Genomic DNA, 72,089 nt, shown 5'->3' with positions numbered 1-72,089 from the left:
AAGGGGGGGGGCGCCAACCCAGACAGGAAGATCACATCAGTGACTCAACCCACTCAAGTGACGCACCCCTCCTAGGGACGGCATGAAAGAGCACCAGTAAGCAGTGACTCAGCCCCTGTAATAGGGTTAGAGGCAGAGAATCCCAGTGGAAAGATGGGAACCGGCCAGGCAGAGACAGCAAGGCGGTTCGTTGCTCCAGAGCCTTTCCGTTCACCTTCACACTCCTGGGCCAGACTACACTCAATCATATGACCCACTGAAGACATGAGTCTTCAGTAAAGACTTAAAGGTTGAGACTGAGTTTGCAACTCTCACATGGGTATGCAGACCATTCCCTAAAATTGGAGCTCTATAGGAGAAAGCCCTGCCTCCAGCTGTTTGCTTAGAAATTCTAGGGACAATTAGGCGGCCTGTGTCTTGTGACCGTAGCGTACGTGTCGGTATGTATGGCAGGACCAAATCAGAGAGATAGTTTGCAGCAAGCCCATGTAATGCTTTGTAGGTTAGCAGTAAAACCTTGAAATCAGCCCTTGCCTTGACAGGAAGCCACTGTAGGGAGGCTAGCACTGGAGTAAAATTATCAATTTTTTTGGTTCTAGTCAGGATTCTAGCAGCCGTATTTAGCACTAACTGGGGTTTTTTAGTGCTTTATCCGGGTAGCCGGAAAGTAGAGCATTGCAGTAGTCTAACCTAGAAGTAACAAAAGCATGGATACATTTTTATGCATCATTTTTGGACAGAAAGTTTCTGATTTTTGCAAAGTTATGTAGATCGAAAAAAGCTGTCCTTGAAACAGTCTTGATATGTTCGTCAAAAGAGAGATCAGGGTCCAGAGTAATGACGAGGTCCTTCACAGTTTTATTTGAGACAACTGTACAACCCTTAAGATTAATTGTCAGATTCAACAGAAGATCTCTTTGTTTCTTGGGACCTAGAACAAGCATCTCTGTGTTCTCCGAGTTTAAAAGTAGAAAGTTTGCAGCCATCCACTTCCTTATGTCTGAAACGCAGGCTTCTAGCGAGGGCAATTTTGTGGCTTCACCATGTTTCATTGAAATGTACAGCTGTGTGTCAACCGCATAGCAGTGAAAGTTAACATTAAGTTTTTGAATGACATCCTCAAGAGGTAAAATATGAAGTGAAAACAATAGAGGTCCTAAAACGGAACCTTGAGGAACACCGAAATTTACAGTTGATTTGTCAGAGGACAAACCATTCACAGAGACAAACTGATATCTTTCTGACAGATATGATCTAAACCAGGCCAGAACTTGTCTGTGGAGAACAATTTGGGTTTCCAATCTCCAAAAGAATGTGGTGATCAATAGTATCAAAAGCAGCACTAAGGTCTAGGAGCACGAGGACAGATGCAGAGCCTTGGTCTGATGCCATTAGAAGGTCATTTACCACCTTCACAAGTGCAGTATCAGTGCTATGATGGGGTCTGAAACCAGACTGAAGCATTTTGTATACATTGTTTGTCTTCAGGAAGTCAGTGGTTTGCTGCGTAACAGCCTTTTCTAAACTTTTTGAGAGGAATGGAAGATTTGATATAGGCAGATAGTTTTTTATATTTTCTGGGTCAAGGTTTGGCTTTTTCAAGAGGTTTTATTACTGACACTTTTAGTGAGTTTGGTACACATCCGGTGGATAGAGAGCTGTTTATTATGTTTAACATAGGAGGGCCAAGCACAGGAAGCAGCTCTTTCAGTAGTTTAGTTGGAATAGGGTACAGTATGCAGCTTGAAGGTTTAGAAGCCATGATTATTTTCATCATTGTGTCAAGAGATATCGTACTAAAACACTTGAGCGTCTCTCTTGATCCTAGGTCCTGGCAGAGTTGTGCAGACTCAGGACAACTGAGCTTTGAAGGAATACGCAGATTTAAAGAGGAGTCCGTAATTTGCTTTCAAATAATCATGATCTTTTCCTCAAAGAAGTTCATGAATTTATTACTGCTGAAGAGAAAGCCATCCTCTCTTGGGGAATGGTGCTTTTTAGTTAGCTTAGCGACAGTATCAAAAAGAAAATTCGGATTATTCTTATTTTCCTCAATTAAGTTGGAAAAATAGGATGATCGAGCAGCAGTGAGGGCTCTTCGATACTGCACGGTACTGTCTTTCCAAGCTTGTCGGAAGACTTCCAGTTTGGTGTGGCGCCATTTCCGTTCCAATTTTCTGGCAGCTTGCTTCAGAGCTTGGGTATTTTCTGTATACCAGGGAGCTAGTTTCTTATGAGAAATATTTTTAGTTTTTAGGGGTGCAACTGCATCTAGGGTATTGCGCAAGGTTAAATTGAGTTCCTCAATTAGGTGGTTAACTGAGTTTTGTACTCTGACATCCTTGGGTAGGTGGGGGGAGTCTGGAAGAGCATCAAGGAATCTTTGTGTTGTCTGTGATTTTATAGCACAACTTTTGATGCTCCTTGGTTGGGGTCTGAGCAGATTATTTGTTGCAATTGCAAACGTAATAAAATGGTGGTCCGATAGACCAGGATTATGAGGAAAAACATTAAGATCCACAACATTTATTCCACGGGACAAAACTAGGTCCAGAGTATGACTGTGACAGTGGGTAGGTCCATAGACATGTTGGACAAAACCCACTGAGTCGATGATGGCTCAGAAAGCCTTTTGGAGTGGGTCTGTGGACTTTTCCATGTGAATATTAAAGTCACCAAAAATTAGAATATTATCTGCCATGACTACAAGGTCCGATAGGAATTCAGGGGACTCTATGAGGAACGCTGTATATGGGCCAGGAGGCCTGTAAACAGTAGCTATAAAACGTGATTGAGTAGGCTGCATAGATTTCATGACTAGAAGCTCAAACGATGAAAACGCAGTCATTTGTTTTTTTTGAAAATTGAAATGTGCTATCGTAAATGTTAGCAACACCTCCGCCTTTGTGGGATGCACGGGGGATATGGTCACTAGTGTAGCCAGGAGGTGAGGCCTCATTTAACACAGTAAATTCATCAGGCTTAAGCCATGTTTCAGTCTGGCCAATCACATCAAGATTATGATCAGTGATTAGTTAATTGACTATAACTGCCTTGGAAGTGAGGGATCTAACATTAAGTAGCCCTATTTTGAGATGTGAGGTATCACAATCTCTTTCAATAATGACAGGAATCGAGGAGGTCTTTATTCCAGTGAGATTGCGAAGGCGAACACCGCCATGTTTAGTTTTGCCCAATCTAGATCGAGGCACAGACACGGTCTCAATGGTGATAGCTGAGCTGAATACACTGACTGTGCTAGTGGCAGACTCCACTATGCTGGCAGGGTGGCTAACAGCCTGCTGCCTGGCCTGCACCCTATCTCATTGTGGAGCTAGGGGAGTTAGAGCCCTGTCTATGTTCGTAGATAAGATGAGAGCACCCTTCCAGCTAGGATGGAGTCCATCACTCCTCAGCAGGCCAGGCTTGGTCCTGTATGTGGGTGAGTCCCAGAAAGAGGGCCAATTATCTACAAATTCTATCTTTTGGGAGGGGCAGAAAACAGTTTTGTTGTCTCTGGAAAGTTGGGGGCAGACCACACCTTGTTGTCTCTGGGCGGCTGGGTGCAGACCACACCTTGTTGTCTCTGGGCGGCTGGGGGCAGACCACACCTTGTTGTCTCTGGGTGGCTGGGGGCAGACCACACCTTGATCTCTCTGGACAGCTGGGGGCAGACCACACCTTGTTGTCTCTGGGTGGCTGGGGGCAGACCACACCTTGTTGTCTCTGGGTGGCTGGGGGCAGACCACACCTTGTTGTCTCTGGGTGGCTGGGGGCAGACCACACCTTGTTGTCTGGATAGTTGGGGGCAGACCACACCTTGTTGTCTGGACAGTTGGGGGCAGACCACACCTTGTTGTCTCTGGACAGTTGGGGGCAGACCACACCTTGTTGTCTGGACAGTTGGGGGCAGACCACACCTTGTTGTCTCTGGACAGTTGGGGGCAGACCACACCTTGTTGTCTCTGGGCGGCTGGGGGCAGACCACACCTTGTTGTCTCCAGGACAGTTGGGGGCAGACCACACCTTGTTGTCTCTGGGCAGCTGGGGGCAGACCACACCTTGTTGTCTCTGGACAGCTGGGGGCAGACCACACCTTGTTGTCTCTAGACAGCTGGGGGCAGACCACACCTTGTTGTCTGGACAGCTGGGAGCAGACCTTACCTTGTTGTCTCTAGACAGCTGGGGGCAGACCACACCTTGTTGTCTGGACAGCTGGGAGCAGACCTTACCTTGTTGTCTCTGGACAGCTGGGGGCAGACCACACCTTGTTGTATCTGGACAGCTGGGGGCAGACCACACCTTGTTGTCTCTGGACAGCTGGGGGCAGACCACACCTTGTTGTCTCTGGACAGCTGGGGGCAGACCACACCTTGTTGTATCTGGACAGCTGGGAGCAGACCTTACCTTGTTGTCTCTGGACAGCTGGGGGCAGACCACACCTTGTTGTCTCTGGACAGCTGGGGGCAGACCACACCTTGTTGTATCTGGACAGTTGGGAGCAGACCTTACCTTGTTGTCTCTGGACAGCTGGGGGCAGACCACACCTTGTTTTCTCTGGACAGCTGGGGGCAGACCACACCTTGTTGTCTCTGGACAGTTGGGGGCAGACCACACCTTGTTGTCTCTGGACAGCTGGGGGCAGACCACACCTTGTTGTCTCCAGGACAGTTGGGAGCAGACCACACCTTGTTGTCTCCAGGACAGTTGGGGGCAGACCACACCTTGTTGTCTCTGGGCGGCTGGGGGCAGACCACACCTTGTTGTCTCTGGGCGGCTGGGGGCAGACCACACCTTGTTGTCTCTGGGGGCTGGGGGCAGACCACACCTTGTTGTCTCTGGACAGTTGGGGGCAGACCACACCTTGTTGTCTCTGGGCAGCTGGGGGCAGACCACACCTTGTTGTCTCTGGGCGGCTGGGGGCAGACCACACCTTGTTGTCTCTGGACAGTTGGGGGCAGACCACACCTTGTTGTCTCTGGGTGGCTGGGGGCAGACCACACCTTGTTGTCTCTGGACAGTTGGGGGCAGACCACACCTTGTTGTCTCTGGACAGCTGGGGGCAGACCACACCTTGTTGTCTGGACAGCTGGGAGCAGACCTTACCTTGTTGTCTCTAGACAGCTGGGGGCAGACCACACCTTGTTGTCTGGACAGCTGGGGGCAGACCACACCTTGTTGTATCTGGACAGTGGCTGGGGGCACACCTTGTTGTATCTGGACAGCTGGGGGCAGACCACACCTTGTTGTCTGGACAGTTGGGGGCAGACCACACCTTGTTGTCTCCAGGACAGTTGGGAGCAGACCACACCTTGTTGTCTCCTGGCGGCTGGGGGCAGACCACACCTTGTTGTCTCTGGGGGACTGGGGGCAGACCACACCTTGTTGTCTCCTGGCGGCTGGGGGCAGACAACACCTTGTTGTCTCCTGGCGGCTGGGGGCAGACCACACCTTGTTGTCTCTGGGGGGCTGGGGGCAGACCACACCTTGTTGTCTCTGGGGGACTGGGGGCAGACCACACCTTGTTGTCTCCTGGCGGCTGGGGGCAGACCACACCTTGTTGTCTCTGGGGGTTGGGGGCAGACCACACCTTGTTGTCTCTGGGGGACTGGGGGCAGACCACACCTTGTTGTCTCTGGGGGGCTGGGGGCAGACCACACCTTGTTGTCTCTGGGCGGCTGTCCATACCAACCCAGTTAGTCACCAGACTGACTTTATGACCAAAAATGATCCTATTTATTTTAATTTGACACTAGAATGAATGTTTGACTCACATCAATGTCACTTAGGGCTTTAATACCAGAGACATTGTTTCTAAAGGGCAGATGACCTTTAATTATGTGGAAAAAGGGTCAGTGTGTTGGACATGTCTGAAGTGTAATTTTTCAGAAGGACATCTGGAGCCCAAAGCACGCTGGCTTATCAGCAACATTCCACAGAGCGTGTGTGTGTGTGTGTGTGCGTGTGTGTGTGTGTGTGCGCGTGTGCGTGTGTGCGTGTGCGCGTGTGTGTGCGTGTGTGCGTGTGTGCGCGTGTGCGTGCGTGCGTGTGTGTGTGTGTGTTATCTTGGCTGCTCTTTCATTTCTTTGAGAATTTCCTCTCTCCTCTTTTCTGGATGCAGAATGAGAGAAGGAGAGAGAGAAACACACACACACACAGTCACACACTTTTTCCTCCCACACCCACACACTTTTCCCTCATATCACTTTTGGGAATGAGCAGTTTCCATAGAAGTGGGTTTCTAATTTTCTCCATACCCTATGGACCACAAACAGTCTTCCTGGGAACTTTGTGAAACATTACCATTCGACCTCACTGTTGTTTCTGAAGAACTTTGTGGACCATGTAGTTAACGGTCGACCCAGGAACATGTACTGTCCCATTCACACTATATTTGCTTTCTTAGTCAACCTTGTGTTCTGTTTCTTTGTGTTCTGGAACGTAGTCCTGTCTGTCATATTTGTAATTGATTTCACCTATGTTAGTTACTCACCTGGTCTCATCAGCTCCTTATTTAGTTCAGTTCATTCTGTTTATGCCTTTTTGAGGTGTTTGTTTTGACTCTACTAAGCCTTTTTCGAGCTCGTTTGTAAGAACCAGTTATAGCCGTCAGTCCTAGTTTTTATTCACCTGCCTGTTTGTCTACCTGTGTATGACCATTGCCTGCCTGTGACCACGACTCCTGCCTTCTGCCAAGGTGAAATAAACACAAGCTGAGCTCTGCACACCATTCTTCTCCCTGAGTATTCACTACAACACTGAGGACGCCAGGCCCATCGTGACCCAGGTTTTCCTACAGTGACGAGCTCTTTCATTAGCAGCGTGCATAGCAACAGAATGTGTGCATAGCAGTAACAAAATGTTTGTGTAATGAAACTCTACATTTACATTATAATAATTTAACAGACGACTGACAGCGAGTGGAATTAATGTTGAGTAGGAAAGAACAGCTACTTCCCTACAACTCAGCTACAAACAAGATGTCTGCTGTGTTATAGAGTGACTCGATGCCTACAGGCTGTTAGCCTGTCTGACTGCTGGGAATGTTCACCCTGTCGAAGAGGGGATGGGAATGGAGAGATACTTCTGGTGTGTGTGTGTGTGTGTGTGTGTGTGTGTGTGTGTGTGTGTGTGTGTGTGTGTGTGTGTGTGTGTGTGTGACAGTGGGTAACGACTCCCAGATGCTCCATCAGAGTACATCTGGAGAGAGAGAAGAGGGGGAAGGGTTGAGAGAGAAAGAGAGAGAGTGGGGGGGATGAGAGAGAGAATGAGAACGAAGAGGGAGAGAGGTGGATGAGAGAGAAGAGGGGGAGAGATAGAGAGAGAGTGGGGGGAATGAGAGAGAGAGAATGAGAGAGAAGAGGGGGAGAGATAGAGAAAGAAAGAAAGAAAGAGAGAGCGCTGGCAGAATCCAGCAGGGTAACAACTCTCAGCTGCCTTGTCAGAATACAGAATACATCTGGAGAAAGACAGAGAGAGGGAGAGAGACAGAGAGAGACAGAGGGAGAGAGAGAGACACAGAGGAGAGAGAGACAGAGAGGGAGAGAGAGGAGGGAGGGAGAGCGAGACAGAGAGAGAGAGAGAGATAGAGTTTGTTGTGCTCATTGCGCTACGAGGTGTACTTTATCATAATCAACGGATATCAAAACAGTCAGTCAAATTGACGTTCAATAATGTGACAAGTAATTCCCACCATGAATAAGGTCATGTACACCATTCTTAATGGCAGAGGCTAATGCAGCTTCATGTACTGCATACAGCTCTACCACTAGTTACTTCCTGGTTACTGCTCTACCACTAGTTACTTCCTGGTTACAGCTCTACCACTAGTTACTTCCTGGTTACAGCTCTACCACTAGTTACATCCTGGTTACAGCTCTACCACTAGTTACTTCCTGGTTACAGCTCTACCACTAGTTACGAGTGGAAGCTCAACCACCAGCAACTACTAGAGGAATCAGCACTGTGTTCAACAATGACTGGTATCAGCTCAACCACAGCAACTACTAGAGGAATCAGCACTGTGTTCAACAATGACTGGTATCAGCTCAACCACCAGAAACTACTAGAGGAATCAGCACTGTGTTCAACAATGACAATGACCCACCCACTCTCCCCCTCACCTCCTCCCTCCCCCCTCCCTCCCTCCCTCCCCTCCCCCTCCCTCCCTCCCTCCCTCCCCCCCCCTCCCCTCCCCTCCCTCCCTCCCTCCCTCCCCTCCCTCCACTCCCCCTCCCTCCCTCCCCCTCCCCTCCCCCCCTCCCCCTCCCTCCCTCCCTCCCCCCCTCCCCTCCCTCCCTCCCCCCCCCTCCCCCTCCCCCTCCCTCCCTCCCTCCCTCCCCCCCCTCCCCTCCCCTCCCCCCTCCCCTCCCTCCCTCCCTCCCCCTCCCTCCCTCCCTCCCCCCTCCCCCTCCCCTCCCTCCCCTCCCTCCCCTCCCCCTCCCCCCTCCCCTCCCTCCCCTCCCCCCCCTCCCTCCCTCCCTCCCTCCCCTCCCTCCCCCCTCCCTCCCTCCCCCCTCCCCTCCCTCCCTCCACTCCCCTCCCCCTCCCTCCACTCCCTCCCTCCCTCCCTCCCTCCCTCCCTCCCCTCCCCTCCCCTCCCCCCCCTCCCCCCTCCCTCCCCCCTCCCTCCTCCCTCCCCCTCCCTCCCTCCCTCCCCTCCCACCCTCCCACCGGAGTACAGTAAAGTTTCTGTTCTGCAGTTTATTTACAGACTGATGCAGTGGAACAGTCAGATCATCACAACTCTCTCTCTCTGTGTGTGTGTGTGTGTGTGTGTGTGTGTGTGTGTGTGTGTGTGTGTGTGTGTGTGTGTGTGTGTGTGTGTGTGTGTGTGTGTGTGTGTGTGTGTGTGTGTGTGTGTGTGTGTGTGTGTGTGTGTGTGTGTATCTTGGCTGCTCCTTCATTTCTTTGAGAATTTCCTCTCTCCTCTTTTCTGGATGCAGAATGAGAGAAGGAGAGAGAGAAACACACAGTCACACACTTTTTCTCCCACACACTCTTTCCTAATATCACTTTTGGGAAAGAGCAATTTCCATAGAAGTGGGTTTCTAATTTTCCCCATACCCTATGGACCACAAACAGTCTTCAACTTTGTGAATCATTACCATTCGACCTCACTGTTGTTTCTGAAGAACTTTGTGGACCATGTAGTTAACGGTCGCCCCAGGAACATGTACTGTCCCATTCACACTGACGAGGCCAGGCCCATCGTGACCCAGATTTTCCTACAGCATGCCAATGAAAGGAGGAGGTGAGGGGGGGGACAACTGATGAGTGTGAAGTAACACAAGCGTAGACCAAAATGGACCTTTCTCCACAGAAACAACCCAGGACTTTTATCCAGGGATAGAAATAACAGAATGCACCACAGCGCGGGGTAACAATTAAACCAAACCAAAACCTAACTCCTCTTTAAGCCTTTCTACACAGGTTTCTGGTTCCTCTCTGCTACCGGACAGCCAAGCTGTTTACTGCCGTATCCAAACCAAGGAAAACAGAAATTCAACTGGCTGTCCTTACTTGGGTCTATGGCAAAGTAATGTCCAGTAGGTTCTTGTCCAGTTGGGTTCAATATCCCTCTCAGTGTTGGAGGGCCCTGCATGTCAGCTCTTGCTGCTCAAAGACCAACAAAAACAGATCTGGCCAAAGCCAGGTTAAAAACAGATCTGGCCAAAGCCAGGTTAAAAACAGATCTGGCCAAAGCCAGGTTAAAGACAGATCTGGCCAAAGCCAGGTTAAAAACAGAACTGGCCAAAGCCAGGTTAAAAACAGAACTGGCCAAAGCCAGGTTAAAAACAGATCTGGCCAAAGCCAGGTTAAAGACAGATCTGGCCAAAGCCAGGTTAAAAACAGAACTGGCCAAAGCCAGGTTAAAAACAGAACTGGCCAAAGCCAGGTTAAAAACAGAACTGGCCAAAGCCAGGTTAAAAACAGAACTGGCCAAAGCCAGGTTAAAAACAGAACTGGCCAAAGCCAGGTTAAAAACAGAACTGGCCAGAACTGGCCAAAGCCAGGTTGAAAACAGAACTGGCCAAAGCCAGGTTAAAAACAGAACTGGCCAAAGCCAGGATAAAAACAGAACTGGCCGCTCTCACCCCTGTGTCGGAGGCATCAGTTTGGACCACCATCTCTCTCCCAAAGTCTGGCATCACCAAGACCGGTCTGGAGCACAGGGCCTCCTTCAGCCTCCTTCAGCTTCTGGAAGACTTCTTCTGCTTTGTCAGTCCCGTTGGACGGGCTCTTTTTGGTCTGTGAGAGGACAAGTTACAGGTACAGAGTTAGGAATTAACCTACGGTAATAGCTGGTTAGCCAGTCAAATGTTTTTTACTTGAGACTTGGTTTGGGTGGGTGGCCATTGTCGACTGGCTTAAACTTTCTTCTCTTGCAGTTTGACGTTGACCCTCCCAAGGTAAAGCCCAGGTACTCTGCGTCCTCAAGTCCCAGTCTGCATCTTTTTGCATTGGCAGTTAGACCTGCTTTGCGAAAAGCCTCCAAGACAGCGTTTAGCTGCTTCAGGTGAGATTCCCAGTTAGGGCTGTACACAATCACGTTATCCAAATATGCTGCCAAGTACTCACTGTGGGGTCTCATTACTCACTGTGGGGTCTCAGGGCCCTGTCCATCAGCCTCTGAAAAATACTCACTGGCGGAGCTCCATGCTGCCGAAGGGTAGAACGTGTAATGGTACAGCCTTGTAGGCGTGGCAAAGGCCGTCTTCTCTTCGCATCTGGAGCCAGGGGAACCTCCCAGTACCCCTTAGTAAGATCCAGGGTGCTGATATACCGGGCGTTGCACAGGCGGTCAATCGGCTCATCTACACGGTGCATAGGATCACATTTCGATATCTCATTTAGTTTTCCGAAGTCATTGCAAAACCTTACTGACCCGTCCGACTTCGGAACAAAGACGATTAGGCTGCACCATTCACTCTGGGACAGACGATTGGCTTCACCATTCACTCTTGGACAGACGATTGGTTGCACCATTCACTCTGGGACAGACGATTGGCTGCACCATTCACTCTGGGACAGACGATTGGCTGCACCATTCACTCTGGGACAGACGATTGGCTGCACCATTCACTCTGGGACAGACGATTGGCTGCACCATTCACTCTGGGACAGACGATTGGCTGCACCATTCACTCTTGGACAGACGATTGGCTGCACCATTCACTCTTGGACAGACGATTGGCTGCACCATTCACTCTGGGACAGACGATTGGCTGCACCATTCACTCTGGGACAGACGATTGGCTGCACCATTCACTCTGGGACAGACGATTGGCTGCACCATTCACTCTGGGAGGGGAGAGAAAACGTCAGTGCTCTGGTTCACTAGTTGTCCCATCTCTTCCTGCTGTAGTTTTGTATGCAGGGTGCTAACGGAAACCTCTTCTCAAGCTGCTTCTGTGAGGACAGGAGACACAGCAACACCAAGCAACGCCTCTCGGGCTTGCCGCTTTTTGAAATAGCTAATGTGATGTATTTGCACCGGCTTCCGGCGCCCTGGCTGCCGAACTTTGTAGTTCACTGGACTCACCTTCTCCTGGATCTTGTATGGTCTCTTCCAGGTGGCCAGAAACATATTCTCTGTTATGGGCACAAGTACCAGAACTCTCTCCACATTCTGGAATTCTCTGGGTTGAGCTACCCGATTGTAGACCCTCCTCTGCGCTTCTTGGGCTTGGGCCATTTGCTCTCTTTACACGACATTTGCATCCGATCATCCATTTCAGCCACATGGTCGATGAAACTGGGCTTGGCTTAGTCTCCCAGCTATCCTTTGCAATCCCCAGGAAGCCCCGGAGTTGTCGTCCATATAGGAGCTCGAACGGGAAGCATCCAGTGGACCCTGGACCACCTCCCTTATGAAAATGGACCAGCAAATGGACCTTCAAATTAAATCAAATTTATTTATAAAGCCCTTCTTACATCAACTGATATATCAAAGTGCTGTACAGAAAACCCAGCCTAAAACCCCAAACAGCAAGCAATGCAGATGTAGAAGCTCCTTCCATCCTGGTCTACTACCTTACAGTTTTATTAAATCTTTCAACGAGCCACTCTGTAAGGGTGGTACACAGATGTGCGGATTTGTTTTACCTTCAGGAGCTTGCAAGTCCTGCATGATCCGAGACATGAAGGGGGTCCCCGGGTCGGTGAGGATCTCCTCGACTATTCCCACTGGGCTGAAGAACATCACCAGCTCCTTGGCAATACTTTTCGACGTCATAGTTCTTAGGGGAATGGGGCCGCTGGGTAGAGGGTAGTCTAAAATCACCAGGAAATATTGGTGCCCTTTGACCTTTACCAGGGGACCCACCAGTTCTGGTAAAGGGTATGTGGTAGGGGGTAAGAGGTTAGGGTTAGGGGGTAAGAGGTAAGGGTTAGGGGGTAAGAGGTAAGGGTTAGGGGAAAGGGGTAAGATCTAAGGGTTAGGGGGTAAGAGGTAAGGGTTAGGGGATAAGAGGTAAGGGTTAGGGGTAAGAGGTAAGGGTTAGGGGTAAGAGGTAAGGGTTAGGGGTAAGAGGTAAGGGTTAGGGGTTTAAAGAGGTAAGGGTTAAAAGGGGTAAGAGGTAAGGGTTAAGGGGAAGAGGTAAGGGTTAAGGGGAAAGGGGTAAGAGGTAAGGGTTAGGGGGTAAGAGGTAAGGGTTAGGGGGAGGTAAGGGTTAGGGGAAAGGGGTAAGGGTTAGGGGGTAAGAGGTAAGGGTTAGGGGGAAAGGGGCAAGGGTTAGGGGGTAAGAGGTAAGGGTTAGGGGGTAAGAGGTAAGGGTTAGGGGGAAAGGGGTAAGGGTTAGGGGGTAAGAGGTAAGGGTTAGGGGGAAAGGGGTAAGGGTTAGGGGGAAAGGGGTAAGGGGTAAGGGTTAGGGGTTAAGGGGTAAGAGGTAAGGGTTAGGGGATAAGAGGTAAGGGTTAGGGGGTAAGAGGTAAGGGTTAGGGGTAAGAGGTAAGGGGGGGGAAAGGGGTAAGTGTTAGGGGGTAAGAGGTAAGGGTTAGGGGGAAGGGGTAAGGGTTAGGGGGTAAGAGGTAAGGGTTAGGGGGTAAGAGGTAAGGGTTAGGGGGTAAGAGGTAAGGGTTAGGGGGAAAGGGGTAGGGTTAGGGGTAAGGGGTAAGGGTTAGGGGGAAGGGGTAAGGGTTAGGGGTAAGAGGTAAGGGTTAAGGTAAGAGGTAAGGGTTAGGGGGTAAGAGGTAAGGGTTAGGGGGTAAGAGTTAGGGGGAAAGGGGTAAGGGTTAGGGGGAAAGGGGTAAGTGTTAGGGGTAAGGGTTAGGGGTAAGGGGTTAGGGGGAAGAGGTAAGGGTTAGGGGTAAGGGTTAGGGGTAAGAGGTAAGGGTTAGGGGGTGAGGGTTAGGGGGAAAGGGTTAGGGGTTAGGGGGAAAGGGTTAGGGGGAACGGGGTAAGGGTTAGGGGGTAAGAGGTAAGGGTTAGGGGGAAAGAGGTAAGGGTTAGGGGGTAAGGGTTAGGGGTTAGGGGTAAGAGGTTAGGGGGTTAGGGTTAAAGGGTAAGGGTTAGGGGGAAAGAGGTAAGGGTTAGGGGTAAGAGGTAAGGGTTAGGGGGAAGGGGTAAGGGTTAGGGGGTAAGGGTTAGGGGGAAGAGGTAAGGGTTAGGGGGAAAGGGGTAAGGGTTAGGGGGAAAGAGGTAAGGGTTAGGGGGTAAGGGTTAGGGGTAATGGGGTAAGGGTTAGGGGTAAGGGTTAGGGGGTAAGAGGTACGGGTTAGGGGGAAAGGGGTAAGGGTTAGGGGGAAAGAGGTAAGGGTTAGGGGGTAAGAGGTAAGGGTTAGGGGGAAAGGGTTCATTTTGGATTTAGAGAGAGAGGAGGGTCATTCTTTCTTCATGAGTCACATTGAAACAGATGAGAGCAAAGCCCCCCACACACACACACACACTTTTTTTGGGTCTGTTCTCTTTTTAAGGAAAAATGCACCCCTCGCCAGAAACATCTGGCGTGTGTGTGCATGTATGTGTATGTGTGTGTGTGTGTGTGTGTGTGTGTGTGTGTGTGTGTGTGTGTGTGTGTGTGTGTGTGTGTGTGTGTGTGTGTGTGTGTGTGTGTGTGTGTGTGTGTGTGTGTGTGTGTGTAAGGCATGTTGACAGCAATTGATTAAACAGACCCTCCACAGGTACCTGACCACATACCTCTGCACCACATATAATCACACACATAAACACACACATACTTACATACACACACTCCACACACACCTCAGCACCACATATAAACACACATCACACACACAGGTCATTACAGTGTTGTTTAGTGTGTGTGTGTGTTCTATAGAGCTCTAAAATGTGCGTAGTTTAATCCCAGTCCATTTCCCTGTGAATCCGTCCATGTGTGTTCTATTACCAACCAGATGACATCAAACAAGACCTAAAAGCACTGATGCCACCGCCCCCCGCCCACCCTGGCCTGTCTGGGTCTGTGTCCTCAGTGTCTGGGTCTGGGTCTGGGTCTGTGTCTGGGTCTGGGTCTGGGTCTGTGTCTGGGTCTGTGTCAGTGTCTGGGTCTGTGTCTGGGTCTGGGTCTGTGTCTGTGTCTGGGTCTGTGTCTGTGTCTGGGTCTGTGTCTGGGTCTGGGTCTGGGTCTGTGTCTGTGTCTGGGTCTGTGTCTGTGTCTGGGTCTGGGTCTGGGTCAGTGTCTGGGTCTGGGTCTGTGTCTGGGTCTGGGTCTGTGTCTGTGTCTGGGTCTGGGTCTGTGTCTGTGTCTGTGTCTGGGTCTGTGTCTGGGTCTGTGTCTGGGTCAGTGTCTGGGTCTGGGTCAGTGTCTGGGTCTGTGTCTGGGTCTGTGTCTGTCTGTGTCTGGGTCAGTGGGTCTGGGTCTGGGTCTGGGTCTGTCAGTGTCAGTGTGTGTCTGGGTCTGTGTCTGTGTCTGGGTCTGGGTCTGGTGTCTGGGTCTGTGTCTGGGTCTGGGTCAGTGTCTGGTCTGTGTCTGGGTCTGGGTCTGGGTCTGTGGGTCTGTGTCTGGGTCTGGGTCTGTGTCTGGGTGTGTCTGGGTCTGTGTCTGTGTCAGTGTCTGGGTCTGGGTCTGTGTCTGGGTCTGTGTCTGTGTCTGTCTGGGTCTGTGTCTGGGTCTGGGTCTGTGTCTGGGTCTGTGTCTGGGTCTGTGTCTGTGTCTGTGTCTGTGTCTGGGTCTGGGTCTGTGTCTGGGTCTGGGTCTGTGTCTGTGTCTGTCTGGTCTGTGTCTGGGTCTGGGTCTGTGTCTGGGTCTGGGTCAGTGTCTGGGTCTGGGTCTGGGTCTGTGTCTGGGTCTGGGTGTCTGTGTCTGGGTCTGTGTCTGTGTCTGTGTCTGGGTCTGTGTCTGGGTCTGGGTCTGGGTCTGTGTCAGTGTCTGGGTCTGTCTGGGTCTGTCTGTGTCTGGGTCTGTGTCTGTGTCAGGGTCTGGGTCTGTGTCTGGGTCTGGGTCTGGGTCTGTGTCTGGGTCTGTGTCTGTGGGGTCTGTGTCTGGGTCTGTGTCTGTGTCTGGGTCTGTGTCTGTGTCTGGTCTGTGTCTGTGTCTGGGTCTGGGTCTGGGTCAGTGTCTGGGTCTGTGTCTGTGTCTGGGTCTGTGTGTGTCTGTGTCTGTGTCTGGGTCTGTGTCTGGGTCTGGGTCTGTGTCTGGGTCTGGGTCAGTGTCTGGGTCTGTGTCTGGGTCTGTGTCTGTGTCTGTGTCTGGGTCTGTGTCTGTGTCTGGGTCTGGGTCTGTGTCTGGGTCTGTGTCTGTGGCTGTGTCTGTGGCTGTGCCTGTGTCTGTGTCTGGGTCTGTGTCTGTGTCTGTGTCTGTGGCTGTGCCTGTGTCTGAGCTAAGCCCACTTCCCAGGCATCGCTATAAGCACTCATATGGTCAATTCAGATCCTGCTGAACTCTCTCTTAAGCCCTGCTGCTAGGCGCAATCTAAACGAGTCATATCACTGAATGCTGAAAGGATATTAACAGGCGTACTGGCACGCGCCAACACAAGTGCACGCTCACACGCATATGCACGCAAACACACGAGCGCACACACAATGTTCAGACACACACACACACACACACACACACACACACACACCTGTGGACCCAGGGCGCCTCCTCGTGGATGCATACAGGAGAACAGAAGGAGGGATCAAAACAGCTCGAGCTCACCGAGAGAAACGGGAGAGCGAGCCTTCTCTTCTCCTTTGGGACGCCCGAACCTCGCGCACATCCAGAACGTTATTTTATTCCTCTCCTTTTCCTCCTGTCTTTCTCCCCACGAGATGAGAGACTGATTCGGCGAGGGTTCCACGCGCTGTTACGAAGAAGTTTTGGGTGAGTTTAGAGTTTAACTGCATATCTTTGTCGTTAGTTCGCCCATCTATATCTCTCTCTCTCTAACTGCTGCTATCTCTGCGGTTAGTTCGTCCATCTATATCTCTATCTCTCTAACTGCTGCTATCTCCGGCGGTTAGTTCGCCCGTCTGCCTATCTCTCAATTCAATTCAAGGGGCTTTATTGGCATGTGAAACATGTGTTAACATTGCCAAAGCAAGTGAGGTAGATATTATACAAAAGTGAAATAAACAATAAAACAAATAACCGAGAGAGAGAGATTGTTTATCTTTAATGTCCGACTCAAATATGCATTAGGGTCTATCACATTTTAAAGCCTTGTAAATGTGTGTGTGAAGTATTTGAATATATGCACGCGCATTGTCTCCACTCCAGTCAATTAGCAAAAACTATTTTTGGCCACCGCTAATATTTCGGTTTTAGACAGAGTTGCGAAAATCAACTTTAGTTCAAATGGACCGTGTTCTGTACTGACTGGGTGCGTTCCTGTTCAGATGGACGGTGTTCTGTACTGACTGGGTGCGTTCCTGTTCAGTTCCTGTTCAGATGGACGGTGTTCTGTACTGACTGGGTGCGTTCCAGATGGACCTACTGCATACGTTCAGTTAATAAATCCCATTAGTGCTTTATCGTGTTGATATGGTGGTTCCTCGGACAAACATATTGGAAAGATATGATTTTCTGCTCAGATAATGTTTGTATAATTCTGGAACACACCCAGTGCAGAACATGTCTCCCTGTTCCTCCCCGTTAAACGTTACCGGATCTTACCGTTAGAGGAGGCCAGACCGGAGACAGAACAGATCAGTTTGATTTCTATAGACGGGACCGTTGTTTTCACTGTAAATTGCTGGCTTCCCAACTAGGCATAGGCCTATGCACTTGTGATTTGAAACAATCCACAGCTATTAAAAAAATAGAAACAAATAAGCGAATGATCCTCTGTGGCTAAGTCAAGCTCTCTGGTGAAGTATTTTATTCAGACAGGAGTAATTATATAATTTTGGCAAAACATTAATTTACTTTAGGGGAAGCCAGCATCCGAACAGTGCATTGTGCACTCGCCAACTTTCATTTCCAATTGGCAAGTGGCTGAAACCAGAGATCTGTATATGATGAGGAGATGCTCATGTCTCCGCCCTAAAAAATGTGAGTCCTTGTCCCAAGTGCAGGAATGCTGGCAATAAGCTTAGGACTGCATGTTATGCCCATTGAAACGCATTGGGTTTAGTCAGGACAGATGTTGGCGAGAGTGAGCTCTCTCGCTTCGCCTCTTCCTCTCTGCTGAAACTAACGAGCAAAACAGTGTCCCCCTCTCTTACTATATGTAGCCCATGTATCTGATGCTGTCTGTCCAGAAATAGTATGACATGCCATATTCTGGTCTTGACAGCATCAGATACAGTGGGGCAAAAAAGTATTTAGTCAGCCACCAATTGTGCAAGTTCTCCCACTTAAAAATATGAGAGAGGCCAGTAATTTTCATCATAGGTATCTATACCTATGATGAAAATTACAGGCCTCTCTCATCTTTTTAAGTGGGAGAACTTGCACATTTGGTGGCTGACTAAATACTTTTTTGCCCCACTGTAACTCTATAACTGTCAATCTACACAATGGTCCATCTGTATAACTGTCCAACTGTATAACTGTCCAGGCATCTGTATAAATGTCCATCTGCATAAATCTCCATTTGTATAGCTGTCCATCTATATAACTGTCCAGGACTCAGTATAACTGTCCATCTCTATAAATGTACATCCCTTTAACTGTCCACACATCTGTATAACTGTCCACACATCTGTATAACTGTCCACACATCTGTATAACTGTCCATCTGCATAACTGTCCATCTGTATAATTGTCCAGGAATCTGTATAATTGTCCAGGAATCTGTATAACTGTCCATCTGTATAACTGTCCATCTGTATAACTATATAACTCAACATCTGTATAACTGTCCATCTGTATAACTGTCCATCTGCATAACTGTCCATCTGTATAATTGGCTAGGAATCTGTATAACTATCCAGTAATCTGTATAACTGTCCAGAAATCTGTATAACTGTCCATCCGTATAACTATATAACTACCCATCCGTATAACTGTCCAGACATCTGTATAACTGTCCATCTGTATACCTGTCATCTGTATAACTATCCATCTGTAGAACTATCCATCTGTAGAACTGTTCAGGAATCTGTACGAACCCAGGTGAGATACAGTCATTCTATGCAAATGTGATGTCATTTGTGGATTTAAGGTTTTAAAGTGTGTGTGTGTGTGTTTGTCATGTCAGGTAGGAAGAGAGGATGATGATGATGAGGTCAGAGTTCATCGTGCTGTGTTTACTGTTTGGAGCAGCAGCACACGTCCAGGCCTTCCCAGAATGCAACAGTGAGTTCCCTTCCTACCATGCACAGCTCTAGTTCTGACATCATATTGACGTCATACTCCAGTCGGTTTGCATCCCAAATGGCACCCAATTCCCAACAAGGTGCCATATTATTGACCAGAGCCCTTTTTGACCAGAGCCCTTTTTGACCAGAGCCCTTTTTGACCAGAGCTCTATTTGACCAGAGCTCTATTTTGACCAGAGCCCTTTTTGACCAGAGCTCTATTTGACCAGAGCCCTTTTTGACCAGAGCTCTATTTGACCAGAGCTCTATTTTGACCAGAGCCCTTTTTGACCAGAGCTCTATTTGACCAGAGCCATTTTGACCAGAGCCCTTTTTGACCAGAGTTCTATTTGACCAGAGCTCTATTTTGACCAGAGCTCTATTTGACTATTTGACAGAGTTCTATTTGACCAGAGCTCTACCAGAGCCCTTTTTGAGAGCTTCTATTTTGACCAGAGCTCTATTTGACCAGAGCTCTATTTGACCAGAGCTCTTTTTCTATTTTGACAGAGCCCTTTTGACCAGAGCCCTTTTGACCAGAGCTCTTTTGACCAGAGCTCTATTTGACCAGAGCCCTTTTGACCAGAGCCCTTTTGACCAGAGCTCCTTTTTGACCAGAGCTCTTTTGATTTGACCAGAGCTCTTTTTGACCAGAGCTCTATTTGGCCAGAGCCCTTTTTGACCAGAGCCCTTTTTGACCAGAGCTCTTTTGACCAGAGCTCTATTTGACCAGAGCTCTATTTGGCCAGAGCTCTATTTGATCAATCTTTTTGACTAGAGCTTTTTCTCTTTGTAAAATGTTTTTTCATTTCTCAGACTTTGATGTTCTGTCGTTTGGATGTCCAATAGGGCGTAGTGCTCTGTTTACACTTGACAAGAAGTAATACTTTGACTTGGGCTATTTTGAGATTTCATTGGATATTTGTTTGTGTTTACATGTACATGCGTGTGTGTGTTATCATATGTCCTAACGTGTGTGTGTGTTATCATGTGCCCTAACGTGTGTGTGTGTGTTATCATGTGCCCTAACGTGTGTGTGTGTGTGTTATCATGTGCCCTAACGTGTGTGTGTGTATCATGTGCCCTAATGTGTGTGTGTCATCATGTGCCCTAACGTGTGTGTGTTATCATATGTCCTAACGTGTGTGTGTTATCATGTGCCCTAACGTGTGTGTGTTATCATGTGCCCTAACGTGTGTGTGTTATCATGTGCCCTAACGTGTGTGTGTTATCATGTGCCCTAACGTGTGTGTGTTACCATGTGCCCTAACGTGTGTGTGTGTTATCATATGTCCTAACGTGTGTGTGTTACCATGTGCCCTAACGTGTGTGTGTGTGTGTGTTATCATGTGCCCTAACGTGTGTGTGTGTTATCATGTGCCCTAACGTGTGTGTGTGTGTTATCATGTGCCCTAACGTGTGTGTGTTATCATGTGCCCTAACGTGTGTGTGTTATCATGTGCCCTAACGTGTGTGTGTGTGTGTGTTATCATGTGCCCTAACGTGTGTGTGTTATCATGTGCCCTAACGTGTGTGTGTTATCATGTGCCCTAACGTGTGTGTGTGTGTTATCATGTGCCCTAACGTGTGTGTGTTATCATGTGCCCTAACGTGTGTGTGTGTTATCATATGTCCTAACGTGTGTGTGTTACCATGTGCCCTAACGTGTGTGTGTGTGTGTGTTATCATGTGCCCTAACGTGTGTGTGTGTTATCATGTGCCCTAACGTGTGTGTGTGTGTGTTATCATGTGCCCTAACGTGTGTGTGTTATCATGTGCCCTAACCATGTGCCCTAACGTGTGTGTGTTATCATGTGCCCTAACGTGTGTGTGTTATCATGTGCCCTAACGTGTGTGTGTTATCATGTGCCCTAACGTGTGTGTGTGTGTTATCATGTGCCCTAACGTGTGTGTGTGTTATCATGTGCCCTAATGTGTGTGTGTGTGTTATCATGTGCCCTAACGTGTGTGTGTTATCATGTGCCCTAACGTGTGTGTGTTATCATGTGTCCTAACGTGTGTGTGTTACCATGTGCCCTAACGTGTGTGTGTTACCATGTGCCCTAACGTGTGTGTGTTATCATGTGCCCTAACGTGTGTGTGTTACCATGTGCCCTAACGTGTGTGTGTTATCATGTGCCCTAACGTGTGTGTGTTACCATGTGCCCTAACGTGTGTTATCATGTGTGCCTAACGTGTGTGTGTCATCATGTGCCCTAACGTGTGTGTGTTACCATGTGCCCTAACGTGTGTGTGTTATCATGTGCCCTAACGTGTGTGTGTCATCATGTGCCCTAACGTGTGTGTGTTATCATGTGCCCTAACGTGTGTGTGTTATCATGTGTCCTAACGTGTGTGTGTTACCATGTGCCCTAACGTGTGTGTGTTACCATGTGCCCTAACGTGTGTGTGTCATCATGTGCCCTAACGTGTGTGTGTTACCATGTGCCCTAACGTGTGTGTGTTATCATGTGCCCTAACGTGTGTGTGTGTGTGCCCTATCATGTGCCCTAACGTGTGTGTGTTATCATGTGCCCTAACGTGTGTGTGTTATCATGTGCCCTAACGTGTGTGTGTTATCATGTGCCCTAACGTGTGTGTGTTATCATGTGCCCTAACGTGTGTGTGTTATCATGTGTCCTAACGTGTGTGTGTGTTATCATATGTCCTAACGTGTGTGTGTTATCATGTGCCCTAACGTGTGTGTGTGTGTGTGTTATCATGTGCCCTAACGTGTGGTGTGTTATCATGTGCCCTAACGTGTGTGTGTTATCATGTGCCCTAACGTGTGTGTGTTATCATGTGCCCTAACGTGTGTGTGTGTGTGTTATCATGTGCCCTAACGTGTGTGTGTGTTATCATGTGCCCTAACGTGTGTGTGTGTGTTATCATGTGCCCTAACGTGTGTGTGTTATCATGTACCCTAACGTGTGTGTGTGTTATCATGTGCCCTAACGTGTGTGTGTTACCATGTGCCCTAACGTGTGTGTGTTACCATGTGCCCTAACATGTGTGTGTTATCATGTGCCCTAACGTGTGTGTGTTACCATGTGCCCTAACGTGTGTGTGTGTGTTATCATGTGCCCTAACGTGTGTGTGTGTATCATGTGCCCTAATGTGTGTGTGTTATCATGTGCCCTAACGTGTGTGTGTGTTACCATGTGTCCTAACGTGTGTGTGTTACCATGTGCCCTAACGTGTGTGTGTTACCATGTTCCCTAACGTGTGTGTGTCATCATGTGCCCTAACGTGTGTGTGTTACCATGTGCCCTAACGTGTGTGTGTGTTATCATGTGCCCTAACGTGTGTGTGTTACCATGTGCCCTAACCATGTGTGTGTGTGTGTTATCATGTGCCCTAACGCGTGTGTGTTATCATGTGTCCTAACGCGTGTGTGTTACCATGTGCCCTAACGTGTGTGTGTTATCATGTGCCCTAACATGTGCCCTAACGTGTGTGTGTTATCATGTGTCCTAACATGAGTGTCCTATAGTGTTAACATGAGACCATGCCCTAAGAACCTCCCCTGGATCACTGGTGGAGAGCATTAAGTTATCATGTATTATACCCCCCTAATCACTGGTGTGTGTCCCCCTCCCCCTGGATTAGAGCATTAAGTTCCCTAACTATATTATAATGTCCCCCTCCCCCTGTCACTGGTGTTATTCATACTACAACTATATTATAATGTCCCCCTCCCCCTGGATCACTGGTGGAGAATTAAGGTTCCTATACAACTATATTATATCCCCCCTGGATCACTCCCCCCTACTATCACTGGTGGAGAGCATTAAGGTTCCTACTACTACAACTATATTATAATGTCCCCCTCCCCCTGGATCACTGGTGGAGAGCATTAAGGTTCCTACTACAACTATATTATAATGTCCCCCTCCCCCTGGATCACTGGTGGAGAATTAAGGTTCCTACCCCCCCCTGGATCACTGGTGGAGAGCATTAAGGTTCCTACTACTACAACTATATTATAATGTCCCCCTCCCCCTGGATCACTGGTGGAGAGCATTAAGGTTCCTACTACAACTATATTATAATGTCCCAACCTCCCCCTGGATCCTCCCCTGGATCACTGGTGGAGAGCATTAAGGTTCCTACTACTACAACTATATTATAATGTCCCCCTCCCCCTGGATCACTGGTGGAGAGCATTAAGGTTCCTACTACTACAACTATATTATAATGTCCCCCTCCCCCTGGATCACTGGTGGAGAGCATTAAGGTTCCTACTACAACTATATTATAATGTCCCCCTCCCCCTGGATCACTGGTGGAGAGCATTAAGGTTCCTACTACTACAACTATATTATAATGTCCCCCAACTCCCCCTGGATCACTGGTGGAGAGCATTAAACTATATTATAATGGTTCCTACTACTACAACTACTACTAAAATACAGTTTTATATCTTTATGTTTGAAGCCTGAAATGTGGCAAAAGGTTGCAAAGTTCAAGGGGGCCTAATACTTTCGCAAGGCACTGTAGATAGATAGCATAGATAGATAGATAGATAGATAGATAGATAGATAGATAGATAGATAGATAGATAGATAGATAGATAGATAGATAGATAGATAGATAGATAGATAGATAGATAGATAGATAGATAGATAGATAGAGTAGATAGATGGATGGATGTCTAACCCCTCCTCCTCCCTGATGTGTGTGCAGATGTTTACAGAGCTTTTTGTTAGTTAGATAGATAGATAGATAGATAGATAGATAGATAGATAGATAGATAGATAGATAGATAGATAGATAGATAGATAGATAGATAGATAGATAGATAGATAGAATTGATAAAAAATAAAATTGGGCGTGCAAAATTATTCAGCCACCTTAAGTTAATACTTTGTAGCGCCACCTTTTGCTGCGATTACAGCTGTAAGTCGCTTGGGGTATATCTCTATCAGTTTTGCACATGGAGAGACTGACATTTTTTCCCATTCCTCCTTGCAAAACAGCTCGAGCTCAGTGAGGTTGGATGGAGAGCATTTGTGAACAGCAGTTTTCAGTTCTTTCCACAGATTCTCGATTGGATTCAGGTCTGGACTTTGACTTGGCCATTCTAACACCTGGATATGTTTATTTTTGAACCATTCCATTGTAGATTTTGCTTTATGTTTTGGATCATTGTCTTGTTGGAAGACGAATCTCCGTCCCAGTTTCAGGTCTTTTGCAGACTCCATCAAGTTTTCTTCCAGAATGGTCCTGTATTTGGCTCCATCCATCTTCCCATCAATTTTAACCATCTTCCCTGTCCCTGCTGAAGAAAAGCAGGCCCAAAACATGATGCTGCCACCACCATGTTTGACAGTGGGGATGGTGTGTTCAGGGTGATGAGCTGTGTTGCTTTTACGCCAGACATAACATTTTGCATTGTTGCCAAAAAGTTCAATTTTGGTTTCATCTGACCAGAGCACCTTCTTCCACATGTTTGGTGTGTCTCCCAGGTGGCTTGTGGCAAACTTTAAACAACACTTTTTATGGATATCTTTAAGAAATGGCTTTCTTCTGGCCACTCTTCCATAAAGGCCAGATTTGTGCAATATACGACTGATTGTTGTCCTATGGACAGAGTCTCCCACCTCAGCTGTAGATCTCTGCAGTTCATCCAGAGTGATCATGGGCCTCTTGGCTGCATCTCTGATCAGTCTTCTCCTTGTATGAGCTGAGAGTTTAGAGGGACGGCCAGGTCTTGGTAGATTTGCAGTGGTCTGATACTCCTTCCATTTCAATATTATCGCTTGCACAGTGCTCCTTGGGATGTTTAAAGCTTGGGAAATATTTTGTATCCAAATCCAGCTTTAAACTTCTTCACAACAGTATCTCGGACCTGCCTGGTGTGTTCCTTGTTCTTCATGATGCTCTCTACGCTTTTAACGGACCTCTGAGAATATCTGAGACTTGATTACACACAGGTGGATTGTATTTATCATCATTAGTCATTTAGGTCAACATTGGATCATTCAGAGATCCTCACTGAACTTCTGGAGAGAGTTTGCTGCACTGAAAGCAAAGGGGCTGAATAATTTTGCACGGCCAATTTTTCAGTTTTTGATTTGTTAAAAAGTTTGAAATATCCAATAAATGTCGTTCCACTTCATGATTGTGTCCCACTTGTTGTTGATTCTTCACAAAAAAATACAGTTTTATATCTTTATGTTTGAAGCCTGAAATGTGGCAAAAGGTCGCAAAGTTCAAGGGGCCTAATACTTTCGCAAGGCACTGTAGATAGATAGATAGATAGATAGATAGATAGATAGATAGATAGATAGATAGATAGATAGATAGATAGATAGATAGATAGATAGATAGATAGATAGATACAGTAGATAGATGGATGGATGTCTAACCCCTCCTCCCTGATGTGTGTGCAGATGTTTACAGAGCTTTTTGTTAGATAGATAGATAGATAGATAGATAGATAGATAGATAGATAGATAGATAGATAGATAGATGGATGGATGGATGGATGGATGGATGGATGTCTAACCTCCTCCCTGATGTGTGTGCAGATGTTTACAGAGCGTTTTGCAGAGCGTCTGGAGGATGCTGACTATAAAGGTCTGGTCCAGATCAGATGGCAGTTAGGAGGACTACACTTCTCCCAGAGACAACAGGTCTTCAGCCGTATACAGGCCAAGGACGCCTTCATCCAGGTGGGTCTAACTCACACACACACGCGCACGTAGCACACACACACACACTCACACACACACACGCACGCATGTAGCACACACACACACGTAGCACACACACACACACACAGGCACGTAGCACACACACACACACACACTCACACGCACGTAGCACACACACGCATGTAGCACACACACACGCATGTAGCACACACACACACGCACTCACACGCACACTCACACACACGTAGCACACACACACACACACACACACACACACACACTCACACACACTCACACGCACACTCACACACACGTAGCACACACACATGCACGCATGTAGCACACACACACACGCATGTAGCACACACACACACGCATGTAGCACACACACACACGCATGTAGCACACACACACATGCATGTAGCACACACACACACGCATGTAGCACACACACGCCGCATGTAGCACACACACGCCGCATGTAGCACACACACACACGCATGTAGCACACACACACACGCATGTAGCACACACACACACGCATGTAGCACACACACACACGCATGTAGCACACACACACGTAGCACATGTACACGCACACACGCATGTAGCACACACACACACGCATGTAGCACACACACACGCATGTAGCACACACACACACGCATGTAGCACACACACACGCACGTAGCACACACGCACATGCACACACACACGTAGCACACACACACACGCACGTAGCACACACACACACACTCACACGCACGTAGCACACACTCACACGCACGTAGCACACACACACACACACACGCACACGCACGTAGCACAGGGGGATACAGTAACTGTTGTTGTTGTTGTTGTTTCAGGGGGATACAGTAACTGTTGTTGTTGTTGTTGTTGTTTCAGGGGGATACAGTAACTGTTGTTGTTGTTTCAGGGGGATACAGTAACTGTTGTTGTTGTTGTTTCAGGGGGATACAGTAACTGTTGTTGTTGTTGTTTCAGGGGGATACAGTAACTGTTGTTGTTTCAGGGGGATACAGTAACTGTTGTTGTTGTTGTTTCAGGGGGATACAGTAACTGTTGTTGTTGTTGTTTCAGGGGGATACAGTAACTGTTGTTGTTGTTGTTTCAGGGGGATACAGTAACTGTTGTTGTTGTTGTTGTTTCAGGGGGATACAGTAACTGTTGTTGTTGTTGTTGTTTCAGGGGGATACAGTAACTGTTGTTGTTGTTGTTTCAGGGGGATACAGTAACTGTTGTTGTTGTTGTTTCAGGGGGATACAGTAACTGTTGTTGTTGTTGTTTCAGGGGGATACAGTAACTGTTGTTGTTGTTTCAGGGGGATACAGTAACTGTTGTTGTTGTTGTTTCAGGGGGATACAGTAACTGTTGTTGTTGTTGTTGTTTCAGGGGGATACAGTAACTGTTGTTGTTGTTGTTGTTTCATGGGGGATACAGTAACTGTTGTTGTTGTTGTTTCAGGGGGATACAGTAACTGTTGTTGTTGTTGTTGTTTCAGGGGGATACAGTAACTGTTGTTGTTGTTGTTGTTGTTTCAGGGGGATACAGTAACTGTTGTTGTTGTTGTTTCAGGGGATACAGTAACTGTTGTTGTTTCAGGGGGATACAGTAACTGTTGTTGTTGTTGTTTCATACAGTAACTGTTGTTGTTGTTGTTTCAGGGGGATACAGTAGTAACGTGGTTGTTTCAGGGGGATACAGTAACTGTTGTTGTCTGAGGGGATACAGTAACTGTTGTTGTTGTTGTTTCAGGGGATACAGTAACTGTTGTTGTTGTTGTTTCAGGGGGATACAGTAACTGTGTTGTTGTTGTTTCAGGGGATACAGTAACTGTTGTTGTTGTTCTTTCAGGGGGTGAGGGGTATACATCTTGGTAAGGGAACCTACATCGACTGCGCCCTCGCCAACATGACACAGGAAATGACACGCTGCCTTACCCCAGGGCACTGGACACTATCGTCATTACCGCATCACGTGACAGGAAACCATGGTAACACAAGGTGACGGCACACACACACACAGGGCATCAGAATGTTTGTGGCTGGACACTGAACGTGGACCGCATCTGATCAAGACCTCCGGCCAACGTCTACAGAAAAGACTTCCTGGCTGTCGACCTCAGTGGCAACAAGCCTGTTATACAGCTGGACACTATAGACCGCATCATCAAGACCATGGTAACACACACACACACACACACACACACACACACACACACACACACACACACACACACACACACACACACACACACTGTTATACAGCTGGACACTATAGACCGCATCATCAAGACCATGGTAACACACACACACACACACACACACACACACACACACACACACTGTTATACAGCTGGACACTATAGACCGCATCATCAAGACCATGGTAACACACACACACACACACACACACACACACACACATACAGCTGGACATTATAGACCATCATCAAGACCATGGACACACAGACCGCATCATCAAGACCATGGTAACACACACACACTGTGATGATGACGTACTATAGTTTAATATTTAAACTCTGTATTTTCCTTTTTCCAGACCCATCTGGCCTATCAGGAGGTGAGACTGAGGACAACAATATCACTGTTACCATGGTGACATATCACTATACACACAATATATCCAAAGTATGTGGACACCAATTCAAATGAGTGGATTCGGCTATTTCTGCTACACTCGTTGCTGACAGGTGTATAAAATTAAGTACACAGCCATGCAATCTCCATAGACAAACATTGACAGTAGAATGGGCCTTACTGAAGAGCTCAGTGTTTTTCAACATGGCACCGTCATAGGATGCCACCTTTCCAACAAGTCAGTTAGTCAAATTTCTGCCCTGCTAGAGCTGCCCTGGTCAACTGTAAGTGCTGTTACTTTGAAGTAGAAACGTCTAGGAGCAACAACGGCTCAGCCACGAAGTGGTAGGCCACACAAGCTCACAGAACCGGACCACCGAGTACTGAAGCATGTAAAGAATTGTCTGTCCTCGGTTGCAACACTCACTACCGAGTTCCAAAACGCCTCTGGAAGCAACGTCAGCACAAGAACTGTTTGTCGCGAGCTTCATGAAATGGGTTTCCATGGCCCGAGCAGCCGCACACAAGCCCCAGATCACCATGCCGAACGCCAAGTATCGGAAACACGTTCTCTGGAGTGATGAATCACGTTTTACAATCTGACAGTCTGGCTGACAAAACTGGGTTTTGGCGGATGCCAGGAGAACGCTACCTGCCCCAATGCATAGTACCAACTGTAAAGTTTGGTGGAGGAGGAATAATGTTCTGGGGCTGTTTTTCATGGCTCTGGGCCCTTAGTTCCAGTGAAGGGAAATCTTAACACTACAGTATACAATGACATTCTAGATGATTCTGTGCTTCCAACTTTGTGGCAACAGTTTGGGGAAGGCCCTTTGCTGTTTCAGCATGACGATGCCCCCATGCAAAAAGCGAGGTCCATACAGAAATGTTTTGTCGAGATCGGTGTGGAAGAACTTGAATGGCCTGCACAGAGCCCTGACCTCAACTTCATCGAACACCTTTGGGATGAATTGGAACGCCGACTGCGAGCCAGGCCTCATCGCCCAACATCAGTGTCCGACCTCACTAATGCTCTTGTGGCTGAATGGAAGCAAGTCCCCGCAGCAATCTTCCAACATCTAGTGGAAAGCCTTCCCAGAAGAGTGGAGGCTGTTATAGCAGCAATGTTCCAACATCTAGTGGAAAGCCTTCCCAGAAGAGTGGAGGCTGTTAATAGCAACAAAGGAGGGACCAACTCCATATTAATGCCCATGATTTTGGAATGAGATGTTTGATGAGCAGGTGTCCATATACTTTTGATCATGTAGTATATATATATATATATATATATATATATACATACATTAGAGGTTTGATTATTGATTAATTGATTGATTGATTGATACTAGATATCTATGTTTATCCCTGTCTGATTGATTGATTGATACTAGATATCTCTGTTTATCCATGTCTGATTGATTGATTGATACTAGATATCTCTGTTTATCCCTGTTTGATTGATTGATTGATTGATTGATTGATTGATTGATACTAGATGTCTCTGTCTCTCCCTGATTGATTGATTGATTGATACTAGATGTCTCTGTCTCCCCTGATTGATTGATTGATTGATACTAGATGTCTCTGTCTTCCCTGATTGATTGATTCCTGATATCTCTGTTTCTCCCATGTTAGTGCTTTGTCTAGAGACAGAAGGACCTCCTGGTCCCAAAGGACACAGAGGACAGAAGGTTGACACACACACACAGACACACAGACACACTGTTTAGACAGACAGACAGACAGACAGACAGACAGACAGACAGACAGACAGATTGATTGATTTCTGATTAAAGGGCCATCCACACCAAGGACTAGATAAACTATACATGAATATACATAACGCTGTATTGATTAATAATGTGGGATCACAGACCATCCTACTGCACCCTGCATCTATTATAACAGACCATTTGCACCCTGCATTGATCCTACTACCCTGCAGGTCTAGATGTCTATCAGACCATCCTACTGACCCTGATTGATTTATTAATAACAGACCATCCTCTACCATCTGTGTAGGTCTATTATAACTCCTACCACCCTGCAGGTCTATTATAACAGACCATCCTCTGCACCCTGATTGGTCTATTAATAACAGACCATCCTATTGATTGTAGGTCTATTATAACAGACCATCCTCTCTCCCTGAGGTTGATTGATTGATCCTGATTGCACCCTGAGGTCTATTATAACAGACCATCCTGTCTCTCCCTGAGGTCTATTGATAACAGACCATCCTCTGTTTCTCCCATGTTAACAGACCATCCTACAACCCTGAAGGTCTATTAATAACAGACCATCCTACTGCACCCTCCCTGGTCTATTAATAACAGACCATCCTACCATCCTCCAGATTAATAACAGACCATCCTACTGCACCCTGTAGGTCTATTATAACAGACCATCCTACTGCACCCTGTAGGTCTATTAATAACAGACCATCCTACTGTCCTACTGCAGATTAATAACAGAGGGTCTATTAATAACAGACCATCCTACTGCACCCTGCAGGTCTATTAATAACAGACCATCCTACTGCACCCTGTAGGTCTATTAATAACAGACCATCCTACTGGACCCTGTAGGTCTATTAATAACAGACCATCCTACTGCACCCTGTAGGTCTATTATAACAGACCATCCTACTGCACCCTGTAGGTCTATTAATAACAGACCATCCTACTGCACCCTGTAGGTCTATTATAACAGACCATCCTACTGCACCCTGTAGGTCTATTACAGACCATCCTACAGACCATCCTACAGACCATCCTACAGCACCCTGTAGGTCTATTACAGACCATCCTACTGCACCCTGTAGGTCTACAGACCATCCTACTGCACCCTGATTATAACAGACCATCCTACAGACAGACCATCCTACTGACAGGTCTATTAATAACAGACCATCCTACTGCACCCTGTAGGTCTACAGACCATCCTACTGACCCTGTAGGTCTATTAATAACAGACCATCCTACTGCACCCTGTAGGTCTATTAATAACAGACCATCCTACTGCTGGTTTCAGACCATCCTACTGCACCCTGCGGTCTAAATAACAGACCATCCTACACCCTGTAGGTCTATTAATAACAGACCATCCTAATGATAAAACAGACCATCCTACTGCACCCTGAGGTCTATTATAACAGACCATCCTACTGCACCCTGTAGGTCTATTAATAACAGACCATCCTACTGGAATCTATTAATAACAGACCATCCTACTGCACCCTGCAGGTCTATTATAACAGACCATCCTACTGCACCCTGCAGGTCTATTAATAACAGACCATCCTACTGCACCCTGCAGGTCTATTATAACAGACCATCCTACTGCACCCTGTAGGTCTATTAATAACAGACCATCCTACTGCACCCTGTAGGTCTATTAATAACAGACCATCCTACTGTAGGTCTATTATAACAGACCATCCTACTGCACCCTGTAGGTCTATTAATAACAGACCATCCTACTGCACCCTGTAGGTCTATTAATCCTACTGCACCCTGTAACAGACCATCCTACTGCACTGCACCCTCCTACTGCAGGTCTATTAAACAACAGACCATCCTACTGACCATCCCACCCTGTAGGTCTATTAATAACAGACCATCCTACTGCACCCTGTAGGTCTATTAATAACAGACCATCCTACTGCACCCTGCAGGTCTATTAATAACAGACCATCCTACTGCAATAACAGACCATCCTACTGCACCCTGGTCTAGGTCTATTAATAACAGACCATCCATCCTACTGCACCCTGTAGGTCTATTAATAACAGACCATCCTACTGCACCCTGTAGGTCTATTATAACAGACCATCCTACTGCACCCTGTAGGTCTATTAATAACAGACCATCCTACTGCACCCTGCAGGTCTATTAATAACAGACCATCCTACTGCACCCTGTAGGTCTATTAATAACAGACCATCCTACTGCACCCTGTAGGTCTATTAATAACAGACCATCCTACTGCACCCTGTAGGTCTATTAATAACAGACCATCCTAACAGACCATCCTACTGCACCCTGCAGGTCTATTAATAACAGACCATCCTACTGCACCCTGTAGGTCTATTAATAACAGACCATCCTACTGCACCCTGTAGGTCTATTAATAACAGACCATCCTACTGCACCCTGTAGGTCTATTAATAACAGACCATCCTACTGCACCCTGTAGACCATCTATTAATAACAGACCATCCTACTGGTCTACCCTGCACCCTGTAGGTCTATTAATAACAGACCATCCTACTGCACCCTGTAGGTCTATTAATAACAGACCATCCTACTGCACCCTGTAGGTCTATTAATCCTAACAGGTCTATTAATAACAGACCATCCTACTGCACCCTGCAGGTCTATTAATAACAGACCATCCTACTGCACCCTGTAGGTCTATTAATAACAGACCATCCTACTGCACCCTGCAGGTCTATTAATAACAGACCATCCTACTGCACCCTGTAGGTCTATTAATAACAGACCATCCTACTGCACCCTGCAGGTCTATTAATAACCCTACTGCACCCTGTAGGTCTATTAATAACAGACCATCCTACTGGACCCTGTAGGTCTATTAATAACAGACCATCCTACTGCACCCTGCAGGTCTATTATAACAGACCATCCTACTGCACCCTGTAGGTCTATTAATAATAGACCATCCTACTGCCCTGTAGGTCCCTCCTACTGCACCCTGTAGGTCTATTAATAACAGACCATCCTACTACCCTGTAGGTCTATTAATAACAGACCATCCTACTGCACCCTGTAGGACCATCTATTAATAACAGACCATCCTACCCTGCACCCATGCACCCTAGGTCTATTAATAACAGACCATCCTACTGCACCCTGTAGGTCTATTAATAACAGACCATCCTACTGCACCCTGTAGGTCTATTAATAACAGACCATCCTACTGGACCCTGTAGGTCTATTAATAACAGACCATCCTACTGCACCCTGTAGGTCTATTAATAACAGACCATCCTACTGGACCCTGTAGGTCTATTAATAACAGACCATCCTACTGCACCCTGTAGGTCTATTAATAACAGACCATCCTACTAATCCTACTGCACCCTAGGTCTATTAATAACAGACCATCCTACTGCACCCTGTAGGTCTATTAATAACAGACCATCCTACTGCACCCTGCAGGTCTATAACAGACCATAATAACAGACCATCCTACTGCACCCTGTAGGTCTATTAATAACAGACCATCCTACTGCACCCTGTAGGTCTATTAATAACAGACCATCCTACTGCACCCTCCTACAGGTCTATTAATAACAGACCATCCTACTGCACCCTGTAGGTCTATTAATAACAGACCATCCTACTGCACCCTGTAGGTCTATTAATAACAGATTAATAACAGACCATCCTACTGCATTAATAACAGACCATCCTACTGCACCCTGTAGGTCTATTAATAACAGACCATCCTACTGCACCCTCCAGGTCTATTAATAACAGACCATCCTACTGCACCCTGCAGGTCTATTAATAACAGACCATCCTACTGCACCCTGTAGGTCTATTAATAACAGACCATCCTACTGGACCCTCCAGGTCTATTAGTAACAGACCATCCTACTGCACCCTGCAGGTCTATTAATAACAGACCATCCTACTGCACCCTCCAGGTCTATTAGTAACAGACCATCCTACTGCACCCTGTAGGTCTATTAATTTGTTTTTAGACAATAACATTATTCTATCTGGGCGACAACACAGTGCATTGGGGAATGTATTATTGCTATCAAGTGACTACGCTATTGTTTAGGGCTGTAAACTGCAGTGCTGTAGGCTAATTTGAATAACCGCCTAAACATCCTGTTTCGAATGCATGTTAATGCCAAAAGAACTTCCCAAAGCCTGATATGCAACCATTTGGATCTGTTTTCGACAGTTTACGAGGTCCAGAAAGGAAGCAGGCCACTAATATCTTGTGTGTTACAGGGGATCAAAGGAGACAATGGTAACTCCGGTCTTAAAGGGGAGAGGGGAAGACAGGGCGACCCCGGCATCGAGGGTCCCATTGGTCAACCAGGAGTCAAGGTAAGGCTTCATGCTCGTCCCATTCACACACACTACCAGTAATTATGTATGCTAAAGATGCAAATGTGACTAGTAATACCAGTAATAATGTATTTATATATAGTGACTAGTAATACCAGTAATAATGTATTTATATAAAGTGACTAGTAATAATGTATTTATATATAGTGACTAGTAATAATGTATTTATATATAGTGACTAGTAATACTAGTAATAATGTATTTATATATAGTGACTAGTAATACCAGTAATAATGTATTTATATATAGTGACTAGTAATACTAGTAATAATGTATTTATATATAGTGACTAGTAATAATGTACTTATATATAGTGACTAGTAATACCAGTAATAATGTATTTATATATAGTGACTAGTAATACCAGTAATAATGTATTTATATATAGTGACTAGTAATACCAGTAATAATGTATTTATATATAGGGACTAGTAATACCAGTAATAATGTATTTATATATAGTGACTAGTAATAATGTATTTATATATAGTGACTAGTAATACCATTAATAATGTATTTATATATAGTGACTAGTAATAATGTATTTATATATAGTGACTAGTAATACCATTAATAATGTATTTATATATAGTGACTAGTAATACCAGTAATAATGTATTTATATATAGTGACTAGTAATACCAGTAATAATGTATTTATATATAGTGACTAGTAATAATGTATTTATATATAGTGACTAGTAATAATGTATTTATATATAGTGACTAGTAATTATGTATTTATATATAGTGACTAGTAATACCAGTAATAATGTATTTATATATAGTGACTAGTAATACCAGTAATAATGTATTTATATATAGTGACTAGTAATAATGTATTTATATATAGGGACTAGTAATACTAGTAATAATGTATTTATATATAGTGACTAGTAATACCAGTAATAATGTATTTATATATAGTGACTAGTAATACCAGTAATAATGTATTTATATATAGTGACTAGTAATAATGTATTTATATATAGTGACTAGTAATAATGTATTTATATATAGTGACTAGTAATACCAGTATTAATGTATTTATATATAGTGACTAGTAATACTAGTAATAATGTTTTTATATATAGTGACTAGTAATACCAGTAATAATGTATTTATATATAGTGACTAGTAATAATGTATTTATATATAGGGACTAGTAATACTGTATTTATATATAGTGACTAGTAATAATGTATTTATATATAGTGACTAGTAATAATGTATTTATATATAGTGACTAGTAATAATGTATTTATATATAGTGACTAGTAATAATGTATTTATATATAGTGACTAGCAATACCAGTAATAATGTATTTATATATAGGGACTAGTAATACCATTAATAATGTATTTATATATAGTGACTAGTAATACTAGTAATAATGTATTTATATATAGTGACTAGTAATAATGTATTTATATATAGTGACTAGTAATAATGTTTTTATATATAGTGACTAGTAATACCAGGAATAATGTATTTATATATAGTGACTAGTAATAATGTATTTATATATAGTGACTAGTAATAATGTATTTATATATAGTGACTACTAATTATGTATTGATATATAGTGACTAGTAATACTAGTAATAATGTATTTATATATAGTGACTAGTAATACCATTAATAATGTATTTTTATATAGTGACTAGTAATAATGTATGTATATATAGTGACTAGTAATACCAGTAATAATGTATTTATATATAGTGACTAGTAATACCAGTAATAATGTATTTATATATAGTGACTAGTAATAATGTATTTATATATAGTGACTAGTAATTATGTATTGATATATAGTGACTAGTAATTATGTATTTATATATAGTGACTAGTAATAATGTATTTATATATAGTGACTAGTAATACTAGTAATAATGTATTTATATATAGTGACTAGTAATACCAGTAATAATGTATTTATATATAGTGACTAGTAATAATGTATTTATATATAGGGACTAGTAATACTAGTAATAATGTATTTATATATAGTGACTAGTAATACCAGTAATAATGTATTTATATATAGTGACTAGTAATAATGTATTTATATATAGTGACTAGTAATAATGTATTTATATATAGTGACTAGTAATACCAGTATTAATGTATTTATATATAGTGACTAGTAATACTAGTAATAATGTTTTTATATATAGTGACTAGTAATACCAGTAATAATGTATTTATATATAGTGACTAGTAATAATGTATTTATATATAGGGACTAGTAATACTGTATTTATATATAGTGACTAGTAATAATGTATTTATATATAGTGACTAGTAATAATGTATTTATATATAGTGACTAGTAATAATGTATTTATATATAGTGACTAGTAATAATGTATTTATATATAGTGACTAGCAATACCAGTAATAATGTATTTATATATAGGGACTAGTAATACCATTAATAATGTATTTATATATAGTGACTAGTAATACTAGTAATAATGTATTTATATATAGTGACTAGTAATAATGTATTTATATATAGTGACTAGTAATAATGTTTTTATATATAGTGACTAGTAATACCAGGAATAATGTATTTATATATTGTGACTAGTAATAATGTATTTATATATAGTGACTAGTAATTATGTATTGATATATAGTGACTAGTAATACTAGTAATAATGTATTTATATATAGTGACTAGTAATACCATTAATAATGTATTTTTATATAGTGACTAGTAATAATGTATGTATATATAGTGACTAGTAATACCAGTAATAATGCATTTATATATAGTGACTAGTAATACCAGTAATAATGTATTTATATATAGTGACTAGTAATAATGTATTTATATATAGTGACTAGTAATAATGTATTTATATATAGTGACTAGTAATACTAGTAATAATGTATTTATATATAGTGACTAGTAATACCAGTAATAATGTATTTATATATAGTGACTAGTAATAATGTATTTATATATAGGGACTAGTAATACTAGTAATAATGTATTTATATATAGTGACTAGTAATACCAGTAATAATGTATTTATATATAGTGACTAGTAATAATGTATTTATATATAGTGACTAGTAATAATGTATTTATATATAGTGACTAGTAATACCAGTATTAATGTATTTATATATAGTGACTAGTAATACTAGTAATAATGTTTTTATATATAGTGACTAGTAATACCAGTAATAATGTATTTATATATAGGGACTAGTAATACTGTATTTATATAGAGTGACTAGTAATAATGTATTTATATATAGTGACTAGTAATTATGTATTTATATATAGTGACTAGTAATAATGTATTTATATATAGTGACTATTAATACTAGTAAAAATGTGTTTATATATAGTGACTAGTAATAATGTATTTATGTATAGTGACTAGTAATAATGTATTTATGTATAGTGACTAGTAATACTAGTAATAATGTGTTTATATATAGTGACTAGTAATAATGTATTTATATATAGTGACTAGTAATAATGTATTTATATATAGTGACTAGTAATACCAGTAATAATGTATTTATATATAGTGACTAGTAATACCAGTAATAATGTGTTTATATATAGTGACTAGTAATAATGTATTTATATATAGTGACTAGTAATAATGTATTTATATATAGTGACTAGTAATAATGTATTTATATATAGTGACTAGTAATACCAGTAATAATGTATTTATATACAGTGACTAGTAATAATGTATTTATATATAGTGACTAGTAATACTAGTAATAATGTATTTATATATAGTGACTAGTAATACCAGTAATAATGTATTTATATATAGTGACTAGTAATACCAGTAATAATGTATTTATATACAGTGACTAGTAATAATGTATTTATATATAGTGACTAGTAATAATGTATTTATATATAGTGACTAGTAATACTAGTAATAATGTATTTATATATAGTGACTAGTAATACTAGTAATAATGTATTTATATATAGTGACTAGTAATACTAGTAATAATGTATTTATATATAGTGACTAGTAATACTAGTAATAATGTATTTATATATAGTGACTAGTAATACCAGTAATAATGTATTTATATACAGTGACTAGTAATAATGTATTTATATATAGTGACTAGTAATACCAGTAATAATGTATTTATATATAGTGACTAGTAATACCAGTAATAATGTATTTATATATAGTGACTAGTAATAATGTATTTATATATAGTGACTAGTAATACCAGTAATAATGTATTTATATATAGTGACTAGTAATAATGTATTTATATATAGTGACTAGTAATACCAGTAATAATGTATTTATATATAGTGACTAGTAATAATGTATTTATATATAGTGACTAGTAATACTAGTAATAATGTATTTATATATAGTGACTAGCAATACCAGTAATAATGTATTTATATATAGTGACTAGTAATACTAGTAATAATGTTTTTATATATAGTGACTAGTAATACCAGTAATAATGTATTTATATATAGTGACTAGTAATAATGTATTTATATATAGGGACTAGTAATACTGTATTTATATATAGTGACTAGTAATAATGTATTTATATATAGTGACTAGTAATACCAGTAGTAATGTATTTATATATAGTGACTAGTAATACCATTAATAATGTATTTATATATAGTGACTAGTAATACTAGTAAAAATGTGTTTATATATAGTGACTAGTAATAATGTATTTATGTATAGTGACTAGTAATAATGTATTTATGTATAGTGACTAGTAATACTAGTAATAATGTGTTTATATATAGTGACTAGTAATAATGTATTTATATATAGTGACTAGTAATAATGTATTTATATATAGTGACTAGTAATACCAGTAATAATGTATTTATATATAGTGACTAGTAATACCAGTAATAATGTGTTTATATATAGTGACTAGTAATAATGTATTTATATATAGTGACTAGTAATAATGTATATATATATAGTGACTAGTAATAATGTATTTATATATAGTGACTAGTAATACCAGTAATAATGTATTTATATACAGGGACTAGTAATAATGTATTTATATATAGTGACTAGTAATACTAGTAATAATGTATTTATATATAGTGACTAGTAATACCAGTAATAATGTATTTATATATAGTGACTAGTAATACCAGTAATAATGTATTTATATACAGTGACTAGTAATAATGTATTTATATATAGTGACTAGTAATAATGTATTTATATATAGTGACTAGTAATACTAGTAAAAATGTATTTATATATAGTGACTAGTAATACTAGTAATAATGTATTTATATATAGTGACTAGTAATACTAGTAATAATGTATTTATATATAGTGTCTAGTAATACTAGTAATAATGTATTTATATATAGTGACTAGTAATACCAGTAATAATGTATTTATATACAGTGACTAGTAATAATGTATTTATATATAGTGACTAGTAATACCAGTAATAATGTATTTATATATAGTGACTAGTAATACCAGTAATAATGTATTTATATATAGTGACCAGTAATAATGTATTTATATATAGTGACTAGTAATAATGTATTTATATATAGTGACTAGTAATACCAGTAATAATGTATTTATATATAGTGACTAGTAATACCAGTAATAATGTATTTATATATAGTGACTAGTAATAATGTATTTATATATAGTGACTAGTAATACTAGTAATAATGTATTTATATATAGTGACTAGTAATAATGTATTTATATATAGTGACTAGTAATACCAGTAATAATGTATTTATATATAGTGACTAGTAATAATGTATTTATATATAGTGACTAGTAATACTAGTAATAATGTATTTATATATAGTGACTAGCAATACCAGTAATAATGTATTTATATATAGTGACTAGTAATAATGTATTTATATATAGTGACTAGCAATGCCAGTAATAATGTATTTATATATAGTGACTAGCAATACCAGTAATAATGTATTTATATATAGTGACTAGCAATACCAGTAATAATGTATTTATATATAGTGACTAGTAATAATGTATTTATATATAGTGACTAGTAATAATGTATTTATATATAGTGACTAGTAATACTAGTAATAATGTATTTATATATAGTGACTAGTAATACTAGTAATTATGTATTTATATATAGTGACTAGTAATACCAGTAATAATGTAATCTGTTGTTGTGTTGTTCTGATTTCTGTTCTGTTCTTGTAGGGTGAAATCGGTCTGGCTGGTGAAAAGGTGAGATAAATATTTCATTAGGTATTATTTATTGATTTTCAGATCTTGGCAGCGTGGGACTCGAGGTCGATTCTGTGTTATTGCTGAGTGTGTGTGTTTTCAGGGAGAGATCGGCGCTGAGGGGACGAAGGGTGTGGCCGGCCTCGCTGGACGCAACGGGACAGACGGACAGAAGGGGAAGATCGGACGCATCGGCGCTCCCGGCTGCAAAGGAGATCCAGGAGACAGGGTATGTTCTGAGAAACCTGACTAGATCCAGGAGACAGGGTATGTTCTGAGAAACCTGACTAGATCCAGGAGACAGGGTATGTTCTGAGAAACCTGACTAGATCCAGGAGACAGGGTATGTTCTGAGAAACCTGACTAGATCCAGGAGACAGGGTATGTTCTGAGAAACCTGACTAGATCCAGGAGACAGGGTATGTTCTGAGAAACCTGACTAGATCCAGGAGACGGGGTATGTTCTGAGAAACCTGACTAGATCCAGGAGACGGGGTATGTTCTGAGAAACCTGACTAGATCCAGGAAACAGGGTATGTTCTGAGAAACCTGACTAGATCCAGGAGACAGGGTATGTTCTGAGAAACCTGACTAGATCCAGGAGACAGGGTATGTTCTGAGAAACCTGACTAGATCCAGGAGACAGGATATGTTCTGAGAAACCTGACTAGATCCAGGAGACGGGGTATGTTCTGAGAAACCTGACTAGATCCAGGAGACGGGGTATGTTCTGAGAAACCTGACGAGGCCCAGGAGACAGGGTATGTTCTGAGAAACCTGACTAGATCCAGGAGACGGGGTATGTTCTGAGAAACCTGACTAGATCCAGGAGACGGGGTATGTTCTGAGAAACCTGACTAGATCCAGGAGACAGGGTATGTTCTGAGAAACCTGACTAGATCCAGGAGACAGGGTATGTTCTGAGAAACCTGACTAGACCCAGGAGACAGGGTATGTTCTGAGAAACCTGACTAGATCCAGGAGACAGGATATGTTCTGAGAAACCTGACTAGATCCAGGAGACAGGGTATGTTCTGAGAAACCTGACTAGATCCAGGAGACGGGGTATGTTCTGAGAAACCTGACTAGATCCAGGAGACGGGGTATGTTCTGAGAAACCTGACTAGATCCAGGAGACGGGGTATGTTCTGAGAAACCTGACGAGATCCAGGAGACAGGGTATGTTCTGAGAAACCTGACTAGATCCAGGAGACAGGGTATGTTCTGAGAAACCTGACTAGATCCAGGAGACAGGGTATGTTCTGAGAAACATGACTAGATCCAGGAGACAGGGTATGTTCTGAGAAACCTGACTAGATCCAGGAGACGGGGTATGTTCTGAGAAACCTGACTAGATCCAGGAGACAGGGTATGTTCTGAGAAACCTGACTAGATCCAGGAGACGGGGTATGTTCTGAGAAACCTGACTAGATCCAGGAGACAGGGTAGGTAATCAATCAATGCAGCAGCAGGGAACAGAGCAGGGAACTAACACAGACAGTGGAGGTAATAAACAGGTGATAGAGTCCAGGTGAGTCCAATATCGCTGATGCGAGGGAAGGCAGGTGTAATGATGGTGTCAGGAGTGCGTAATGGAGGAGAAGGAGGAGGGGGAGGAGGAGCAGGAGGGGGAGCAGACGTGACACATCTAGTATATGTTACTATTACTAGCAACACTATTGCCTTGATATTTAATTGTGTTCTCAACAAACCTGAATTCTACTTCATTTAAACCAACCATTGAAATCATGTTGTTGATTTGTGGTTGAAATCTGGTTGAAATGAGTGTACATTGATCACTATTTTCCCTGTGTGTGTCTGACAACAGGGACCTGATGGTCACGCAGGAGACGCGGGCAATGGTGGACTTCCTGGAACAGACGGAGAGAAGGTACGCGATTGAGATCAAACAGAATTGTAATAATACAATTACAACGCCTCGTTTGCTGCTTGGACCCTAGTTATACAATCACTGTGTTTGTGTCTCCAGGGAGATCCCGGTCGACCAGGAAGCGCAGGTCCCCTCGGCCCGGTGGGAGATGCTGGACCTAAGGTAAACAGGAAGTCACTGCACACGATATGATGTTACTTGCTACATCCCAGTGTTCCGTACAGCTCTGACATCAGAGGGATCATCCCTGACCTCTGTTGCTCGCCACGGCTCCTCTCTGGTTGTTAGGCCAGGGACCCGATAGAAAGGTTAGAGGTCAAAGTTAGAGGTCAAAGGGTAAATAACCTTGTTGTCTTCCTCCTCCTCAGGGTGAGAGAGGGAGTCCCGGCTCGCCTGGCTTCCCTGGAGCCAAAGGAACACCAGTAAGAAGCTCTACTCCGCACATACTACAACACTCTAACTGGCACAACAATGTAAAATACTATATGTCACATAATAATTTGTGTGTCTCTTCTAGGGAACTATTGGAGGCCCAGGAGACAAGGGAGAACTGGTGAGACCCTCTGAAACACTGCATGATGCCACAGGCAACGTGTTCTAGGGAAACTAGCTCTGTGTCTCAATATTGTCTGTACGCTGTGGCCATAGTCTACTGGTTTCTGTCTCTTAACGGTTGTGTAATGTTTCTCTAATGGTTGTTGGGTTGTTGTGTTTGTAGGGGAGAAGAGGAGACTTTGGATCAAAGGGGACCCCGGGACCAGACGGAGTTAAAGGAGACAAGGTATGACACAACATCGCTCACACACACTTGCTCTCACACGCACGCGTACACACACACACTTTCACTCGCTCAGACACACACACGCCCCCTACCTGCCTGTGTTGTCCTTCTGTGTTTCAGGGCGAGGCAGGACCTGAGGGGCTGAGAGGTCTGCCGGGTGAAGTGGGAAACAAAGGAACCAAGGGGGACAACGGACTCCCGGGGCCACGCGGGCCCCCCGGTACTTCAGGAGCAGCAGGGAAGAACGTAGGTCACAGATCATAGCTTCACCAGTCTGATCACAATGCTTTCCTAATGTTCTTGTCTTCCTGTATGTGTGTGTGTACATGGTCATGTTATGGTGATATGGTGGCAATTTACAGTAACCACGGGGATGGCATCATACTGTTGCTATGGTAACCACTATCTGTGTAACAGGGTACCCGTGGCGACCCCGGTGATGCCGGACCGAGAGGAGACCCCGGCCTGGCAGGACCAAAGGTGTGTGCGTGTTTGTCTGAGTGTGTGTGTGTGTGTGTGTCTGTCTGAGTGTGTGTGTAGTTGTGTGTGTGTGTGTGTGTTTGTCTGAGTGTGTGTGTAGTTGTGTGTGTCTGTCTGTCTGTCTGTCTGTCTGTCTGTCTGAGTGTGTAGTTGTGTGTGTGTGTGTGTGTGTGTGTGTGTGTGTTTGTCTGAGACTCAGTGACGAGGAGCAGGATAAACATGCAGATGTTAAAGATGAGTGAGATGCAAAAGACAACAGAGAAGTTTAACGATTTTCTAGCTGTTGTGGAAGTCAACCTGATATTGCTGTTGACTTCATGCATGACTGTGACTCTATCTTTAATACAGGAGGTTCCCCAAACTAAGTTATCGGGACCTCGAGGGGGGCATGTTTTGGGTTTTTGTCCCTAGCACTACACAGCTGATTCAAATGATCAACTAATCATCAAGCTATTGATCATTTGAATCAGATGTGGAGTGTTCAGGGCAAAAACCAAAACATGCCCCCAGGCGGACCCAGGACCGAGTTTGGGAACCCTCATGTGACTGTTTCGACTGTGTTGTGATTGATTGATCTCTGTACTGATCGATTGATTTCTGTGCTGCTGTAGGGCGACGTGGGAAGAGCTGGCTTCAGTTACCCAGGACCAAGAGGACCAACGGTACGCGCACACACACATGGTATAGGCGAGGACTGTACGGAGATGACAAAGCAGGAATGGGAATGAGAAGGCTACTTAGTGTTGGGAAGGGATCACAGCGGTGATTGAATATGAGTTGAGGTGTTCAGAGGCTTCAGTCTGGAATGGGAGATCGGCAGAAGATGAATGTGCAGGTAGAGATACTGGGGTGCAAAGGAGCTAAATAAATAAATACCAGCATGGGGATGAGGTAGATAGTACAGGTGCAGTGATCTGTAAAGTGCTCTGACAGCTGGTGCTTAAAGACATTTATGGAAAGAGTTTTTGCTTGTGTCTGTCAGGAGTGATGCACTCTGGTGTGAAACAGAGAAATTGTGCGCGATTTGACAAATCATGAGGCAAAGAAGTCAGCCTAAAAAACAGTCGCCTACTTTGTCCCTGTTTTTAACTTGGACTCAATAGGCCTTATTTTTATTAAATACGTCCTTAGTTTGCAATATCTACTAAGATAACATATGGAATTGTTTTTAACATTTAGCCTTTGGATTTCAGGACCCCTGTAGATATAAATAGATGTAAAATATTTGAAAGAACGTAGAATTTGGCTTTTATTACTATAGCACATAGAAATAAATTTAATAACACATTCAGATATGGCAAAACAGAAAGTTAAAAAAATAGCAGCTCTTTACAGCTCGTCACACCCAGTGGCTCTGGGTCTGTTTACAGCTCATCACACCCAGTGGCTCTGGGTCTGTTTACAGCTCATCACACCCAGTGGCTCAGGGTCTGTTTACAGCTCATCACACCCAGTGGCTCTGGGTCTGTTTACAGCTCATCACACCCAGTGGCTCTGGGTCTGTTTACAGCTCATCACACCCAGTGGCTCTGGGTCTGTTTACAGCTCGTCACACCCAGTGGCTCAGGGTCTGTTTACAGCTCATCACACCCAGTGGCTCTGGGTCTGTTTACAGCTCATCACACCCAGTGGCTCTAGGTCTGTTTACAGCTCGTCACACCCAGTGGCTCTGGGTCTGTTTACAGCTCATCACACCCAGTGGCTCTGGGTCTGTTTACAGCTCATCACACCCAGTGGCTCTAGGTCTGTTTACAGCTCGTCACACCCAGTGGCTCTGGGTCTGTTTACAGCTCATCACACCCAGTGGCTCAGGGTCTGTTTACAGCTCATCACACCCAGTGGCTCTGGGTCTGTTTACAGCTCATCACACCCAGTGGCTCTAGGTCTGTTTACAGCTCATCACACCCAGTGGCTCTGGGTCTGTTTACAGCTCGTCACATCCACTTATGTATTTGGTGAATATATTTGAAAATATTTAGTATAGTTTATTGAGTAGGATGGTTCCCTGACACACACACACTCCCTAACAGCCCCTCTAACACACCGTCTGACCTGTGTGTGTTTGCAGGGAGATCGCGGGGAGAAGGGCGGCCCAGGGCCCAGAGGAGGCAGAGGAGACTGTGGCCCCAAGGGAGGACCAGGGGGAAAGGGAACCTCTGGAGAGGAGGGAGAACCAGGGCCTCAGGGAGAACCTGGATTCAGAGGACCAAGAGGAGTGGCTGGACGAGACGTACGTACACAAGCACACACAGACAGTACTTCCACACGGTGTGAGTGTGTTTGAGTGTGTTCGAGTGAGTGAGTGTGTGTGTGTTTGAGTGTGTGTGTTTGAGTGTGTGTGTTTGAGTGTGTGTGTTCGAGTGAGTGAGTGTGTGTGAGTGTGTGTGAGTGTGTTTGAGTGTGTTCGAGTGAGTGAGTGTGTGTGAGTGTGTTTGAGTGTGTGTGTGTGTGTGTGTGTGTGTGTGTGTGTGTGTGTGTGTGTGTGTGTGTGTGTGTGTGTGTGTGTGTGTGTGTGTGTGTGTGTGTGTGTGTGTGTGTGAGTGTGTGTGTGTGTTATAATCTGTGTATGAAAGCATCTCCTTTCTCTCCACAGGGAGATCCAGGTCCTGAGGGAGACCCCGGCCTCACAGTAAGAACCTCTATCCCCTCTCCCTCTACCCAATCTATCCCCTCTACCCCTCTATCCCCTCTACCCCTCTATCCCCTCTCCATCTACCCCCCTATCCCTCTATTCCCCCTCCTTCCATCCCTCTCTCCCCTCTCCCTATCCCTCAATCCCCTCTATCCCTCTCTCTCCATTCCTTTATCCCCTCAATCCCCTCTATCCCTCTTTTGTCATCCCTCTCAGAGAAAGGTCTTGTGATGAAATGTGATGTTTTCATTGTAGGAATGTGACGTTATGAACTACATCAGAGAGACCTGTGGCTGCTGTGGTGAGTTATTCAGACACACACACAACAGCCTGAATCCTCCAACTGAGACCTGGTCAGCAGATAATGGCCCTGAATTAACAGGGTGGAATGACGAGGCGAACAAAACTTAGTGTTCAGTATTAGGCATTAATATTAGTATTCATTTCAGTATTAGGCATTAATATTAGTATTCATTTCAGTATTAGTCATTAATATTAGTATTCATTTCAGTATTAGGCATTCATATTAGTATTCATTTCAGTATTCATTTCAGTATTAGGCATTAATATTAGTATTTCAGTATTAGTATTAGTATTAATTTCAGTATTAATTTCAGTATTTGTACTAATATGAATGTCAGTATTTATATTAATTTTAGTATTAGTATGAATTTCGGTATTTATATTAATTGTAGTATTAGTATGAATTTCAGTATTTATATTAATTTCAGTATTGGTATGAATTTCAGTATTTATATTAATTTTAGTATTAGTATGAATTTCAGTATTTATATTAATTTCAGTATTGGTATGAATTTCAGTATTTATATTAATTTTAGTATTGGTATGAATTTCAGTATTTATATTAATTTTAGTATTAGTATGAATTTCAGTATTTATATTAATTTTAGTATTTATATTAATTTTAGTATTTATATTAATTTCAGTATTTATATTAATTTCAGTATTTATATTAATTTTAGTATTACTATTAATTTCAGTATTTATATTAATTTCAGTATTTATATTAATTTTAGTATTAGTATTAATTTTAGTATTTATATTAATTTTAGTATTTATATTAATTTCAGTATTTATATTAATTTAGTATTAGTATTAATTTCAGTATTTATATTAATTTCAGTATTAGTATGAATTTCAGTATTTATATTAATTTTAGTATTGGTATGAATTTCAGTATTTATATTAATTTTAGTATTAGTATGAATTTCAGTATTTATATTAATTTTAGTATTTATATTAATTTTAGTATTTATATTAATTTCAGTATTTATATTAATGTTAGTATTTATATTAATTTTAGTATTAGTATGAATTTCAGTATGTATATTAATTTTAGTATTAGTATTAATTTCAGTATTTATATTAGTTTTAGTATTAGTATGAATTTCAGTATAATATTAATTTCAGTATTTATATTAATTTCAGTATTTATATTAATTTTAGTATTTATATTAATTTTAGTATTAGTATGAATGTCAGTATTTATATTAATTTTAGTATTAGTATGAATTTCAGTATTTATATTAATTTTAGTATTGGTATTAATAACAGTATTTATATTAATTGTAGTATTAGTATGAATTTCAGTATTTATATTAATTTTAGTATTAGTATGAATTTCAGTATTTATATTAATTTTAGTATTGGTATTAATAACAGTATTTATATTAATTGTAGTATTAGTATGAATTTCAGTATTTATATTAATTGTAGTATTAGTATGAATTTCAGTATTTATATTAATTTTAGTATTGGTATTAATTTCAGTATTTATATTAATTTTAGTATTAGTATGAATTTCAGTATTTATATTAATTTTAGTATTGGTATTAATTTCAGTATTTATATTAATTTCAGTATTTATATTAATTTTAGTATTTATATTAATTTTAGTATTAGTATGAATTTCAGTATTTATATTAATTTCAGTATTTATATTAATTTTAGTATTAGTATGAATTTCAGTATTTATATTAATTTTAGTATTGGTATGAATTTCAGTATTTATATTAATTTTAGTATTAGTATGAATTTCAGTATTTATATTCATTTTAGTATGTGTATGAATTTCAGTATTTATATTAATTTTAGTGTTAGTATGAATTTCAGTATTTATATTAATTTTAGTATTAGTATTAATCTCAGTATTAATATTAGTATTAATTTCAGTATTAATATTAGTATTAATTTCAGTATTTATATTAATTTTAGTATTAGTATGAATTTCAGTATTTATATTAATTTTAGTATTAGTATGAATTTCAGTATTTATATTAATTTTAGTATTGGTATGAATTTCAGTATTTATATTAATTTCAGTATTAATATTAGTATTAATTTCAGTATTAATATTAGTATTAATTTCAGTATTAATATTAGTATTAATTTCGGTATTTATATTAATTTTAGTATTGGTATTAATTTCAGTATTTATATTAATTTTAGTATTAGTATGAATTTCAGTATTAATATTAGTATTAATTTCAGTATTTATATTAATTTTAGTATTGGTATGAATTTCAGTATTAATATTAGTATTAATTTCAGTATTAATATTAGTATTAATTTCAGTATTTATATTAATTGTAGTATTTATATTAATTTTAGTATTAGTATTACTCCAAGATGTATTCAATTATACAGTAGTTTTATTTTTTTCATGTTTTGTCATTACAAGTGCATTCCAAAAAATGAAGGCCTCAAGTTCAAAAAGCTCCATACATCTGCAGAATCCGCTAATTACCTCTCAGTAAGAGTCAAATAACTAGTGCGTATAACCTGAGACTATTCAATCAGTATAGAAGCGAGTGTATAACAACATCAGCTATTTGTCATGTAAAACCGTCAAATTGGACCATAAAGGTTAACATTACATTATAGAGAGCTCAGTGTACTAGCAGTGTCAATTTCCATAAAGCTACACACGGCTTTGTGTTAAACAACGCTAGAAACGTCACATTATTAACCATCAACACATGCGACAAGAATACCGGAAACCCAATAGCCTAGAGCTAGCTAGCGCTTAGCAAAACACATTTCCTGTTAGCATAATGCGAGCGAAATTTTAAATGCTATTTTCATACCAATAAACATGTTTAACACATTCTATCTTCACTTTGCATATGTACATATTTTACCTGAAATTAACTGAGCCTTCGTTTATAGAAAATAAACCCAATAGGAGCTATAAAAAAAATTGTTGAAAGAGTCTAAAAAGTTAGTGTGCCATCTTGTTATCTTGTTCACTTTGCTTACATGTAAACCATTAGCATCCTAGTGAACCTCTATTACTTAAAATGGTGAAAATACCAACCAGTTTATCACTCGGTTTAAAACTCCCTTCAATTACCTTGAAATATCACCAAACTCATGGACTACAGAGCCTTCAGAAACAATTCACACCCCTTTACCTTTCCCACATTGTGTTGTGTTACAGCCTGAATTTAACATGGATTAAATTGAGAATTTGTGTCATTGATCTACACACAATAACCCATAATGTCAAAGTGGAATTATGTTTGTAGAAAAAAAATGTAACATTAAAAGCTGAAATACCTTGAGTCAATGAGTATTCAACCCCTTTGTTATGGTAAGCCTAAATGAGTTCAGGAGTAAACATTTTGCATAATAATTTGCATGGACTCAATAATAGTGGTTAACTTAATTAACGTAACATGAGCCGAACAAAGAAGAAGCGGTAGTCGCTAAGCAACATTAACCCCTGTTGTCCGTGCAGACGAACACACCGTTAACCCCTGTTGTCCGTGCAGACTGTGAGAAAGCAGACGAACACACCGTTAACCCCTGTTGTCCGTGCAGACTGTGAGAAAGCAGACAAACACACCGTTAACCCCTGTTGTCCGTGCAGACAAACACACCGTTAACCCCTGTTGTCCGTGCAGACTGTGAGAAAGCAGACAAACACATCGTTAACCCCTGTTGTCCGTGCAGACAAACACACCGTTAACCCCTGTTGTCCGTGCAGACAAACACACCGTTAACCCCTGTTGTCCGTGCAGACAAACACACCGTTAACCCCTGTTGTCCGTGCAGACAAACACACCGTTAACCCCTGTTGTCCGTGCAGACTGTGAGAAAGCAGACAAACACACCGTTAACCCCTGTTGTCCGTGCAGACAAACACACCGTTAACCCCTGTTGTCCGTGCAGACAAACACACCGTTAACCCCTGTTGTCCGTGCAGACTGTGAGAAAGCAGACAAACACACCGTTAACCCCTGTTGTCCGTGCAGACAAACACACCGTTAACCCGTTGTCCGTGCAGACTGTGAGAAAGCAGACGAACACACCGTTAACCCCTGTTGTCCGTGCAGACGAACACACCGTTAACCCCTGTTGTCCGTGCAGACTGTGAGAAAGCAGACAAACACACCGTTAACCCGTTGTCCGTGCAGACTGTGAGAAAGCAGACGAACACACCGTTAACCCCTGTTGTCCGTGCAGACGAACACACCGTTAACCCCTGTTGTCCGTGCAGACTGTGAGAAAGCAGACAAACACACCGTTAACCCCTGTTGTCCGTGCAGACAAACACACCGTTAACCCGTTGTCCGTGCAGACTGTGAGAAAGCAGACGAACACACCGTTAACCCCTGTTGTCCGTGCAGACGAACACACCGTTAACCCCTGTTGTCCGTGCAGACTGTGAGAAAGCAGACAAACACACCGTTAACCCGTTGTCCGTGCAGACTGTGAGAAAGCAGACGAACACACCGTTAACCCCTGTTGTCCGTGCAGACGAACACACCGGTAACCCCTGTTGTCCGTGCAGACTGTGAGAAAGCAGACAAACACACCGTTAACCCCTGTTGTCCGTGCAGACTGTGAGAAAGCAGACAAACACACCGTTAACCCCTGTTGTCCGTGCAGACTGTGAGAAAGCAGGCAAACACACCGTTAACCCCTGTAACCCTGTACTGTGATGTCCGTGCAGACTGTGAGAAGCGGTGTGGGGCGCTGGACATCGTGTTTGTGATTGACAGCTCAGAGTCCGTTGGTCTCGCCAACTTCACTCTGGAGAAGAACTTTGTGATCAACACCATCAACAGACTGGGATCTATGGCCAAGGACCCCAACTCAGAGACAGGTACACACACACACAACGACTATAGGCTTATTTGTGCTGTGTTAATTCAGATTCTGATCACTCAAAACTATTTTTTTTTTTACACCCAGATAACTTCTCCTGCTAGTACCGATTGTGTAGAATGTCTTTTTTTTTGACTCCGGCATACCCCCCACAGGTACCAGAGTGGGGGTGGTACAGTACAGTCACAGTGGAACCTTCCAGGCCATCAGGCTCAATGACTCCAAGATCGACTCCCTGTCTGCCTTCAAGGTATATCAAGTTTTTTTTTTTTTTTTTACCTTTATTTAACCAGGCAAGTCAGTTAAGAACAAATTCTTATTTTCAATGACGGCCTAGGAACAGTGGGTTAACTGCCTGTTCAGGGGCAGAACGGCAGATTTGTACCTTGTCAGCTTGGGGATTTGAACTTGCAACCTTCCGGTTACTAGTCCAACCACTAGGCTACCCTGCCGCCCCGATTGTGGCTTCAAGGTAGAGGGCTGCATTCCCTGGTGGGTCATTGTAGCGCGTTCTGCATTTTTCACGCTGCGGGCGAGCGGGTCAGACATATAACTTTGGGAGTTCAATATTTTTTGTTGTCCCGCAAATCATTTGGAAACGGTCATCTTTCTGCTTTGTATGCGTTAGCCTTTTGTATTAAAACCTTTGTCACCTTATACACACTCAGCATTCGCTGCTTCAACCTCTGCTGCGGCTACCTCTCCTCTCCTAGTTGGGCTCCTCTCATTGAAATAGAGTAGGCTGCCTACGAGTCACTGGCAGTTATATTTCCTAGGAAATTAATTTTAGACTATTAGACTATAGTTTACTACTGTGTCTGTAAATACATATTGATAATGTAAAGTTAAATAAAGGTTAAATAAATAAATAAAATAGAAAAGAACGAGTCGAGGTCCAACCAATTTTTTTTAGCATCATTGAAAAGGAAAACGCATGGACAGGCTACTAGCATATAGGATTTAGCCTACCTTTAGGAGGACGATTAGCATATAGGATTTAGCCTACCTTTAGGAGGACGATTAGCATATAGGATTTAGCCGTAGGAGGACGATTAGCATATAGGATTTAGCCTACCTTTAGGAGGACGATTAGCATATAGGATTTAGCCTACCTTTAGGAGGACGATTAGCATATAGGATTTAGCCTACCTTTAGGAGGACGATTAGCATATAGGATTTTAGCCGTAGGAGGATGATTAGCATATAGAATTTAGCCGTAGGAGGACGATTAGCATATAGGATTTAGCCTACCTTTAGGAGGACGATTAGCATATAGGATTTAGCCTACCTTTAGGAGGACGATTAGCATATAGGATTTAGCGGTAGGAGGACGATTAGCATATAGGATTTAGCCTACCTTTAGGAGGACGATGAGCATATAGGATTTAGCCTACCTTTAGGAGGACGATCAGCATATAGGATTTAGCCTACCTTTAGGAGGACGATTAGCATATAGGATTTAGCGGTAGGAGGACGATTAGCATATAGGATTTAGCCTACCTTTAGGAGGACAATTAGCATATAGGATTTAGCCTTAGGAGGACGATTAGCATATATGATTTAGCCGTAGGAGGACGATTAGCATATAGGATTTAGCCGTAGGAGGACGATTAGCATATAGGATTTAGCCGTAGGAGGACGATTAGCATATAGGATTTAGCCGTAGGAGGACGATTAGCATATAGGATTTAGCCGTAAGAGGACAATTAGCATATAGGATTTAGCCTGCCTTTCGGAGGACGATTAGCATATAGGATTTATTCGTCATACTTCAAGGTAATATAACAATAATAACAATAATAAACTATATACCAATAATATGTGACCTCTACCTCAGAGTAATATAATAATAATAAACTATATAGCAATAATATGTGACTCCCTGTCTGTGACTCCCCGACACACAAGTCTAACATTACCTGACAACTGAAGACTTGTATTAGCTCCCCGAGTTAATGCCAAGGCTTTAGCTCAGCGGGCGACACAGTCTTGTGGTGTTCAGATCGCATGAGTTTGACCTTCGAACTCAGACTGAGACATAAACACACACACCCCCGCCCTCCCTCGGCCCGACCCTTTGCAGGATGAGACCTGAAGACTTGCATTAACTCCCCGAGCTCAGTGGGCTAACACCTTCCCACCCTGTCCGTCTGTCTTCAGGATGCAGTGAAGCGTCTGGAGTGGATAGCCGGGGGGACGTGGACCCCGTCAGCGCTGAAGTACGCCTACGACCACCTGATCAAGGACAGCCGCCGAGCTAAAGCCAACGTCACCGTGGTGGTCATCACAGACGGACGGTTCGACCCCAGGGACGACGACTCACTGCTCACATACCTCTGCAGGTACCAGACCCGGGAGCTGGAGCTGTGTGTGTGTTGTGGGGGGTGTGGATGGTTTTGTGTGTGTGTGTGTGTGTGTGTGTGTGTGTGTGTGTGTGTGTGTGTGTGTGTGTGTGTGTGTGTGCGTCGAGGGTGGACACATGTTTTATCAGCTGTGTGTGCCACCTATCTTATGATTTGTGTGTGTGTGTGTGTGTGTGTGTGTGTGTGTGTGTGTGTGTGTGTGTGTGTGTGTGTGTGTGTGTGTGTGTGTGTGTGTGCGTGCGTGTGTGAGCAGCGACCCCAGTGTGGACGTGAGCGCTATAGGTATAGGGGACATGTTTGACCAGATAGAGGAGAATGAGAGCCTGAAGAGTATAGCCTGTCAGAGAGACGGTAGGGTGCTGGGGATGAGGCGCTTCGCTGATCTGGTGGCGGAGGAGTTCATCGACAAGATAGAGACCGTGCTCTGCCCAGGTACACACACACACACCTAAACACACACATTCTCTTGTACACATAGTACTTGTATAACAGAGATAAAAGATGAATACTTCTCTCTTAGACCCTGTGATCGTGTGTCCTGACCTTCCCTGTAAAACTGGTAAGATCATTCTGATACATACTATAACAGATACATACTATAATAATAGATACATACTATAATAGATACATACTATAATAATAGATACATACTATAATAGATACATACTATAATAATAGATACTATAATAGATACATACTATAATAATAGATACATACTATAATAATAGATACATACTATAACAGATACATACTATAATAATAGATACTATAATAGATACATACTATAACAGATACATACTATAATAATAGATACATACTATAATAATAGATACATATTATAACAGATACATACTATAACAGATACATACTATAACAGATACATACTATAATAGATACATACTATAACAGATACATACTATAATAGATACATACTATAACAGATACATACTATAACAGATACATACTATAACAGATACATACTATAACAGATACATACTATAACAGATACATACTATAACAGATACATACTATAATAATAGATACATACTATAACAGATACATACTATAATAGATACATACTATAACAGATACATACTATAATAGATACATACTATAATAGATACATACTATAATAATAGATACTATAATAGATACATATTAAAACAGATACATACTATAACAGATACATACTATAACAGATACATACTATAACAGATACATATTATAACAGATACATATTATAATAATAGATACATATTATAACAGATACATACTATAATAGATACATACTATAACAGATACATATTATAACAGATACATACTATAATAGATACATACTATAACAGATACATATTATAATAATAGATATATATTATAACAGATACATACTATAATAATAGATACTATAACAGATACATACTATAATAGATACATACTATAACAGATACATATTATAATAATAGATACATATTATAACAGATACATACTATAATAATAGATACTATAACAGATGCATACTATAACAATAGATACATACTATAACAGATACATACTATAATAATAGATACTATAACAGATGCATACTATAACAGATACATACTATAACAGATACATACTATAATAATAGATACATACTATAATAATAGATACATACTATAACAGATACATACTATAATAATAGATACTATAACAATAGATACATACTATAACAGATACATACTATAACAGATACATACTATAACAGATACATACTATAATAATAGATACTATAACAATAGATACATACTATAACAGATACATACTATAACAGATACATACTATAACAGATACATACTATAATAATAGATACATACTATAATAATAGATACATACTATAACAGATACATACTATAATAATAGATACATACTATAACAGATGCATATTATAATAATAGATACATACTATAACAGATACATACTATAACAGATACATACTATAACAGATACATACTATAATAATAGATACATACTATAATAATAGATACATACTATAATAATAGATACATACTATAACAGATACATACTATAACAGATACATACTATAACAGATACATACTATAATAATAGATACATACTATAACAGATACATACTCTAACAGATACACACTATAACAGATACATACTATAATAGATACATACTATAATAATAGATACTATAATAGATACATATTAAAACAGATACATACTATAACAGATACATACTATAACAGATACATAACAGATACATATAACAGATACATATTATAACAGATACATATTATAATAATAGATACATATTATAACAGATACATACTATAATAGATACATACTATAACAGATACATATTATAACAGATACATACTATAATAGATACATACTATAACAGATACATATTATAATAATAGATATATATTATAACAGATACATACTATAATAATAGATACTATAACAGATACATACTATAATAGATACATACTATAACAGATACATATTATAATAATAGATACATATTATAACAGATACATACTATAATAATAGATACTATAACAGATGCATACTATAACAATAGATACATACTATAACAGATACATACTATAATAATAGATACATACTATAACAGATACATACTATAATAATAGATACTATAACAGATGCATACTATAACAGATACATACTATAACAGATACATACTATAATAATAGATACATACTATAATAATAGATACATACTATAACAGATACATACTATAATAATAGATACTATAACAATAGATACATACTATAACAGATACATACTATAACAGATACATACTATAACAGATACATACTATAATAATAGATACATACTATAATAATAGATACATACTATAACAGATACATACTATAACAGATACATACTATAATAATAGATACATACTATAATAATAGATACATACTATAACAGATACATACTATAACAGATACATACTATAATAATAGATACATACTATAACAGATACATACTATAACAGATACATACTATAACAGATACATACTATAATAATAGATACATACTATAATAATAGATACATACTATAACAGATACATACTATAATAATAGATACATACTATAACAGATGCATATTATAATAATAGATACATACTATAATAATAGATACATACTATAACAGATACATACTATAACAGATACATACTATAACAGATACATACTATAACAGATACATACTATGACAATAGATACATACTATAATAGATACATACTATAATAATAGATACATACTATAACAGACACATACTATAACAGATACATACTATAATAACAGATACTATAACAGATACATACTATAACAGATACATACTATAATAATAGATACATACTATAACAGATACATACTATAACAGATACATACTATAACAGATACATACTATAATAATAGATACATACTATAACAGATACATACTATAACAGATACATACTATAACAGATACATCCTATAACAGATACATACTATAATAATAGATACATACTATGATAATAGATACATACTATAATAATAGATACATACTATAACAGATACATACTATAACAGATACATACTATAACAGATACATACTATAACAGATACATACTATAATAATAGATACTATAATAGATACATACTATAACAGATACATACTATAACAGATACATACTATAATAATAGATACATACTATAACAGATACATACTATAATAACAGATACATACTATAATAATAGATACTATAACAGATACATACTATAATAATAGATACATACTATAATAATAGATACTATAACAGATACATACTATAATAATAGATACATACTATAATAATAGATACTATAACAGATACATACTATAATAATAGATACATACTATAATAATAGATACATACTATAACAGATACATACTATAACAGATACATACTATAATAATAGATACATACTATAACAGATACATACTATAATAGATACATACTATAACAGATACATACTATAATAATAGATACATACTATAATAATAGATACATACTATAATAATAGATGCATACTATAACAGATGCATACTATAATAGATGCATACTATAATAGATACATACTATAATAATAGATACATACTATAACAGATACATACTATAATAATAGATATATACTATAACAGATACATACTATAATAATAGATACATACTATAATAATAGATACATACTATAACAGATACATACTATAACAGATACATACTATAATAATAGATACATACTATAATAATAGATACATACTATAACAGATACATACTATAACAGATACATACTATAATAATAGATACATACTATAACAGATACATACTATAATAGATACATACTATAACAGATGCATACTATAATAATAGATACATACTATAATAATAGATGCATACTATAACAGATGCATACTATAATAGATGCATACTATAATAGATACATACTATAATAATAGATACATACTATAACAGATACATACTATAACAGATACATACTATAATAATAGATACATACTATAACAGATACATACTATAATAGATACATACTATAACAGATGCATACTATAATAATAGATACATACTATAATAATAGATGCATACTATAACAGATGCATACTATAATAGATGCATACTATAATAGATACATACTATAATAATAGATACTATAACAGATACATACTATAATAATAGATACATACTATAACAGATACATACTATAACAGATACATACTATAGTAATAGATACATACTATAACAGATACATACTATAACAGATACATACTATAACAGATACATACTATAACAGATACATACTATAATAATAGATACATACTATAACAGATACATACTATAACAGATACATACTATAACAGATACATACTATAATAATAGATACATACTATGATAATAGATACATACTATAACAGATACATACTATACTAATAAATACATACTATACTAATAAATACATACTATAACAGATACATACTATAACAGATACATACTATAATAATAGATGCATAATATAATAGATACATACTATAATATATACATACTATAACAGATACATACTATAATAGATACATACTATAATAGATACATACTATAATAGATACATACTATAACAGATACATACTATAATAGATGCATAATATAATAGATACATACTATAATAGATACATACTATAACAGATACATACTATAACAGATATATACTATAATAATAGATACTATAACAGATACATACTATAACAGATACATACTATACTAATAAATACATACTATAATAATAAATGCATACTATAACAGATACATACTATAACAGATACATACTATAATAATAGATACATACTATAACAGATGCATACTATAACAGATACATACTATGACAATAGATACATACTATAATAATAGATGCATAATATAATAGATACATACTATAATATATACATACTATAACAGATACATACTATAATAGATACATACTATAATAGATACATACTATAATAGATACATACTATAACAGATACATACTATAATAGATACATACTATAATAGATACATACTATAACAGATACATACTATAATAAATACATACTATAATAGATACATACTATAACAGATACATACTATAATATATACATACTATAACAGATATATACTATAACAGATATATACTATGATAATAGATACATACTATAATAATAGATACATACTATAACAGATACATACTATAATAATAGATACATACTATAACAGATGCATATTATAATAATAGATACATACTATAATAATAGATACATACTATAACAGATACATACTATAACAGATACATACTATAACAGATACATACTATGACAATAGATACATACTATAATAGATACATACTATAATAATAGATACATACTATAACAGACACATACTATAACAGATACATACTATAATAACAGATACTATAACAGATACATACTATAATAACAGATACTATAACAGATACATACTATAACAGATACATACTATAATAATAGATACATACTATAATAATAGATACATACTATAACAGATACATACTATAATAATAGATACATACTATAACAGATACATACTATAATAATAGATACATACTATGATAATAGATACATACTATAATAATAGATACATACTATAACAGATACATACTATAACAGATACATACTATAACAGATACATACTATAACAGATACATACTATAACAGATACATACTATAATAATAGATACTATAATAGATACATACTATAACAGATACATACTATAACAGATACATACTATAATAATAGATACATACTATAACAGATACATACTATAATAACAGATACATACTATAATAATAGATACTATAACAGATACATACTATAATAATAGATACATACTATAATAATAGATACTATAACAGATACATACTATAATAATAGATACATACTATAATAATAGATACTATAACAGATACATACTATAATAATAGATACATACTATAATAATAGATACATACTATAACAGATACATACTATAACAGATACATACTATAATAATAGATACATACTATAACAGATACATACTATAACAGATACATACTATAATAATAGATACATACTATAACAGATACATACTATAATAGATACATACTATAACAGATACATACTATAATAATAGATACATACTATAATAATAGATGCATACTATAACAGATGCATACTATAATAGATGCATACTATAATAGATACATACTATAATAATAGATACATACTATAACAGATACATACTATAATAATAGATATATACTATAACAGATACATACTATAATAATAGATACATACTATAATAATAGATACATACTATAACAGATACATACTATAACAGATACATACTATAATAATAGATACATACTATAATAATAGATACATACTATAACAGATACATACTATAACAGATACATACTATAATAATAGATACATACTATAACAGATACATACTATAATAGATACATACTATAACAGATACATACTATAATAATAGATACATACTATAATAATAGATGCATACTATAACAGATGCATACTATAATAGATGCATACTATAATAGATACATACTATAATAATAGATACTATAACAGATACATACTATAATAATAGATACATACTATAACAGATACATACTATAATAGATACATACTATAATAATAGATACATACTATAACAGATACATACTATAATAATAGATACATACTATAACAGATACATACTATAACAGATACATACTATAACAGATACATACTATAATAATAGATACATACTATAACAGATACATACTATAACAGATACATACTATAACAGATACATACTATAATAATAGATACATACTATGATAATAGATACATACTATAACAGATACATACTATACTAATAAATACATACTATAATAATAAATGCATACTATAACAGATACATACTATAACAGATACATACTATAATAATAGATGCATAATATAATAGATACATACTATAATATATACATACTATAACAGATACATACTATAATAGATACATACTATAATAGATACATACTATAATAGATACATACTATAACAGATACATACTATAATAGATGCATAATATAATAGATACATACTATAATAGATACATACTATAACAGATACATACTATAACAGATATATACTATAATAATAGATACTATAACAGATACATACTATAACAGATACATACTATACTAATAAATACATACTATAATAATAAATGCATACTATAACAGATACATACTATAACAGATACATACTATAACAGATACATACTATAATAATAGATACATACTATAACAGATACATACTATAACAGATACATACTATGACAATAGATACATACTATAATAATAGATGCATAATATAATAGATACATACTATAATATATACATACTATAACAGATACATACTATAATAGATACATACTATAATAGATACATACTATAATAGATACATACTATAACAGATACATACTATAATAGATACATACTATAATAGATACATACTATAACAGATACATACTATAATAAATACATACTATAATAGATACATACTATAACAGATACATACTATAATATATACATACTATAACAGATATATACTATAACAGATATATACTATGATAATAGATACATACTATAACAGATACATACTATACTAATAAATACATACTATAATAATAAATGCATACTATAACAGATACATACTATAATAATAGATACATACTATAACAGATACATACTATAACAGATACATACTATAACAGATACATACTATGATAATAGATACATACTATAACAGATACATACTATGATAATAGATACATACTATAATAATAGATACATACTATAACAAATACATACTATAATAATAAATGCATACTATAACAGATACATACTATAATAATAGATACATACTATAACAAATACATACTATAACAGATACATACTATAATAATAATAATAAACGTGTCAACGTGTGTGTGTGTCTTCAACCTGTGTGTGTGTGTGTGTGTTTCAGAACCAGCGGTGGCCAGCTGTGTCCAGCGCCCTGTGGACCTTGTGTTCATGCTGGACGGGTCAGAGAGGATGGGAGTGGAGAACCACCGCCGAGCCAAGGAGTTCATTGAGAACGTGGCGCGCCGCCTCACGCTGGCCAACGGCCAATCAGACAACAGGAACGCCCGCGTGGCCTTGCTGCAGTACGGCGGCCAGTCAGAACAGAGGGTGGAGTTTTCGCTCACGCACAATCTGACGGTGATCGCTGATTCGCTGGCAGGGATGAGCTACATGGACTCCGCCTCCTCTTTGGGCAGCGCCATCATACACGCTGTCAACAACCTGGTGATGTCACAGGTACAGTCAAATCCTTCATTAATGGCACCCCTGATAAAGACGAGCAAAAACCCCTGAATGAAATAAATCATTCAAATACTGAGCTACATTGTATTCTCAAAACAAATTATATAAACATTAAAAATATCTCCCCTGTTTTCAATTCTCCAGCACCCTCCCCAGTTTCCAATACTCCAGCACCCTCCCCTGCTTTCAATACTCCAGCAGCCTCCCCTGTTTTCAATACTCCAGCACCCTCCCTTGTTTTCAATTTTCCAGCACCCTCCCCTGTTTTCAATAATCCAGCACCCTCCCCTGCTTTCAATACTCCAGCAGCCTCCCCTGTTTTCAATACTCCAGCACCCTCCCCAGGTTTCAATACACCAGCACCCTCCCCTGTTTTCAATACTCCAGCACCCTCCCCTGCTTTCAATACTCCAGCACCCTCCCCAGGTTTCAATACACCAGCACCCTCCCCTGTTTTCAATACACCAGCACCCTCCCCTGTTTTCAATACTCCAGCACCCTCCTCTGCTTTCAATACACCAGCACCCTCCCCTGTTTTCAATACTCCAGCACCCTCCCCTGTTTTCAATACTCCAGCACCCTCCCCAGGTTTCAATACACCAGCACCCTCCCCTGCTTTCAATATTCCAGCACCCTCCCCTGCTTTCAATATTCCAGCACCCTCCCTTGTTTTCAATTGTCCAGCACCCTCCCCTGTTTTCAATACTCCAGCACCCTCTCCTGTTTTCAATACTCCAGCACCCTCCCCAGTTTTCAATTAGCACCCTCTCACTGTTTTCAATACTCCTAATGCTGTATAACTGTACTGTCTCTCTGTGTGGTCTACAGGGAAGCCTCCTGGCAGTCCTAATGCTGTATAACTGTACTGTCTCTCTGTGTGGTCTACAGGGAAGCCTCGTGGCAGTCCTAACGCTGTATAACTGTACTGTCTCTCTGTGTGGTCTACAGGGAAGCCTCCTGGCAGTCCTAATGCTGTATAACTGTACTGTCTCTCTGTGTGGTCTACAGGGAAGCCTCCTGGCAGTCCTAATGCTGTATAACTGTACTGTCTCTCTGTGTGGTCTACAGGGAAGCCGCCTGGCAGTCCTAATGCTGTATAACTGTACTGTCTCTCTGTGTGGTCTACAGGGAAGCCGCCTGGCACGTCGTAACGCTGAACTGTCCTTCGTCTTTATCACCGACGGCATCACCGCGGGCGACAGCCTGGAGGAGGGTGTCTCAGCCATGCGGCGGGCCGAGGGCATTCCCACGGTGATCGCCATGGGGACCGACACGGACCAGGAAGTGCTGAGGAAGGTTGCCCTGGGAGACACGTCAGCCATCTTTAGAGGAGAGGACTATGCAACGCTGGGGAAACCCACATTCCTAGAACGCTTCATCCGCTGGGTCTGCTAACCAGCTAACCAGCTAAGCAGCTCGTTAGAGCAAACCAGCTGTGTTCTAACTAGCTGTTAAAGCTGTAGTCCGTAAGAATCTTTTCAGTTCTGAAAAATAAACAACAGGGTGTTCTCTGGGTTTTGAATTAAAGTCATATGGTGCGCTGTGATTTTCCACGTTTTAGCAAAATGGCAAAACTTGGAAGCTAAACTTCTAGCTCGTCCGAAAGACACAAGAGCCTCCAGATTGTTGAATCTTTTAAATTAGTTAAATGACAGATTCCACCATTAACTAGATAAAACAAACAACCAAAGCCTCTCTTATCAGAGAGTTACTGATATTGAATGTGTACAATGTTACAGCTGTAGGTCAATTGTTGTTGTTGTTGTTGTTGATTTTTGTGTTTTTCTATAAGAGATCCCTCTCTGTGAGGCCTATATCAGTACGTTTGTATTTTACACTAAATGTGATATTCTAGTGGAAGGAGTTACACACAGTGTCAATGTCTCGCAAAACAGTCTTCACTTTTCAAACAGTCTTCACTTTTCAAAGTCTTAACTTTTCAAACAGTCTTAACTTTTCAAAGTCTTAACTTTTCAAACAGTCTTAAGTTTAAATAGGCTTTGACTTACAAAGTCGTTATGTTTTCAAACAGTTTTATAGCTTTTAATTTCAGTGAAAGTGTCTCTTATCTGTTATTATTCTAGATCAGACAGTCATTTAGACATCTCTCTCACACACACACACACATACACACACACACACACACACACACAGATCGGTAGTTACATATATCCAACACACCTACACCCATACCCAACACACACACACACACACACAGAGAGAAACTCAAACACACACACAAATCACACTGAAATGCATTTGTTGTAAACTGAAAATGATGTAATAAAGCCAGCTGTGGTGTAACCAGACCTGTGTGTGTGTGTGTGTGTGTGTGTGTGTGTGTGTGTGTGTGTGTGTGTGTGTGTGTGTGTGTGTGTGTGTGTGTGTGTGTGTGTGTGTGTGTGTGTGTGTGTGTGTGTGTGTGTGTGTGTGTGTGTGTGTGTGTGTGTGTGTTCGCGCGCGCATCTGCACCTGGTTTTAATTTGTTAGCTGTGAACCATATGTATCCTGTCTGGAGGTTTACCAGACCTGGGTTGCTGTTGTCAATTAAATACTTATTCTCTGGATATTGGAGTATCTTCACGACAAAACACCACAACACACCAGAACAACACAACACATGACACCAGAACACACCACAAGACTCCAGAACACACCACAAGACTCCAGAACAACACAACACATGACACCAGAACACACCACAAGACTACAGAACACACCACAAGACACCAGAACACACCACATCAACACACCACACTTCCCCACCCCTACACACCTCGCCACACCACCCCACACACCAATGCAATCTGGTTTCCGAGCTGGTCACGGGTGCACCTCAGCCACGCTCAAGGTCCTAAACGATATCATAACCACCATCGATAAGAGACGTTACTGTGCAGCCGTATTCATCAACCTGGCCAAGGCTTTCGACTCTGTCAATGACCACGTTCTTATCTGCAGACTCGACAGCCTTGGTTTCTCAAATGATTGCCTCGCCTGGTTCACCAACTACTTCTCAGACAGTGTGTCAAATCGGAGGGCCTGTTGTCCGGATTGGCTCAAATGCATTAAGGAAAGAAATTCCAGAAATGTACTTTTACCAAGGCACACCTGTTAATTGAAATGCATTCCAGGTGACGACCTCATGAAGTTGGTTGAGAGAATGCAAAGCTGTCATCAAGGCAAAGGGTGGCTACTTTGAAGAATCTCAAATATAAAGAACACTTTTTTGTCACGACATGATTCCATATGTGTTATTTCATAGTGTTGATGTCTTCACTATTATTCTACAATGTAGAAAACGGTACAAATAAAGAAAAACCCTGGAATGAGTAGGTATGTCCACACTTTGAACTGGTACTGTATGTGAAAGTCCCACCCTTCCACAGAGGGGTCATGTTAGTGTGTAACCCAAACTGTTCGTTATAGACAGAAGTTGGCAGATCGGCTGTACCGACTTTATTTATATTTATTTAATGAGGCAAGTCGGTTACGAACAAATTCTTAATTAAATTTTTTTTTTTTTTTTACCTTTATTTAACCAGGCAAGTCAGTTAAGAATAAATTCTTATTTTCATTGACGGCCTAGGAACAGTGGGTTAGCTGACTGTTCAGGGGCAGAACAACAGATTTGTACCTTGTCAGCTCGGGGGTTTGAACTTGCAACCTTCTGGTTCAACTCTCTAACCACTAGGCTACCCTGCCGCCCATGATGGTCTATTCTATATATCTATACTATAGGACTCCCATTCACGGCCTAACCAGGAACTACAGTGACGCCTCTAGCACTGAGATGCAGTGCCTCAGACCACTGCAGACCACTGCCTCAGACCGCTGCCTGAGACCGCTGCTTCAGACCACTGCCTCAGACCGCTGCCTGAGACCGCTGCTTCAGACCACTGCCTCATACCGCTGCCTCAGACCGCTGCACCGCTGCCTCAGACCGCTGCCTCAGACCGCTGCCTCAGACCGCTGCCTCAGACCGCTGCACCGCTGCCTCAGACCGCTGCACCGCTGCCTCAGACCGCTGCACCGCTGCCTCAGACCGCTGCACCGCTGCCTCAGACCGCTGCCTCAGACCGCTGCCTCAGACCGCTGCACCGCTGCCTCAGACCGCTGCTTCAGACCACTGCCTCAGACCGCTGCACCGCTGCCTCAGACCGCTGCTTCAGACCACTGCCTCAGACCGCTGCACCGCTGCCTCAGACCGCTGCACCGCTGCCTCAGACCGCTGCCTCAGACCGCTGCCTCAGACCGCTGCCTCAGACCGCTGCCTCAGACCGCTGCCTCAGACCGCTGCCTCAGACCGCTGCGCCACTCAGGACTTCAGGCCGTGGACAACACCATCGTGTTCGTGAGAGTCTCATCTTTCCATAGAGTGGTCAAAAAATGTATTTTGTCAAACCGTTCTACAGATGATTTTGTGAGAAGACAGATTTTTGGAAATGTCTCACGGTCTGACAAACACAGCTCTAGCTCTGTCACCTTTCACCTCAGATGCAGGAAGTGTTACATAGGCAGATTCAGGAAGTGTTACATAGGCAGATGCAGGAAGTGTTTCATAGGCAGATGCAGGAAGTGTTACATAGGCAGATGCAGGAATTGCTACATAGGCAGATGCAGGAAGTGTTACATAGGCAGATGCAGGAAGTGTTACATAGGCAGATTCAGGAAGTGTTACATAGGCAGATTCAGGAAGTGTTACATAGGCAGATGCAGGAAGTGTTACATAGGCAGATTCAGGAAGTGTTACATAGGCAGATTCAGGAAGTGTTACATAGGCAGATTCAGGAAGTGTTACATAGGCAGATTCAGGAAGTGTTACATAGGCAGATACAGGAAGTGTTACAAAGGCAGATTCAGGAAGTGTTACATAGGCAGATGCAGGAAGTGTTACATAGGCAGATTCAGGAAGTGTTACATAGGCAGATGCAGGAAGTGTTTCATAGGCAGATTCAGGAAGTGTTACATAGGCAGATTCAGGAAGTGCTACATAGGCAGATGCAGGAAGTGTTTCATAGGCAGATTCAGGAAGTGTTACATAGGCAGATGCAGGAAGTGTTACAAAGGCAGATGCAGGAAGTGTTGCATAGGCAGATGCAGGAAGTGTTACATAGGCAGATGCAGGAAGTGCTACATAGGCAGATGCAGGAAGTGTTTCATAGGCAGATGCAGTGCATCCCATCTGATACTGTAAATTTCCCTGTACTCATCATGGGGTTGCTACAACCTGGTCTTTGAATGAAAGTTTACAATGTAGGTGCACACAGGTCAAGAGACAAATTTGAGGTGACAGACAGTGACATTCGATACTGCCTTGCACACTCTTACCTGCATCTTCCCTTCGCTTGTGGATTTCAATGAACAACACATCAGCTGTATGTGAACAGGCGGAAAAACCTTTCCAAGCCAAACCACTACACACAGCCTACATCGTTGTCACCATATTAGCTAAAGTAACATGCTAGTCAACATAGCTAATAGAACTAACGCGTTAGTAAACCCTCTACATGCAGTAACGTTACAGAGTCAGTAAGCAGTTACAACGGGGGACCCCGGTGGCAAGAAATTAGTCAAACCAAAAGTTTACCTTGACTTGGAAGAGTTCCAGTGTTGTGTTGGAAAGTCCTAGCCAGGTAACTAACATAGCATCCCTCTGTTATAGCCTGCTAGCTAACATAGCATCCCTCTGTTATAGCCAGCTAGCTAACGTAGCATCCCTCTGTTATAGCCAGCTAGCTAACATAGCATCCCTCTGTTATAGCCAGCTAACTAACATAGCATCCCTCTGTTCTAGCCAGCTAGCTAACATAGCATCCCTCTGTTATAGCCAGCTAACTAACATAGCATCCCTCTGTTCTAGCCAGCTAGCTAACATAGCATCCCTCTGTTATAGCCAGCTAGCTAACATAGCATCCCTCTGTTTGAGCAGGGTGTTTCAGTAGGCGAAACTAGCTAGCTGCATTTGCTAGCTAAGTAAGTGAAACTGAAAGTGAAAAAAAGGACAATCTCTCTATTTTTGTTTTGCTTCTCCTTCATTTTGGAAGAAATGCATTTGTTCAAAACTGTTCAACTATCGTCTTTCTTTCTCTTTGAGTCAACTGCTCACCACATTTTATGCATTGCAGTGCTATATAGCTTATGCTTTCAGTACCAGATGCATTTCTCTGATCCTTTGATCAAATCAAATCAAATGTCATTTGTCACATACACATGGTTAGCAGATGTTAATGCTAGTGTAGCGAAATGCTTGTGCTTCTAGTTCCGACAATGCAGTAATAACCTACGAGTAATCTAACCTAACAATTCCACAACTACTACCTTATCCTTTCTAGCGCAGGGGTTCCACTAGCGAAACAACATTCCGCTAAAAAGGCAGCGCTCGAAATTCAACAATATTTTTTTGAAATATGTAACTTTCACACATTAGCAAGTCCAATACAGCAAATGAAAGATAAACATCTTGTTAATCTACCCATCGTGTCTGATTTAAAAAATGCTTTACAGCAAAAGCACAACATATGATTATGTTAGATCATAGCCAAGTCGAAAAACACAGCCAAAAAGCTGAAATATAGATCAAATTAATAACTAACCTTTGATGAACTTCATCAGATGACACTCACAGGACATCACGTTATACAATACATGTATGTTTTGTTCGATAATGTGCATATTTATATCCAAAAATATCAGTTTACATTGGCGCCTAACGTGCAGTAATGTTTTCCAAAACATCCGGTGACTTTGCAGAAATACTCATAATAAACAATGGTAAAAGATACTAGTGTTATTCACAGAATTAAAGATAGACTTCTCCTTAATGCAACCGCTGTGTCAGATTTCAAAAAAACTTTACGGAAAAAGCATAATCTGAGAACGGTGCTCAGAGCCCAAAACAGCCAGAGGAATATCCACCATTTTGGAATCAACAAAGATAGAAACAACACCATAAATATCTTCATCAGAAGGCACTCCCAGAAATCCCATTGATTTGTTCCATAAAGTTCCATCATTTATGTCCAAATAGCCACTTGTTGTTAGCGTGTTCAGCCCATAATCCATCTTCATGAGACGCGAGCATTTCATTCAGACAAAAACTCTAACAGTTCCATTACAGTCCTTTAGAAACATGTCAAACGATGTATGGAATCAATCATTAGGATGTTTTTAACATAAAACATCAAACATGTTCCAACCGGAGAATTCCTTTGTCTTCAGATAAGCACTGGAATGAGACTCTGTCGGGAAACCAAGGATCTCTGCCAGACCACTGACTCTCATGAGCCCAGACATCATTCAAACAGTTTTAGAAACTTCAGAGTGTTTTCTATCCAATAGTAATAATAATATCTGGGACAGAGTAGGAGGCCGTTCACTCTGGCCACGCTATTCATCCAAAAGTGAAGATGCTGCCCCCTATCCCAAAAAGGTTAAGTACACAAGTGTAAAGGAATGAAGAATATGTACATAAAGATATATGAATGAGTGATGGTACAGAACGGCATAGGCAAGATGCAGTAGATGGTACAGAGTACAGTTTATACATATGAGATGAGTAATGTAGGGTATGTAAACATGATATTAAGTGGCATTGTTTAAAGTGGCTAGTGATACATTTTTTACATGTATGGCAGCATCCACTCAGTGTTAGTGGTGGCTGTTTAACAGTCTGATGGCCTTGAGATTGAAAAACAGCTTCTATCTCTCGATCCCTGCTTTGATGCACCTGTACTGACCTCGCCTTCTGGATGATAGCAGGGTGAAAAGGCAGTGGTTGTTGTCCTTGATGATCTTTTTGGCCTTCCTGTGACATCGGGTGCTGTAGGTGTCCTGGAGTAGTTTGCCCCCTGTAATGCATTGTGCAGACCTCACTACACTCTGGAGAGCCTTACGGTTGTGGGCGGAGCAGTTGCCGTACCAGGTGGTGATATAGCCCGACAGGATGCTCTCGATTGTGCATCTGTAGAAGTTTGTGAGTGCTTTTGGTGTCAAGCCGAATTTCTTCAGCTTCCTGAGGTTGAAGAGGCGCTGCTGCGCCTTCTTCACCGTGCTGTCTGTGTGGGTGGACCAATTCAGTTTGTCTGTGATGTGTACACCGAGGAACTTAAAACTTACTATCCTCTCCACTACTGTCCCGTCGATGTGGATAGGGGGGTGCTCCCTCATGTCCTTTGTTTTGTTGACATTGAGTGTGAGGTTATTTTCCTGACACCATACTCTGAGGGCCCTCACCTCCTCCCTGTAGGCCGTCTCGTTGTTGTTGGTAATCAAGCCTACCACTGTAGTGTCGTCTGCAAACTTGATGATTGAGTTCGAGGCGTGCATGGCCACGCAGTCGTGGGTGAACAGGGAGTACAGGAGAGGGCTCAGAACGCACCCTTGTGGGGCCCCAGTGTTGAGGATCAGCGGGGTGGAGATATTGTTACCTACTCTCACCACCTGGGGGTGGCCCGTCAGGAAGTCCAGTACCCAGTGGCACAGGGCAGGGTTGAGACCCAGAGTTTCAAGTTTGATGACGAGTTTGGAGGGTACTATGGTGTTAAATGCTGAGCTGTAGTCGATGAACAGCATTCTCACATAGGTATTCCTCTTGTCCAGATGGGTTAGGGCAGTGTGCAGTGTGGTTGCGATTGCGTTGTCTGTGGACCTATTGAGGCGATAAGCAAATTGGAGTGGGTCTAGGGTGTCAGGTAGGGTGGAGATGATATTGTCCTTGACTAGTCTCTCAAAGCACTTCATGATGACGGAAGTGAGTGCTACCTTAGCTTTCTTGGGAACAGGAACAATGGTGGCCCTCTTGAAGCATGTGGGAACAGCAGACTGGGATAAGGATTGATTGAATATGTCCGTAAACACACCAGCCATCTGGTCTGTGCATGCTCTGAAAACGCGGCTGGGGATGCCGTCTGGGCTTGCAGCCTTGTGAGGGTTAACACGTTTAAATGTTTTACTCACATCGGCTGCAGTGAAGGAGAGTCCGCAGGTTTTGGTAGCGGGCCGTGTCAGTTGTACTGTATTGTCCTCAAAGCGAGCAAAGAGGTTGTTTAGTCTGTCTGGAAGCAAGACATCCTGGTCCGCGACTAGGCTGGTTTTCATTTTGTAATCCGTGCTTGACTGTTCACGCTGTAAGTGCTCTGATAAGCTGGAGGACGTCCCCCGGAATTTGATCGGAGCGCCCGCTTCCTCTGGACTGAAGAAACACAATAAATCATCACTAATCCACTCTGAGTTTCTCTCATCAACTGAACTGTCCCCAACCTCTTTTACACCCAACCTGACACCACATAAGGATCAGCCAAAATGTAAGGATCCATCCTTTCCACAAATCTCACTCCCACTGGACCCAAATCATCCTTTTCATCCTCGGGACGAGACCCGAAGTCAGTGGTCGTCACCACAGATACTACCATCCATACTCTAGTCAGGTTCCATCTCTGAGCTCAGTGGGCCTCACCACAGGTACTACATCCATACTCTAGTCAGGTTC

The 72,089-nt window shown here is 40.8% G+C and overlaps 1 pseudogene; it reads left to right on the top strand.

Annotated features, from left to right (window-relative positions):
• Positions 1 to 16,107: 16,107 nt before the first annotated feature.
• Positions 16,108 to 64,908, top strand: LOC135558072 (collagen alpha-2(VI) chain-like; annotated as a pseudogene).
• The last annotated feature ends 7,181 nt before the right edge of the window (positions 64,909 to 72,089 follow it).

Source organism: Oncorhynchus masou, chromosome 17, assembly GCF_036934945.1.
Source record: "Oncorhynchus masou masou isolate Uvic2021 chromosome 17, UVic_Omas_1.1, whole genome shotgun sequence".
Classification (NCBI taxonomy): Eukaryota; Metazoa; Chordata; class Actinopteri; order Salmoniformes; family Salmonidae; genus Oncorhynchus; species Oncorhynchus masou.
Note: the sequence above shows the minus strand (reverse complement) of the source record. Positions and strands in the feature narration are given on the sequence as shown.